Source organism: Adiantum capillus-veneris, chromosome 6 (assembly GCF_014529385.1).
Source record: "Adiantum capillus-veneris isolate H3 chromosome 6, ASM1452938v2, whole genome shotgun sequence".
Classification (NCBI taxonomy): domain Eukaryota; kingdom Viridiplantae; phylum Streptophyta; class Polypodiopsida; order Polypodiales; family Pteridaceae; genus Adiantum; species Adiantum capillus-veneris.
In genome coordinates, this window is record NC_140936.1 from 12111757 (window position 1) to 12183845 (window position 72089).

A 72089-nucleotide genomic window follows, 5' to 3' on the forward strand; every position below is an offset into this window, starting at 1 on the left:
TTACCGAGTGGTGCATCTTACTTGTTACGACATGTGCGCTATGTACCAGATTTGACAGTGAGTTTGATCTCGATTGGTCAGCTTAGAGATTGTGGATGTCAGATTTCGCTACGAGAGCGAGATTTTGTGATGCGTTTGGGTTTGCTAGTGATTGCGAGAGGTGCCAGGAGTGGTACAGGTTACCCATTGCATGTGGATCACGGGAGAGATGGTGTTGTCTCTGTGATCATGCAGCCAGGTAGAGAGCGAGAGAGCAGGCGAGTCTCTTTTGCTTGTGGGTTGCAGGATGCTTTGCATGGAGTGCAGAGCAGTGACCTTGTTGTGCAGGTTGCGTCTACGGATGCACAGGTAGAGCGGGATAGATCTAGTGAGTCACAGCAGAATGAGTCATCAGAGGTGATGACAGAGATGACTCACATGGATGCTGAGATGTTAGCTATTGTGGAGTCATTTCTTGATATGCTTATGCCAGAGCTTGATGCAGATTCAGGACAGATGGATACTCTTGGTACACATGTGATATGTGGTGGGCACGAGGAGTCACTCCAGAGCTCGGAGTCAGAGTGCCATGGTCTCTATGATAGGGGACAGGATTGCCATGAGTTGAGTTCTGAGTTGGAGGTGGCAGAGGTTGCCAGGGTTGCATCAACGTTCGGTGTCCTCATGTACGAGATGCTGATCTCGAGGCCCGACATAGCAGCTGCAGTGGGAGCATTTGCAGCAGGGTTGATTAGTTGTTCGATGACTGATCTCGGCATAGAGCATAAGGGAGGTTTGCAGGTATTGGACCGATACTTGCAGGAGTGCATGAGCTCTTGTAGACTCTTTGCAGAGCTTGGAGCTAGCTCTGTGTGGCTTCCGCAGCGGGATGTTTGTCTATCAGTGGAGCCGGATGCACTAGCTCATCGAGAGTCAGTGGGCATAGGTTGAGAGAATATCTCACCTTCTATTAGTTGTACACTAGTAGATCTTGCTTAAAGGCACATTAGCCTTTAAGTGGGAGGTTGTTGGGGTTAAGGCCTATGTGCCTTGACCGGTCGCCCAGGTCATGCGCGCCCGCCCAGTGTTACCCTATACTTATAGTGAGTATACTATATAGGGGGAGCTGCCACTTCACAGTCTCCCCACCCATATCTGTGTGTCGTGTGTCTCCTTCTCTCTCTCTCACTCTCCGTCTGTGGTGCTCCCCGATCCCCTTCAACAAGCACTTGCTTGACCAAGAAAGACCAAATAGAGTAGTTTACACCGTCCAACCTATCCTCATTTGGAAGCACATCAAGAATAGAAGAATCATTGTTGCTTGTTGTGTCCTTCTGCATATGACAATAAATCTACACCATGTGTACAAAGATCTACCAAACCTATGTACCAAACAACCGATGGTAACTTTCTCTACACAAGATTGCCAAAAGATAGATCTCTTTGCATTCACAATCCATCATACATGTGTACTTTTAACCTCCATACCGATACATGTTATTTTCTGTAAGATACACACAAGAAGATTTTTTGTATGGCTAAACACTATCTTCTGTTGTGACACTTAGAACAAAATTTTGAGGGCATAAATATCTTGAAAAGGGGGGTGAAATTTTAGAACACCTATTAGAAAAACTCTTGGAATGCTGAATATGTATATCCAGGCTTCGAACCCAAAATCAATCTGTAAACTTCGTGCATGTGTGTGAAAACACAAAAACAATTTGCACACATCCATGCAGAGTACACACATGAAGACATAGCAAACTCACATAGAGGACAAAGAGGTGGAGAACACAAAGGTGGAGATGAAGATGGAAAAGACATACCTCGATACAACCTTCGGAGAGAGCAAAACCTTCTTGTTGTTTTATGGAATACACCAGACTTCTGTTTTGGAATACAAGTATACAACAAAGTTGCATTCTAGAATACATCTGTGCTACAAACTTGTGTTCTAGAATATACTTGTGCTACAAACTTGTATTCCAAAATACACATGTGCTACAAACTTGTTTTCTAGAATACACCTTTGTTGTACTTTTGTATTCTAATATACAAGAGTTTTCCAATCTTGTGTTCCAGATTAGAGAAGTGTTGACTCTTGTATTCTAAAGTACAAGATTGTAGCATTCTTGTCTTCTAGAATTAAAAAATTTTGAATTCTTGATTACTTATATACAACAAACGAACAAAAATCTTCACACTTGTGTCTTCTAAAATATAAGTATATTGCAAATTTGTATTTTGGGAAAGAAGTTCAGTACAAGCTTTTATTCTGGAATACAAGAAGCTTGCACACATGTATTATAGAATACAAGGAGTCTGCACACATGTATTTTGAAATACACTTATGGTATAAATTTGTTTTCCAAAACAGAAACTGATACACAAATCATTGTGTTCTCTTTTGAAAATCAAGTGAGTTGTATGTTTTTAAAATGCTTCAAATATTCTTTTCTTGTTTTTTTTGGAAAACAACATTTCAAAAAACAAATTTGTATTCCAAAATATAAGTTAATAACACGTTAGTACAAAAAACTCAAGACTGATGCTTTATTTTAATAGATTTAACAATTTGGTTGAAAGTTTTTTATTTTAAATTATCTAAAACGTTACCAAAAAATAAAAGGCTCTAAAATTTACAAAATTTATACTTCAAAAATTTTTGAGACAAAATTGAACCATTTTACGGGTTTTAAAATGTCTTAAATGCAAAGTCAATAATTTTGTTGCAAAAAACAAGAATGGTTTTGTTTGAAAATGATCAAACTCAATATTTTCTTTTGTATTAACAAATTGTGCAGCAATAAAAATCAAATATATCAACATATGAAATTAAAAATCATACTTAAAAATAAACAATGGAGCAAAAAGTATTGTTTTGCAAAAACGTGCTCTAAAGATCAAATGCACAAAACTCCAAGGAAGAGTGACTCAAAATGAGACTTTGAGCTCCTTTTTAAGTCATAACTATTTGTATGTTTTTTATTTTTATATTTCCAAAAACTACATTTAAATAGGGTAAGAAGTCTTTAGGACTGCTTAAACTCATTCTAACACGAGCCAAAGCTAAATATTTCCTTTGTGGAAACTTTTTTTTGTCATTTTCAATTTGTTCCCTCAAACGTATCATTTTCAACACTTTTGTATCTTTTCACTTACCTTCTTCCTTAATTACACCACTGATGAAAAATAATAGCTCTAGCGGTGAAGAGGCAATTAGCGAAACGTTTCAAGAAATGTCGGACATGGAGTTAAATAGTGATTTTGGTTCTAAAGGTAGTGTTGAAAGTTTTGAGGATTCAAATGCTACTCTGAGCAGAACAAAAATATTACTCAAAGAAGCAAGTGTGAAAGAAACTTATTGAGAGTATTGTTGTGCAAAGAATTATTTAAGAAGTTTAGGCTTCAACAAAATCAAGCAAGAAAGAAACTTGTCGAGAGTATTGATGTGCAAAGAATTGTTTAAGAAAATTAGGCTTCAACAAAATCAAGCAAGAAAGAGAGATATTCTTTGGGATGAAGCAATCTAACCAAAATAGTTTTTTACGTGCATCAATTGGGATAGCATATGAACACACAAGATATATAGTTTTGGATGAAATTATATGTCAAAGATGTTTTGTAAAAGTTTTGTGCTTGAGAAATCAACATATAACAAAAAATTTAGCACGTTCAAGATTCAGAGAGGAGGTTATGCAATACTCATACATAGTGCATGATAAGAATTGACTAGATATATTTATGGGTTATGATGACAAAAAATCTTTCGAATTGTAAGTTTACATACTTCCCAAATAACTTTACAAAGACAGAGGTTTACAATTTTTATGCTGAAACACTCAACAAAGGAAACATGCCAATTCTTTCTCTTTGCTCATTTCTAAGAGTTTGGAGAAAACACTTCTCCCATGTGAAGATTCCAAAAAAAACAAGAATGGGTGTGTATCAATTTTTTATACAATTGATGGCAAAACGAGACACAGCCATAACATCATAACAAAAAGAGAAGCTTGATCTGGATTTTGAAGTTCAAATATAATTTTTTGGACCATTCTATTCGATAACTAATATCATTGTTTTGTTTTGAAGCTCCTATTCAACTTGCACTCAAAATCCACGAGGAACAACAAAGCGCAAAGTGACAAAAGCTAGCAAAGCATAGGAAAAAGTTTTCAGAACACAAAGATAAAAACTTGGGATTGGTCCTTGATGGGATGGATTAGAAGAAGACTTTGCTACCTCATTTGTTACATGCTCCAAAAAATCTTTAAAAAGAAAATTTTATGCAACTACATGTGGTTGGAGCACTTATCTTCAATGGTGTCATGACATCCAAAGTTTTATCAATTTTCTTAATCTACATAACGATCCAAACCTCATGGTCGCTATGATCCAACAGACTTTAAACAAGTGGGAAGGAGAACTACCAGGAACATTGTATGTGAAGCTTGACATCACAGCTTGAAAAAATAAGAATCAAGTGATGATAGCTTACTTAAGCATGCTAGTGGAAAAAAAGGTTTTTAAGAAGGTCAAACTTGGGTTTTTATTAGTGGGGCATATTCACAATCAAATTGACAAAATGTTCAATAGATTTTCAGTGAAGCTCGCAAAGAGAAGTGCATTTGATCTTCCTGAAATTTGTGAAGTGCTTAGAGAAACTTACAAACCTCAACAAGAAGTACATGTTCTTAAAGGAACATATGATTTTTGTGAGTTTTCCATTGGTAGAACTTTAGGTACATCATCCTTTGTGCAGCTAAATATTTAATCATAGTTTTCAACATCAATTTAAGATGAAGCAGAAAGATGGTGAAACTCGACTCTGGTGCAAGAAGTATTCTTACACAGAATCATGGCATCCTGTGGGTGGTTTAAAGTTTATATCATTTGTTCCAGAACAAAAAATTATGCCATCGAGATACATGTATTAGCGTCAACAAATTAGTAAAATCTCTAAAGGAGAATCGAAGCATCAATTATTTGCAGTGCTTAGTTGAAATAAAAAACAGTATAAGCATCACATGTGTATACTTTCCAACATGCTCGATGGAGTGGTGGTTTAGTTTCTTGGAGGAGCAAAAGAAATTAATTGAGGGCCTAAAAGTGACATAGCTGAATTTGTATACTTGGATCCATTCTTTTGGCATGCGCGTCAATCAAACATTATTCCTAATGATAATGTTGTAGAGGGTGGAAATCAAGGGACTCAATTAACAGGGGAGTTGGAGCAATTGGTGCACAGACAGACTCGAGAAGCTTATGTTGGTGCAAGAAAAACAACACAGAGACAACAACAAGAGAAAGAGATGTGGGAGGGGAATGTCAATGAACTGGTTGTGGGTGTCATGATTACTACATTAACAGTAGATGATAAGAGTGGCTTTTCGTTTTGAATAGCCAAAGTCATGAAGATCCATGAAGAAAATCAACGTATTCATTCGATTGATGTTCAGTGGTACAAAGCACTTGGAGAATATGCAATAGGTACTACCCTGAGGTGTTCAAGGTGACTAAGAAGAATAAAAACGGAAGTAGCAAACTATGTATCAATAATCTAAACTTGGAGGACCCTGAGGTGTTCAAGGTGACTAAGAAGAATAAAAATGGAAGTAGCAAACGATGTATCAATAATCTAAACTTGGAGGATGTGGAAATTCTTATTTATGGTTTCACCTTGAAGAAGTCCGGTCATCTTCATCAACAAACCATAAAAATTATGATGGAAAAAGTTCAAGGATTGTAATTGAAAGTCTTTAGTCTTGAATTACGGAGATACTGCACATGGTAAGGGTTCACATTTTTGCTAACATAGTTGGAAGAAAATATCGGTCTTAAGAGCATCTAGAGGTGGTCTAGGCCCATGACACAGTCCAATGAGGACTTTGTCAGCTTTTAAGGATGTAATGTTTTTTTAGTGGAATGTTGTGTAATTTTTCTGGAGTATTTGTCCTTTTTTTGTCTCAAAAAAATTTCAATGCCAATCTCTCATACTAGGATCACCTTTATCGCTTAGCCTTAGACTAAAGGGTTGTTGACCTGGGGCTTTGCTGGATCAGGGGTGTTGCCTATATCTTCTTCTTTTTGTTAGGCTCATCTACATGGTTAGTGGGTCGGGGGTTGAATGACCTACATGGCTAACACTTGAATGAGCAACTATCAAGGAGCATGCCTGGTCAACAACTCAAGGAGAGGAACTAACAAATGTCAAAGCTGTTGTCTTGCATGAAGATTTGAGGAGAATCAATTCGGAGTATGAAAATGGTGGCAAGAGATGAAAGCCACAATGAGTAGGGAAAGTTTGGCATTGACACTAACTAAAATAAAAATAGCAAGAGACAAACTTCAAAAGGTCGTTAGAAGAATACAAGGAGTATCCACTTGTTTTTGATATAGAAAGTTGACACCTGGGCAGTATTTTCCTAGGTCGTGTGTCCTTTGACTTTTCTCGATACCTGGAGAATTTGTTTTTCCATATACTATTGTACCAAGCTCCGATGATCGCGATCGGCACCCGCACGATTTCCTGTGTGATTCCCCGCGAACAAGGCTAGAAAAATACAATTTTCCTAACCGGTGAAAATAAGGGCAAACTTGAAATTATTGCAATTTTTTGGTCAAAATTTGAAGCTTTTGCCGGTAATTACACTAAAAATTATGTAAATATCCCTATTTTCTTAAAGCCAAGCTCAAAATCTAACCAGGATTTTACAATTTTAGCCGGTTAAAATATACTAGACCCCGATTTTTTTTCTGACACTGGTTAGGGCAAGTACGAGATAGGGTAGAGAAGAAGAAGAAAAAGAAGAGAATTCTAACATCATAGGAAACTATCCCAAGAGACCTTCAAGATCTATCCGACGAGGAGAGTTGAACTCAAGACCAATTATTCAAGAGGCTTTAAGAAAACAGGGAAATTTACATAAGTTTTACCAAATTTTGACCAAGAATTTGGAGTTTGCCCTTAGGCCTATTTTCACCGGTTAGGAAAATTGCATTTTTCTAGCCTTGGTAATCTTGCTGCAATGGCGCCGCTCCTAAGTCCTGCGCGCGCGTGTTGCTGCACATCTTTCTCCCTCGTCCTCAGCTCCTAATCCCTCCTCAGCTGCGCGCACAACTCTGCTGACGTACGGCTGCCCCGGCTCTACCGGCCAAGGCCAAGGTGTACCAGAGGGCTCGTTCGGCTGCAAGCTCATATTTTCAACAGTTTATTTAAGGTTGGTCGAGAGAGAGAGAGAGAGAGAGAGAGAGAGAGAGAGAGAGAGAGAGAGAAATGAAATGTTATGTTGAATGTCTTCTAAAGGCCAAAATGACCCGTGACACCAAATTGATACAATCCTAGTGAATTGAGAGATGATGAATGTAATGTAAGAGAGAGAGAGAGAGAGAGAGAGAGAGAGAGAGAGAGAGAGAGAGAGAGAGAGAGAGAGAGAGAGAGAGAGAGAGAGGAGGAGGAGGAGGAGAAGAAGAGAATTTTTACGCCGTAGGAAACTATCCTAGTGGATTGAGAGATGATGAAATGAATTGTAATGTAATGGAGAGAGAGAGAGATGAAATGAGATGATATGAAATGTTATGTTGAATGTCTTGTAAAGGCCAAAATGACCTGTGACACCAAATTGATACATTCCTAGTGGAGTTAATACAATGTTTGGGTTTAAAATAAAATAAAGTAAAATAAAAGCTAAAAGAACATGAGTGTTCGAGGATGTCCAACTTTGGGTGCTATCCGAGGATGTATTGCGCCAGTCTTTGAAGAGTATCGTTAATGTTCGTCTGTCACAAAGTGATGACGTGGCTACCGACAGCAAAAACCCTAATTTCTGCGAGAAGCCCTAAAATTCTTGCAAACCCTAATTTATGCCAAAAACCCTAATTTTTGGAAACCCTAACCCTAACTGCTAGCTGGAAACCCTAATTTGGCAGGAAATGCCATGTGGCAACAGTGTACGGATTTTCGGGATTTGCGGCGTAAATTACGGAAGTGGGAAAAAGCCAACGACGCAATTCCTTGCTTTTTCTTCTATGCCTTGGTAAGAGAGAGAGAGAGAAAGATCAATTGCTTTATTTTTGAAAGCCCTATAGAGGGTTTGAGAGAGAGAGAATCTTTACTTTTGTTCTGAAGCTTTTGGGACTCTGCTTTTGGGCATCCCTTGTAGCATTTAAATTAGTGGTTTAGGGCCTCACTTCTCAGAGCATGTGGACGCAGAGTCCTAGAGTGAAACCCTAACCGCTCTTTGTACTTTGACATTGATTTTAATACATAAAGAAATACCAAAAGGGGCGCCAGTCTTTGGGGCCAATATCTCTAGGCACGGAACTCTGCCTGGCCAGTGCAAATCTATTGTGATCTGTGGATTGTTTTGAAGTGGTTATTTGGTGCTGTCGCGATTGATTCTTGACTTGGAGTGTCCAAGTCTGTTACAGTGGTATCAAAGCACGACCGATTTCTCTTCTACGGAAATCTGATCCCCAATTTTTTTTTTCGCAGCACCTATGGCTTCACGCAAGGACCAGTCGACTCCCTCTGCATCTGGAGATGCGGGCAGGGATCACAACAAAGATTCCGGCAGAGTATGGCCCGCCTCGACCTACTCAGGCGGAGCAAAGAGAGATGAAGCGTCGTCAATTGATCGGCGATGCAACAAAGATGACGCTCAGTTTTGCAAAGGATCCGAAATTGGCAAAATATATGAGCGAGACTTCTTTTCAGGAAGTGCATGCGCAGTGGCAGAAAACCACTACACCACCCCTGAAACCCGCTCTCAAGAAACCTTCTGATCATAAACAGTATTCAGAGAAGGAATTACAAGAGGTGGTTGATGCACGGGTTGCTTAGCTTTTTGACGCGCAAAAGAAAGCCAAAAAGCACCGCAAAAAGCAGAAGAAAGCACTGACTTCCCGGGATATTTGGGTCGTTAGTCGATATTTGACAAGGCAAAGAACAGAAGAAGCGTGTTCGATTTGAAGGAGTACCCAGTTCTTCTTCTTCTGACAGTTCTTCTAGCTCTTCAGATTCGAGCGAAGAAGACAGAAAAGGTAAAAAGCGAAGCAAGAAACGAAGCTTCGGAAAGGGCAAGAAAAAGGCAAATAAGGCTAAATCTCGCCCAAAGACTGACAGCTCTACTGAGGACTTGTCTACAGACAGCTCAGATTCCGATGATGGAAACTTTTTTGCGAACATGAAGAATTTTTACAAAGCCAACCAGTATGACTTTCTCGAAGATAAAAGCAAGAAAGTCCGAGAGTTTAAGGAAGGTGGCCACTCGATCAAGTTTGATACTTTTTCAGGATACTTAGATGCTTCGAAGGCTTTGTCTTTTATATAGCAGTTTGATATCGCTTTCGTGGGAGGACGCTATTCAGAGCACTCCAAGATTCAGAGCTGTCTCTTACTCTATGGGGAATGCTCGTACTTGGTGGTCCACGCTTCTTTTAAACAAGACTACGCCAGTTAAATAGCTGAAATTTAAGAAGCTTTTTATTTCTTCTTGGTTGACGCAAGAATATGAACGAGATATACGAGCTGCTTGGAACCATCTTCGGATGACCAAGAAAGATACAATCAATGCTTATTGTGAAAGATTCTGGAGCTCTTTTCTATCCGCCTCTTCATTCATGAAGATCTCGTTCAGAGAACAGATTGAGCGGTTCACCTTGGGTCTACCTATAGAGATCCGAGATCTCTGCTTGGAGCAGAAGTCAGCTTCTATTCAGGAGTTGATGAGTCATGCGAAGCGGGGCTTTGCCATTCACTCTGGCAGTCTGACCTACCCCACAGATGAGGCCATGACACAACGAGCCGAACAGACTTCTGGGAATGGAAGTAGAAAGAAAAAGAGCAACCCAGAGAAAAGGATGCACGACCCAAGCTTACTCTTCAGGAGCGAGCTCGATTCATCAAGGAGGGGAAGTGCTTTGGATGCGGGGAACAGGGACACATCTCCGCGAAGTGTCCTAAAAAGACACAGAAAGAACAGAAAGATAAGGACGATGATAGGCCTGAGTTCGAGAGCAGCTGAGGAACGTGGACAAAAAGGCAAGATGAAAACAGGACTGGTTCCAGATTGTGTGGATACCGATCCCGACACCATGGACGAGAGTACAGAACTTTGCCGAGCTTGGGGCAAAGTGAAAGATCAAGAGGCCCTAATCTTCTTTAATGGAGGAGCCAAGGCCAACTTCATTTCACCGGAATTGGCGGCGTGGCTCGAGATTACTCCCTATCGGATGGGACCACTTGCGGAGGCAGTTCTAGCGGCACCCGGCAGGGATGTAGCCATTACACTTGTCATTGGCAAACTTCGGTTGCATTGTCAGGGGTATTTGGGGCATGAGGACTTCTTCATAATGCCTTTGGAGGGTTGTGATGTTCTCTTCGAGATTCGTTGGTACCACAAGAACAACGCTGTGGTCGATTATCGGGCGAGAAAAGCGACTTTGACTACAGAAAAGGGTAGAACAATTGTACTTGATATTAAGCTAAAGGGCGAGTCTGTCCCTATTTTATCGGCTTCGGCCATTTCAAAATTAATGAAATCCAGTCTGTTTGTTTACTTGATCTTTCTGAAAGAATTGAGCGATAAGGATAGGACAAATATGTTTAAACTTGATAAAGAACGCCAAGATTTTCTCCACTCTCACGCCGATTGCTTCTCAGAGGGCCTACCAGGAGAGTTACCACCTGCTTGTCCTGAAGATCATACCATTGATTTAATACTTGGAAGCACACCACCGAACCGGCCACCTTATCGTGTGAGCCGAGCACAGAATGAAGAGTTATGAACCAAGTGAAAGACCTCTTGGAAAAGGGTCTTGTCCAGCCTAGTACTTCACCATATTGCTCTCCAGTGTTGTTGGTTTTGAAGAAAGACGGATCTTGGAGAATGTGCATCGATTATAGAGCTCAACAAAATCACCATCAAGAACAGATTTCCAATTCCTAGGATCGATGATATACTCGACAGGTTACAGGGATCACGGCGGAAGACGTCTACAAGACAGCCTTTTGGACGACTTTTGGGTTATTTGAGTTTTTGGTGATGCCTTTTGGCTTAACCAATGCTCCTGCGACATTTAACCGGATGATGGACATGATTTTTCGAGAGTAGAGGCTATTTGTTGGCACTTTCTTTGACGACATCATTGTTTTCTCCAAGAATGAGGCAGAACACAGAGATCATCTGCTTCAGGTCTTTTAGGCATTACGAGATCACAAGTTAGTGATTAATGCAAAGAAAAGTGAATTTTTCCTACCAGAGATACACTTTTTGGGACACATTGTCTCAGTAGCAGGAGTGCAAATGGATCCGGCCAAGATAGAGACTATACGTGATTGGCCCGATTTGAAGAATGTCCATGAAGTTAGAAGCTTCGTGGGACTGTGTTCGTACTACAGGCGGTTCATACGAAAGTTTGCAGAGGTTGCTTCCCCTTTGCATGTCTTGACACAGAAAGGAGTCCCTTTCTCGTGGGGATCCACAAAGGCGACTGCCTTTCGGACATTGAAAGAGAAATTGACTATGGGACCAGTTTTGACTTTGCCGGATTTGCAGAAGTCATTTGAAGTATATTGTGATGCTTGTGGTCGTAGTCTGGGTGCGGTCTTGATGCAAGAAGGCCATGTCATTGCTTACGAGAGTCGATTGTTCTCTAGGCCGGAGATGACAGCACAGATTTATGAGAAAGAGCTTTTGGCGGTTATCCATGCTCTTACTCAGTGGCGGCATTACCTACTCGGTGCCGATTTTACTGTCTTTACAGACCATCAGAGTTTGTGCTACTTCTTGTCACAGAAGCAGCTTTCGGAAAAGCAGATGCGGTGGGCGAACATCTTGTCACAGTTTCTCTTCCAAATTGTCCATGTGCAGGGACAGAAGAATGTGGTGGTAGATGCTTTGTCTCGAAAACCGTTGGTTCTGGCTATTTCCGAGATACATCATAGGAGCTTCGAGGATATGGTCGACCAGTATGCCACAGATACAGATTTTGCAAATATTTCACACGGATACGGGATGGGGAGACAGTAGCAGGATACTCCATTCGGGAAGGCTACTTGATGAGAAAAACCATGTTGTGCGTTACACAGCCGTTGAGGGAAAAGGTTATGATTGAATGCCACTGTCCACCTTTTACGGGTCACGGCGGCATTGCTACCACCATGAAGGGGATAGACAGATACTTCTTTTGGTCGAGACTCAAAAAGGATGTGGAAGAGTTTGTGTGCAGTTGCTTAGTATGCCAGAAGGTCAAGTTTGACAGGCATAAGGCACAGGGATTGTTACAGCCTTTACCCATACCCACCCGTCCCAGGGAAAGTATTGCAATGGATTTCATTTTTGATCTCCCGGGAAAACAAAGTGGTCACGATGGTATCTGGATTGTTATTGACAGTTTAGCAAACAGGCTCATTTCATTCCAGTAAAGAAAACAGTCAAGCCGGATCACTTAGCTAGACTGTTTGTGGCCCAGATCTTGAGATTACATGGCATGCCTGAGACGATTGTCTCCGACAGAGACCCCAGATTTACGAGTTTGTTTTGGAAGGCAATTTGGGAGAACATTGGCACGCGGCTGCAATTCTCGTCATCGTTTCACCCGCAGATTGATGGGCAATCTGCGATTGCAAATTCAATGATTCTAGATTTATTGAAGTCTTATATCTCAGATCAGAAGACTCAATGGAAAAGTACTTACTTTTGGTGGAATTTGCCTACAATAACACGATACACTCTTCGACGGGGAATGCGCCATTTGAGATTGTTGAAGGTGCTGCGAAGGTTCCACCCTTCCTAAGCACGAAAGATAAGATCTTTTAAGCGGATGAATATACGCAGATTTGGATACGGCTTTTGCCAAGGTTCGCGAGACTTTGCAGAAGTCTCAAGAACGACAGAAAAAGGCAGCGGATCGCCATCGTCGCGACTTGAAATTGAAGGAGGATGATTGGGTGCTCTTACGTTTTGAGAAGGCACGCCTGAAAAGAAAAAAGGGAAAGGAGAGGCTTTTTCCAAAGCTTAGCATGCGATACTACGGACCTTTCCAGATCACTGAAAAGGATAAATGATGTCTCCTTCCGATTGAAACTGCCAGATACTTGGAGGATTCACAATGCATTCCATGCGAGTCTCTTGAAACCTTTTAAGGGTGATGTGCCTGATGATGGGGAGCCTGATGAGCAACCCGAAGTAGAAGAAAACGAGGAGATTCTTGTTCCTGAACAGATTTTGGCACATAAGGATACGAAGACTAAAGGTAAAGTCCGAAGGCGGTTCTTGGTTAAGTTCAAGAACTATTCTGCATTGGATGCGAAGTGGATGGAGGAGGACCTAGCAGATACTCCTCAGATTGTGAAACTTTACCTTGATGCTTTTGGTTTAGCATAGTCTACTCCAAACAGAACCCAGAATTCAGCTTGGCCGGAGATCTGGTGCAGTGGGATGCACAAGAGGGGAGTCACTCCGCTCCTTTGTCAACAGATGCCTTGATTTAGATACTAGGGTCACTGATGTCTCTTTGAGCTTCAGGGATACTAAAAGCTGACAGTTCTGCTGTATGACTTTAATGAAATGGAATTCCTGATTATGATACTGATTTGTTCTTGACTTTCTTTAAGTGCAAGAACTGATAGACGAAATGACTGCAGTATTTTGGTATGATTGATCTCGAATAGACATGGTTGCAATAGGGGTTAGTCAATCGGACATCGATGAGGTCTCGATTGGATCTAGATGCGATTGCTAGCTACATTGCCGATAAATCATGGTCTAAGATCCGAATGAATGTTGAATGTCATGTGATGTCCTGTGATGTCGTGTGATGTGACTGTCGATTTGGTACACGTGCTAGATGTGTGTTCCTAGTACGTAGGTACTAACAGTCAGTGTCTGCTAAGACGGTTTATGGCTTCTGTCGGTTTTGCAGGCGTAATTGCGGTCGATTACAATGCTTTCAAGAGGGGGGTATGTCACAAAGTGATGACGTGGCTATCGATAGCAAAAACCCTAATTTCTACCAGAAACCCTAAAATTCTTGTAAACCCTAATTTTTGCAAGAAACCTGAATTTTTGGAAATCCTAACCCTAATTGTTGGCTTGAAACCCTAATCTGGCGGGAAATGCCACGTGGCAGCAGTGTACGGATTTTCGAGATTTGCGACGTAAATTACGGAAGTGGGAAAAAAGCCAGCGACGCAATTCCTTGCTTTTTCCTCTACGCCTTGGCAAGAGAGAGAGACAGAGAAAGATCAATTGCTTTATTTTTGAAAGCCCTATAGAGGTTTGAGAGAGAGAGAATCTTTGCTTTGTTCTGAAGCTTTTGGGGCTCTGCTTTTGGGGCTCTGCTTTTGGGCATCCCTTGTAACATTTAAATTAGTGGTTTAGGGCCTCACTTGTCAGAGTATCTGGACGCAGAGTCTGAGAGTGAAACCCTAACCGCTCTTTGTACTGACATTGATTTTAATACATAAAGAAATACTGAAAGGGGTGCCAATCTTTGGGGCCAATATCTCTAGGCACGGAACTCCGCCGGGCTAGTGCAAATCTTTTGTAATCTGTGAATTGTTTTGAAGTGGTTATTTGGTGCTGTCGTGATTGATTCTTGACTTGGAGTGTCCAAGTCTGTTACACCGTCTCTGTAAATAGTTGTATTGAACGACTCTCATGTTGTGCTAGAATAATCGTGATCCTATGACGGAGCTCCATCAATGTCATGGTGGTCCTCGTAGCATAGTAACAGGGAATGGCCGTTTTCAGGTCTCCGTTCCCCGTTCCCATTCCAAGATCCCGTTCCGAATCCCCGTTCCGTGTTTCAAACGTGAGTACCTGTAACAGGGAATGGCATTTTGTTCGGCGTTCCCGTTCCGGTTTCCCATTCCTGGTAACTATGCCTCGTAGACGTAAGCGTCTAGCTCTCCCAAGCCCAATGGCTCTGTTAGTCAGTATATCTTTGGTTTAGGTGGATTTGAAGAGAGAGAGAGAGAGAGAGAGAGAGAGAGAGAGAGAGAGAGAGAGAGAGAGAGAGAGAGAGAGATGAAGAAGAAGAAGAAGAGAATTTTTACGCCGTAAGGAAACTATCCTAGTGGATTGAGAGATGATGAAATGAATTGTAATGTAATGTAGAGAGAGAGAGATGAAATGTTATGTAGAATGACTTGTAAAGGCCAAAATGACATGTGATACCAAATTGATACAATCCTAGTGGAGTTAATACAATGTTTGGTTTTAAAATAAAATAAAGTAAAATGAAAGCTAAAAGAACATGAGTGTTCGTGGATGTCCGACTTTGGGCACTATCTGAGGATGTATTGGGCCAGTCTTTGAAGAGCATCGTTAATGTCCGTCTCTGTAAATAGTTGTATTGAACGACTCTCATGTTGTGCTAGAATAGTCTTGATCCTATGACGGAGCTCCATCAATGTCATGGTGGTCCTCGTAGACGTAAGTGTCTAGCTCTCCCAAGCCCAATGGCTCTGCTAGTCAGTATATCTTTTGTTTAGGTGGATTTGAAGTTAGAGAGAGAGAGAGAGATGGGGGGGGGGAAGAGACAGAGAGAAATTTTTAGTTTCTTTGTTTGTTTTTATTTTTTCTTTCCTTTTCTTGTGTCCCTTGCTTTTATAGTTTTATGAGTGCTTTATTCCCTCTTATAATTCGTGAGTTTAGACTGTTCTGAACTTATGAAGGTATATAAAATTTTTAGTACACCCAAGGCCTATTGAGTCAAAAAGTTAAACTCCTAAAAACCAAGAAGGATTCTTCGACTCATGAAAACTTTGAGTCAAATGTAATTGGGTCTCCTCACTATGGGCAAAGCCTTTTCCCCCTACGGTCCTTGCGGTGGGCAAATCCATCATCTGTTAGGACGTGCATCCTCTGTCTTGCCTTTGTTGCTAGCAATGGTCCAAGGCTTTACATCTACAACCAACGTAGACCAACATGCTGTGAAGCTGAGAATCTGCTGATCGCCTCCGCATAGAACAAAAAGAGAAAGGGGACTAGAGGGCAGATCTGTCTGACAGAGCGTGTGAGCATGAAACGGTCTCCTCTACCTCTTGCCAAAAGCACCTGACTGTGTGCACGTCTGTAGAGAGCTGACACACCTCTGATCCAAGCATTTGAGAAGCCCATCCTGCGTAGAGTACCCTCCAAGAAGTCCCAGTCAATTCTATTCGTAGGCCTTCTCAAAATCAAGAAGAAGTATCACCAAATCCTCACCTCGAAGGCGCGCGAGGGTAGATGCCTCCCAAAAAGTGAAGATGTTGTCAAGGATATTGCGCTCCTTGACGAAACTTGTCTGGGTCCCATGTATAATGCTCTCTAGACGGGGCTGAATCCTCAAACTCAGAGCTTTGGCTAGAATTTTGTAGAATGAGTTGAGGATGGTGATGGGTATAGCAAGCTACAGTGTCACTTTCACAGGACAGTTAGTACAGTTGGGACTTTACATTTGGTCTTTGGTCTGGTCGGTTTACACTGGACGGCCATGCTGAGCAGTGACACGTGACAGGGATACGGTGGTCTAGTGGACATCGTGGCCAGGCCACCACCACCACTCAATGGAGATAGACTTAGATGTTGTCATTTATGAGCCGTTGGTGGCTCTTTATGGTTGTATATATGAGGAGTAGCGGTTTGGTCATGGAGATCTTTACGTAGTCGTCTTGAGTGAGTCTATACACAGAGCACATCTTCACCATCCTTGCACATCTGGCCTCGACACCCCATTGTACCTGAGAGTCCTGGGATGGAGCTGAGTGTGCTGCCACGCCAGAGTCTGTGTATCAGTTCTTTGAGATAGTCGAGTCATTTGTTGTGGTCTACTGTCGCTGTTGTGTCTCTGTGAGCTGAGTTGTTGTCTATGGTTTCCTGTTTTCAGTCTGTTTTGAGTGAGATTGTCACGCACATTGCATTGCGGAGCACCCACTGTAGAGAGCACGACACACTATCTGCGCTATAGGTGCTCTCATTTTGGCGATCACGGTGGGACCTCAACTGAAATCTCACTCTGTGACATACAAATCTTGAAGCTAGTTGGGTCTATCTAGCTTCGCCTACCTTGCCTTGCACTGGTCTCCTCTCGCTTGGTCCAACTAGTCTAGTCCTCCCTCGCCCTAGTCATCTCTCGCCCTGGTCCAACCAGTCCTCGTCCCTGGTCTAGTTCTCCTCGACCCTGGTCCAGCCTGGTCTCGTCCTGGTCCGGCCCGGTCTAGTCACTTGCCTGGTCTAGTAGAGTCTAGACCAGTCTTCAGCCATTTCAAGGTTTTCTTGCCCAAAGCTTGGTTGGATTGGTGGTCACTGCATGACACATACAAGGCGGTTAGTCGAGCGTCAAAGCGCACTACTGAGCCCTCTGAAGTACTATAACAGAAGACGACCTCTGGTACCTAGTAGAAGTCCATCAACCTCATCACCTATACCTCCACATACATCACCCATTCCTTCATCAAGTTCCACATCTTCCAGATCACCTTCTCCAGTAAAGCTCTCTCCTATTCTGCTACAGCAGGCTATTGAGCAACAGGCTCAGCAAGGGGCCATTGAGGCTTTGGCAAGTGTTTTGGCCAAGGTGAACATCAAGTCCCCACCTCCAAAGGACTCTCTTTAGAAGATGCTGACGACCATGCAAGGAGGTTTGTCTCTCTTTGTAGGGGTCGTGGTCTTAATAGAGAGGATGCTTATTTGGTACTCTTTCCATCTACCTTGGATGGCTTAGCAGACAAATGGTACAGCCAATTTGCAGAGAACCATTTTGCAACTTGGGCAGCTCTGAGACAACAGTTCTGTGCAGCATTCAAGCCAGGTGAGTATCAGGAGAAGGTTTTGGATGAGTTGGCCAACATGGTGCTCCAGCCAGAGGAGATGTTTGCAGAACTTATGACGAAAACCAAGTCTCTGGTTGCCAAGCTTCCCCAGTAACCCGGTGAATTTATGGTTAAGAAGTGGGTAGAGAAGGCGCTTCCCAAAATTTCTCAGCAAAAACTCCGAGAGAGTCTCCGACCCGACGCCACGCTGGAGGAGTTCATCGTAGCTGCTACTAGGATAGAAGGGGCTAGGAAGTTGTTCACCAACCCCCCTCACATAGAGACTCCCTCTGTGTTTTCGGAAAGTCCTGCTGATCCATTGACTTCTTCGCGCAGAGAACTTGAAGCCCTAAAACTACAACGCGCTCTCCAAGAAGAGAAATCAATCTCTCTTAGACAAGAGAAACCACCACATCTTGAGGCCTTGGATCAAATCAAGGCCTTGGATCAAATCAAGAGAGAGCTAGAAGAGCTTCGGTCTCAGCAGGAGACTAAAGCTATGGTATGGTGCAGCTCTTGTCGCTCTCCAGGGCATCCTCCATAGGACTGTCTCCTTCGGGCTTATTGCCACTTCTGCGAAAAATCTGGGCACGAAGCCAAGGATTGCTACTATATCAAGGGATTGTGGCAAATTCAACAAATTCTAGGTCCTCTCCAACAAGGGCTAGCACGTGCATCCAACATGGTCTCACCCTATGGCCATCAAAACCCGTTGCCACCTCTGTTGACAACATCTCCTATGCAGCAAGGTATGCACAACAACTTTGCATCTCCCAGCTTTTATCATGCTAGTACTTCTTTAGTCCCCCAAAGCTTCTACACGTCAGCATCCGGTCCCATGCAGCAAGGGCAGAGACCACCTCGCCCCTCCAATAGGCCAATTTTGTCCTATAGGTGCGGAGAGTATGGACATTATCAGAGCAAATGTCCGTTGCCAGAAGGGTCTCCTCATTGCTGACATTGTCCCGAAGCTAAGGATCACTATAGTAAGGACTGCCCAAAACAACGAGCATCCACATCTGCAAGCACAAACCAGAACCAGCAGGAGTTTACATTCCCAAAGCTTAACCTCATCACAATCAGCACCATTCCACAGGGCCCGCCTTCCACTCTTGTAGTTGCCTCTCGAGATGGGTTGAAGCAAGTGGAAGAGCCGGCTGGTGTGCTCACACGGGCACAGAGAGCTGCTCTTGGGCTCAGCCTCCCTGGTCCAATTTTTACATCTCCTGTCACACAAATGAGTCAAACTCCCTTAGTAGCTGACAAACCAGCAGGCAGTGTCAAGAGCCAACCTACCTCGCTTCTATCAGATATTGATGGTGCTTTCATGGAAGTAGTAGAGGACTTGCAGAAGCTTAAGATACCAGAGCAAGATCTAATCAAAGGAAACAAGCCCACAGCAGAGTCTATCTTGAAAAACTTCTTTCAGCAAGTGTCACTGTACGACATGCTTCGACTTGATGCAAATTTTAGAAGTGACACCCTTTCCATCATCCAATCTTTGTACCCTGGTGCAGGGCCTAGTGGCGGGCACCTACTTGTGCAGCCCTTGGAGTCCTACATGATTTCATATCCAGCTGCTCCCCTCACCGACTACAAAAGTCCTCGTCTCACTCTGTCTATTCTTGGGCATCAATTCTCAGGCGTCATAGTGGATGGTGGATCTGGGATCAATTTGATGCCAGAATTTACTATGTTGGCCTTAGGTCTGCAGCCTACCCGCCTTGCTCTATTCACTGTTACATTAGCAGACCAGAGGACAATCTACCCTGTGGGCATAGTAGAGAAGGTGCCTCTGATGGTACAAGACTTTACATTTAGCTTGGATTTTGTGGTGGTCAGTCTTCCTCAGGTGGAAGGAGGATTTCCTTTGCTGATTGGTAGACCATGGTTGCGGCATACTAAGGCACTTCATGATTGGGGAAACGATGCCATGTGGATTCATACTCCTAGCTCCCCCATGCAACCAATTCGGCTCGAAGGAGGTATGGATCTAGTGGTTCATCACAACTCATTGTCAGTATAGTCCAACCCGGACCCTGAGCAGTCCATCCCACATGACGGGTCTGACGAAGACCTGCTGCAGTGGTTGGAAGCTACCGCCTCGATGCCATGCTATGTGGTCTCTTTTCGAAACTCACCTGTGTCGATAACACTCTCTCTCTCCCAGCTCCTCAGGCGGACACCAATGTCCCAAGTCCTACCACAGACAGTGTACCAGTCGAAGAAGTAAGTGTGTTAGTCCGTGATTCTCATGATTCAAATGTTCCTCTGATAAAAGCCGTCGGCCTCGGGGAACCTATACCGCATCATCGAAGGGGGAAGAAATCTCCTCTGCATGAACTCGCCAATGATTCCCCCCTTCCTCTAACATCTCCCAGGTCGGACGCCCCGCCCCCTCAAAAGCACTCTGTTATGTCTGTGTCTGAAGATTTACCCTTCGAGGAGCTTCCACTAGGATGGTTACAAGAAGAGTATGCGGAGTTTCCAATCGATCAAACACCAGCACATGATGTCTCGAAGCTCCAAGAGGCAACTCAACTCTCAACTTTTGAAGTACCCTCCACATTTACACCTCCTGACCCTGTCAAAAAAGTCAACCTGGGCGACCTTGACAACCCTCAGCACGTCCTCTTAGCAGCTTGGTTATGGGAGCATCCCACATTACTTGATCAGGTAGTTTCTTTTATTCACTCTTTTAAGGATGTTTTTGCTTGGTCCTACAAGGATTTGGAAGGGATCCCACCAGAATTGGGTCTCCACACTATCCCTCTGGTTGAAGGGGCTAAGCCTGTCAGAGGCCGAGCTTATAAGCTCAACCCAAAGTATGCAGAGGTTGTCAAGTCAGAGCTCGAAAAAATGCAAGAGGCAGGGATCATTGTACCTGTGGAGCACTCTGAGTGGTTATCACCCATGGTGATAGCGCCTAAGAAGCAATCCAATAAAATTCGGGTGTGCGTAGATTACCGCGCTCTGAATAAGGTAACTATCCCAGATGGTTTCTCCACACCTTTCACTAAGCGTGTGCTCGAAGATGTAGCAGGGCATGTTTTGTACAGTTTCATGGATGGGTTTAGTGGATACAATCAGTTGGGCATCCATCCAGGTGATTAGCTGAAAACGGCCTTTGTGACTCCCTGGGGTATTTTTATCTACACTTGAATGTCTTTTGGGTTGAAAAACCCTCCACCTTCTTTCAATCGGGAGGTATATCTCATCTTTTGTCCTCTGCTTACGGGTCATCTTCGCATCTTCATGGACGATCTTTTGACCTTCTCAGGTGCTCAATGTTCAACCCCAGTGGAAAATCTAGAGGAACACCTCGCTCAGCTCTCTGCTGTCTTCCTCGGGTGCAGAGGCACGCCAAGAGCTAAATCCTAACAAATGTCAATTTTTGGTCACTGAGGACACACTTTTAGGCCATGTGGTGTCTGCTAAAGGTTTAGCACCTGACCCAGAGAAGATCGTGGCAATCTTAAAGTTACCACCTCCCATCAACCCAAAAGGGATGCAGAGCTTTGTAGGCCACACAGGCTATCATCGCAGGTTTATACGCATGTATGCACAGGTGGCTCAACCCCTAACACGCCTAACCAATGCTACTGTTCCCTTTCAATGGTCAAATGCAGAGGCTGAAGCTTTTGCATACCTCAAAAAACGCCTCACTGAAGCGCCTATCCTAGTAGCTCTCAATTGGGCTCTCCCTTTTCATGTACATACTGATGCCAGTCAACTGGCTGTGGAGGCTGTGCTGACTCAGCCTAGTAAGGAGTACAACCTGGATCGCCCTGTTCACTATGCAAGTCGCCTACTCACCAAGGCCGAACGCAACTATAGCACCACAGAAAGGGAAGGTTTAGCTATTGTGTATGCTCTGCAAAAATTTCGGCATTATTTATTAGGGGTTCACTTCACATGTATTATTGATCACCATGCCCTGCGCTATCTGCTCAACAAGCCGCAAGTTGTAGGTCGAGTATGGCGATGGCTACTGTTATATCAAGAATTTGATTTCGAAGTGGTACTCAGGCCCGACAAACATCATGTCCTTGCCGACCACCTCTCTCGCATCACACAGGTGAAGAAGCAACGGGGGTTGCAGACGACTTTCCAGATAGCGGTCTCTTTAAGGTGGATACCACTCCGGAATGGTACGGCGATGAGACGACTGTTGTTGAAGTCTAGGCCATTCACTCTGATTGGGGGCCAGCTATACAAGTCAGGTCAGGATGGGGTTCTCAGGCGGTGTGTCTCCCCTCATGAAGTGGAGTATATTTTGGAGGATGCCCACAGTGGTCCCACTAGTGGCCATTACCCTAGTCATAGCACTACCCAGAAGATTCTCAAGTGTGGCTTATGGTGGCCCTATATTTTTCGGGATGCAATTGCCTATGTAAAAGTATGTGATGTGTGTCAGCGCTGTGGCCCTAAACCAAGCAAGCAGTCAAACCGTCTTCTGTAGGTCTCTATGGTGTGGTTGCCCTTTGAGCAATGGGGCTTAGACTTTGTTGGTCCAATTACTCCATCTGCTCAACCAGGCAATCGTAAGTATCTCCTGGTAGCAACGGATTATGTAACAAAATGGGCCGAAGTGGTGGCTACCATCGACTGTACAACCGTCACTGTCGCAAAATTTTTGTATGAAAATATTTTTTGCAGGTTTGGGTGCCCTCTGGAAGTCACCAGTGATCGAGGTAGTGATTTTGTCAACGACCTGATCTCCACTCTCATCACGAATTACAAGATTTTTCATCGCAAGTCTTGTTCTCACTATCCTAGAGCAAATGGGTAGGTTGAAAGCACTAACAAAGTGCTAATCGCGCTTCTCAATAAAGCTTGTCATCTGCATCCAGCATCTTGGGCTTAGGCTATCCTCGAGACAGTTTGAGCTTATCGCACCTCCTTCAAGGCAACCACTAACTACACCCCATTTCAGCTAGCTTTTGGCGTAGAAGCAATTGCACCATATGAGTTCAACTCAGGTTCAACAAGAGTGGGCAGTGTTCGTGTCACAGCAGGGATTGTTCAGCAAACCTCTCGTCTCTCAATGTTAGAAGAAAGCAGGAGGTTAGCTTCACATGCTCTCCAAGCCGAGCAACTTCGTCGCAAAGCGTGGCATGATCGAAATCTCCGAAAGCGGAAAATAACGTAGGGTTCCCTGGTGCTACTCTATCAAGCTAAGTATTTGAAGAAAGCTAAGAAGCTGGTCCTAGCTTGGCAAGGACCATTCATGGTACAAGAGATTTTGCCACAGGGGGCTGTCCAGTTAGTCACTTTGGCAGGCGTTCCTTTGCCACTGGTAAACAGATCAAGGATTAAGTGCTATCACTCGCCCTAATTATATACAAATCTAATGATGATAGCCATCCCACCACCATATGATTATCCCCTCCTCAGCTCTGTATTTCTCTCTGGCTTACCATTTTCCCCTCTTCTCCAATCTTCCTCATGACAGTTCTTATCTTGAAAAACTCCCCTTGTTTCACTGCGTGCATCATTTATTGGTGTTCTGTCTCTGTTGCCTCTCTGTTCTTGTAATTTTCGAGGTTCAAGTCTCGTCGGATAGATCTTTTGATTATTGGATATTGTTCGGCAATTAAACCAGCTCAACTGCATCTCCCTTTTCCGGCTCTAACTTATAATGCACTCTCTCACGATCACATCTCTCTCTTTCCCTTTCTGGTGCTATCTCTTTTGTAATACTCCTCAAATTGCTTCAATCCTAATGTCTTCCTCCTTCCAAATTGATTCTCTGTTCCCTCTCTCTCACACACGTGCAAGGTAAGTTTCTCGAGGGCGTGAATTTCCTCTAATCTTTTCGGATAGCCAACCAGAGACTCCATAACCTAATAAAGATAAGTGCTAAAATTATTATTCTCTATCTCTGACAGCATATCTTGCTCTCTATCTCGGCCTTGTTCTTTCTTTTTCTCCCTCACTGTCCCCTTGCTTAATGTGTCCCATATCATCTCTTACCCTCGCCCCACCTCCCCTCCCCTCCCCCTGCTGTAAGGCTGTAAGGGTCGCCCCCCCCAATTCCTAATTCCCCTCGTCCTTTCCCCCTCTCTACACCTCACCCTAGCCACTAATTTCCCTCGCCCCGTATCGACTCCACTCTGTCTACACCTCCCCCTCGCCCTCTTCCCCCCTATCAACCCCTCGCCCCCTCCCCACCTATCGAGCCCTCGTCCCCCTCTCCAGCCCTCGCCCTCGCCCCCCTATCGAGCCCCCCCCCCCCCCCCCCCCCCCCTTCGCGCCCCTCCTCACCTATCGACCCCTCGCCTCCTCTCCAGACCTCGCCCTCGCCCCCCCTATCGAGCCGTTGCCCTCACCCCCTATTGACCCCTCGCCTCTGCAATATCTTATCTAGCCCTCGCCCCCCTTTTTTTAAATCCAGCCCTCGCCTCCCCTTTTTTTTTATCCAGCCCTCGCCCACCTATCGCCTTGCTCTCGCCGGCCTGTCGCGTAGAGCCTTGATCAAGGCTTGCCTTCGTCTCTATCTCTCGCCCTCGCACGGAACAACCTATTTTCTCCCTCCACCTATTAAAGCAACAACAGCCGGTCTGCACCAAACTGTCAAAGGCGTTAATCAACCGTTTTCACCTAGTGGTTTCTCAGAAGCACAGAAAGGAAAAGGAAGTTAGCAGAGTTGTAATTTTAGTTGGGATTGAGTTGCAGTTGTGTGAGAGACACAATGATGTATGTGCTGAGAAATGTATTCGCTGGGGATATTGTCTATGTATGATCTTGGGGACTCTACAAATCTACTCTGCAGTGAGTTTGCTATAAGCTGTTGAGTTCTATAAAGGACACTACTACAGTGCGTACAGTCAGCAACCAGTTGCTATGGCAGGAGGTAAAAAATTGTTGCCAAGGAAAAAGGCTCAACCTCACAGGGAGGAAATTTATGCAACTGAAGAAGTATCAGAACATAGCAGCCATGGGGTCACGAACATGACGTCTAGTGCTCCATCTAATGAAAGTTACAGGGCATCAAAGGCAGAGTCCAGCTCAGACGTGGACAGTGATAGCACCTCCGACAACGGCAGCTCAAGTGATCAAGAGAGATCCAAAAGGAAAACGAAAAATCATGAGTTATATGATTAGTTGAGGTTGCTAGGCCTGAAAAAACAAAACACAAAACAAAGTTTTCACTAAATTTCACATGCAGCAGCCCAAACCATCTCTGATAGATATTCTCTCACAGGACCAATTGGATAACTTGGGTATCAAATCTTTAGCTGAAGCTATCCTTCCTGATGACATACCCGTCGGCATGGTTCATCAGATGTTGAAATTTTTTCCAAAAGTTAGAGGTCACACTTTGACAGCTGCACGTCTAGGACATGCAATGGGGATGACCAACTTTCCCTCACTGCAGCCTAGTACCAGGTCTTACTCAAAGCTCTCCAAAGCTGATACCATAAAGGCATGTAAGGCATTATTCGAACCCGATCATCCTGAACTGCAGCATCACAAAGCTCTCTTAGCAGTTTTCAGATATTACTTTTTGGTGAGAGATGCGCAAGGACCAAAGGGGAAAGTAGAAGTATCCACCACGTTCCCACTATGTGATGGTCTTTACTGCTTAATCAAGAACATCCCTTGTGGGTTTCATCAGATCCTCTTTACATCATTGGAGACAAGGGCGAAAAGGTTTAGAGCACAAGTACAGTCAGCTCGATCCAGCTTCCAATGTTTTGTCGCGCCACTGTTGGCCTGGGCGATCAACATCCGTATCAACCCTTTGGAAGTGAATGAGGATATAGTAGTGCCACTGCCAGTAAAAAGGAAGTCTCTCGACACAGATGATCAGAAGAAGAAACAAAAGAAAAGAGTCAAAGTGGTCAAAGATACGACAGAGACACTACGACCTTTGCCATTTTCAGAGAGTCAGACTAGGGTGACAGTTCTTCCAAGACCTTCTTCTTCTAACTCCGTTCCCGTCTCTACAGTGCTGGAGGCCGTTGTGAGCTCCGATGTTCTTAGTACGCCCACTCCTGCTACTGAGGCGGTCTCTCTTCCACAGGTATCTCTTCCCATTGCTACCATCTATACTACTGCCACTGTTACCACACCATTCTCGGCAGCACCTGTGGTACCCTCGTCATTCTCTCCCATCTCCAACTCACCCACTGAACCTGCTATCATTGTCACCCCGATCACACCTATCACCCCAACCACTGCAGTGCCTCCGGGTAACCTTGCTACTACTACACCTCCAGGTGCTACTTCGTTGTTCAAAATCTCTGAAGAAAACCTACAAGAGTCAAGAAATATCATAGCAATGATTGAACTTGGTGCTGGGAAATTAGCAGCCATCCACCAGAAGTTTGCGAGTTGCAGAGAGTGCCATAGCTGATAGAGATGCTACAATTTTTGCCTTGCGTCAGGCTCTGCACGTGAAGTCACAGACTATTGATGACCTCAAGGCTCAAAGCTCAAATGCAAGGATTTCAGGACATGCTAATTAAAGGGGACATGCAGTTTTAGCAGCAGCCTCAGCCTACCATGGGGTACGGGTGGGTCCATCCAGCTAGATCAGTACTGCCGTCTATGGGATATGCTGCGTACAGTCATCGACAGTTTGGGGGAGTGCAGCTTCACAGCAGCAGTTTGATTACTATCCTCAGGGATTTCAGCAGCCTGGCACCTTTGGCTCCTTACCGCACATGTCATCCTCTTGACGGTTCCCTGTGATGGCTTTGCAGGCGCACATCGACATGGGTGTGCGAGTCGGCGGCCTCAGTACACTTCAGGCTAGGTACTCCCATCCGCCGAGCAGTAGGTGGCTGCTCCTTTCGTAGAGAGTCGGTTTGTGGATAGCTCTCATAGAGTACAGAGTTTTCCCATCAACCTGATGGCTCCACCTCCAGAGGTTGATACTTCGAGTGCAGCAGTGGCCACCACTCTATCTCTTGGATGACAGATTCAGGAGCTCACCATTGTACATATGCAGTAGCTAGTGGTTTTCTTTCACAGTTTTTCAGTCTTCCTCTCACCGAGACGGTGAGCGGTCTTGTGGCGGGCAACCTGTAGCATTCTATAGTGTCACTTTCACAAGACAGTTAGTACAGTTGGGACTTTACAGTTGGTCTTTGGTCTGGTTGGTTCACGCTGGACGGCCACGTTGGGCAGTGACACGTGGCAGGGATACGGTGGTCTAGTGGACATCGTGGCCAGGTCACCACCACCACTCAGTGGAGATAGACTTAGATGTTGTCATTTATGAGCCGTTGGTGGCTCTTTATGGTTGTATATATGAGGAGTAGCGGTTTGGTCATGGAGATCTTTACGGAGTCGTCTTGAGTGAGTCTATACACAGAGCACATCTTCACCATCCTTGCACATCTGGACTCGACACCCCATTGTACCTGAGAGTCCTGGGCTGGAGCTGAGTGTGCTGCCACGCCAGAGTTTGTATCAGTTCTTTGAGATAGTCGAGTCATTTGTTGTGGTCTACTGTCGCTGTTGTGTCTCTGTGAGCTGAGTTGTTGTCTATGGTTTCCTGTTTTCAGTCTATTTTGAGTGAGATTGTCACGCACATTAAATTGAGGAGCACCCACTGTAGAGAGCACGACACACTATCTGCGCTACAATGGGCCGCCATTACCGAATCTCATCCAAGGAGCCATCCTCCTCGGGAATGAGGTAGATCAAGCCCTCTCTCATGCTGTCAGGCATCTCTCTTGTGTGCAAGATGTATTGAAAAGCGCTGCAAAGGTCTGGGCCAAGCAAGTCCCAGTACTTCAGGAAAAAACTGGGAGTGAAACCATCCTCACCGGGACAACTACCTCGGGGAAGTGCTTTGAGGGCCGCATGGAGCTTCTCTAGCTGGAGAGCTAGCTCAAGCCTCTAGCACATCTCCTCAGTCACAAAACAAGGCCTCTGTTCTCAAACTTGCTCTCTGCATGTATCCCGACGCTCTGACTGAGGCTATGCTGACAGCAGGTCACGGTAAAAGTCAGTAGTAATTGATTATTGCACGCATATCCTCTGGCTCTGAGGCAACTGACTCGTCAGATCTCCTCAATTGGTTGACACTGGTGTGCGCATGAGGAGGTCCCACTACCTCAAAGAAAGACCTAGTCACCCTGTCACCCACCTGAGTCCACTGAGATGCCTGTCGATGGAAAGCAAATTCATGACGCCTCTCCTCTATGGTGGCAAGCTCCTGTCGAGCCTGCTGCAACTGCTCCTCCCGAAGGACTGTCTAAATGCTGCTCCTGCATCCTCTGCAAGGAAGCAACGCCCCGTCGGAGACGTTGCTCCTCCCTCGCTGCAGCCAAGCGGCGGGCCGTAGACTCATGGAGAAAGAAACAGCTAAGCTGAGCAAGTCCAGAGGCCACTCTGTCAGCAGGAGAGTCTTGCGTGTCCAAGCCCTCTGTCCAAAGAGCTACCACTCGCTCTCTGAGCTCGGAGTCCAACAAGATCCTCTCAGGGATGCGTAGCATTGTGCTGCCCCTCCTCTGTCTATCTGTCACCGTGAGAATCATTGGTTCATGGTCCGGAAAAGATGTCCCAGCCAAGATGCAAACTGACCCACCCAAGTCACAGATATGGTCACTAGCATAGAAGCGATCTATCCGAGATAGATTCACTCCTCCCACTTTGCGGTCCGAGCGAGAGAAGGCCAAGTTGTCTGGGGGCCTCACAAAGTCAAAATGCTGCCAAACATTTGAAACCCTCAAAGTTATACGTAGCCTTTCCCAGGCTGCTAACTCAGCTCCGTGCGCAGTAGCATGGCTACCTCCAATCCTATCAGAAGGATCCTCTAGCATGTTGAAGTCACCCCCAATGCACCATTGCTCTGCATGCGGCAGAGACTCTACAATGTGAGACCAACACTTTGCACGTGCACTTACCACATTGGACGCATAGATGTTCAGCAAGCCCAAGAGGCAGCTCTGAACCTCCATAGTAATCCACTGAGCCCTGCCAGGCACAATAATACCTCTGCCCACAATGGCCTATGCCAAGAGTCCGCAATTGTCACGTGACACATCCAACCCTATGTCTCCGTGGACAAGCTACAGCATGATCAGGGTTCAGTTCAGTCAAGTCAGTCTAGAATAAGAAGTGATCTAGCACTTTTGTGAGTCTGCTCGCAGACCGTGCATGTCCAGGCACTTAGATTAGATGGATATCCTCTGGTTGCACACAGCATGACCATCAGATTCCAGTCAAATCCCATAGTAGCATTTTTACAGTGCATAGGCCTATTTTCCCTATTTTTGACATTTTTCACTTATTATTTTTAAGTGACTTTTGTTGGAAAGTAGGTAGGGCAATTTTGCTAAGTTTGTATATAAGCAAACCAAAGCTAGCACTTTCTGGCAGAAGAGGCAGCAGGAGCACCATTGCTCAACAGGCAACTTCTCAGCAAAACCCCAAGCCCTAGTGTTTTTGCTCCACAGCAACCACCTAGCGTTTTTGGACCAGATCAGCCAGCGTTTTTGCTCTTGCAGATCCCTGGCGATAGAAGACTCAACAAGAGACCTAGCGTTTTGCAGTTGCAGGCCATCCGGCGACAGCAGAGCCATTTTCAGCCCTAGTGTTTTTGATTTGCAGATCAGCCCCAGCGTTTTGCAGATTTACTACGACGGAACATCAAGAACCACCAGTGTTATCAATTTTTAGCCCTTAAACACCGCAAATCAAGTCCTGAACCTCGCAGACCTCACCTTCCCGCAAAGTTCTCGCCGCACGGTCAATTTCCGCAAGGTTTACAGTTTCAGCCCGGAAAACGTAGATTTCAGCATCTGCGTTTTTCAGCGCGTCGTCGTTGCATCGTCGTCATCGACATCGTCACCGACATAGATTCAGAATTCAGGAGATACAAGATTTGCAGATTTCAGCCATTAGCGTTTTCAGATTTCAGCCATCTCATCGTCGTCCTCTTCATCGTCGGCAAGTCCAAGCATTGTAGAGATTTGTGCAATCATAAGTAGACCGCTCTCGCTATAGAGAGTGGGGCCTTCGGAGGAGGGTTTTACGTCGTCTCTGGTGTCGTATTCTCTTCTCTATCTCTCAGTCTCATACACTTGCACGCACAGTGTCCATTCACTTTGTTTGTGATCATAGCACTCTCTCATTAAGAACGGAAGGCTCTCCTTTTCATAAGAATAAAAGGAACCTTGAGCACAGTTCGGAGCGCTCATCTTGAGCAAAGCGCAAACATTCATTCAGCTGCACCTAACATTGGTATCAGAGCTTTGGCAGTGTTCTGTATCACTCAAGGAAAGAACCACAAGAATCACAAGGATTTTTTTGCTTGTTGCGGTCGCACGAACCCAAGTTCGCTTGGGCGTGTCGATTCCTAATCGTTTTTTTGAAGAGTGACAGGAATCCCAAGAAAGAAGGGCTTGTCCAACCTCCCCTTGTACCTCTTTTCACTCATTGAGAGTGGACCGTGCACTTAGCGGCCGGCCAATCGACGTGAGGTGGGAAAAAGCAACCTTGGTGTGAGCGCAAGGCCGCCAAGGGTTGCGCCCGCGGAAAAGAGTAGAACTCGGGTGAAGAGAAGATCCTTCTCGAACACAGATTGCAAGAGAAAGAAGAACCCAAGAACCTCAAGAAACCCATGAATCAAGACCCACAAGAACCCAAGTTCCTCGTGAACTTAAGAATCCAAGACCACAAGAACCCATAAGAACCCACGACTTCAGTGGATGGTCATCACTCGAAGCGGAATGGATACTTCGCTTGGAGGTGATGAGCATGAGAGAGGCGAAGAAGAATTTTTCCCACCAGGAGGTTTTTTTGACCCTCCCCCTTCCCCATCTACGCCAAGGATTGCACTAACTCCTATGGAGGAGTTGGAGCAGATGTTTATGGAGAAGAAGTTAGAACGCGAAGCAAGAAGAGTAGAAAGGATGGCAGAAATGGATCGCAGACACGTTGAAAGAAAAGCAGCCATAGAGCGTGAGCATGAGCAAGCGCGACACATGCAAGAGTTGTTCCGACTCTTTTCTCAAGTGCAGGCACAAATGCAAGAGATTCGGGAAAAAGAGATTCTCTCAGTCTCTTCTTCTCCAAAGCATGATACACAAGATTTGCATGATAATTTGAATGACAAGCATGATGATTTGCATGCTGATCAAGATGTGATTTCTCACAAGCATGATGATTTGCATGCTGATCAAGGTGTGATTTCTCACGAGCATGATGATTTGCATGAAGATGATGTGATTGTTCACAAATGAAGTGTTAGTTGATACTTTCTCTAGTGAAGCTAACCTCATTGCAGATTCGATCAATCACAAAGAATCGATTTTGGCTTTCGAGTCGAGGTCCACAGATCCCCACAAGAAGATTCGATAGATCCTGAAGAACCGATCTTGGCTCTCGAGCCTAGGTCCAAAGAACCCTCACATGAAGTACTATGTGTTCGCATGATTAGTCAGCACGCATTGTACGAGTGTTTCATTCGTGATCGTTTCCTGCATTTTCCTTAGCGCCTTTATGTGATCCCTTTTCCTAGGCATGGCATTGTACGTTGAGCACGTTTCACTCATGAATGAGCACGAATGTATGCGGATTGTTCATGAAAAGCTGAAAAGTATGCATTCAAGGAAGTCACATTCCATGTCTCTTCCTTGGCATGACACAGTTTCCGAACGAGCACATGAAAGTATGAGCACCAAGTGTGGGCATTTCCATTGTGTTTTGCCACAGTTGATTGCTCTAGGTCATAAGAGAAAGATTCGATCTCATAGTTTGCATGTGTGTGGTGAACAGTTTGGCACTCCCTCTCTTTGTTCATCTACATTGCATGCAGAGTCTTTTAGGAAGTCAAGATTTTTTCCACTCACTTTACATGGAATAGGTATGTTCATGGTTTTGTGTTGGAAATGGTTTTAGGAATTTTTAGCCATGGAGATTCTTGAAGAAGAAAGAAGCATGACTCTCGACAAAGTTGAAGCATCGAAGGAGCCACAAAAGACTGTATAGGAGGATACATCATGGCTGAAGAACAAGTGATTTATGCTAAGGAAGGTAGATATTATCAATGTCACGTCACGGATCACATTAAGAAGGCTTGTCCTAAGACAGCCTCACCTAAAGAACCAAAGGCAGCCACAGCAACCACACGCACTATAATGAACCAAGTTGAATCTTCTCATGACTCTGACACACACATTGATGAGTCTCTCATGAAGTATTATGGTCATGTAAAGGGTCAGCGTTTTATCATATTGTTTGATCCAGGCAGTATGCATGATGTGATTAGTGCCTCTCTTGTTGAGAGAGCTCGCCTAGAGGTTAGTCAGAAATCTCCTCTCAAGGTTTCTGGCTTCGCTCCTAGTATGGACTCTCTCATCACGAAAGAGTGCCTTGATGTGATGTTTACCGTTCAACAAGGTTCTTTCCGTCGGAAATTTCTTGTGTCTCCTCTCTTAGGATGCGATATGATTTTGGGCATAAGATGGTTTTGTGAGCTTAACCCTCTCATTGATTGGGAGGCCAACACTCACACTTTAAATGCCAAAAGTGACTCCCCCCTCATCATTCGTGCTGAGGAGGGCTTGCATTCTTTGCCTCTCATCTCTTATGTGCAAGTAAAGCATGAATTACGACGAGGAGCACAAGCGGCATTCATCTATGCTGCTCCAGTTTCCCAGAGTATTCAGGCTCCAGCTAACTATTCAGGTTTGTTTACCAAGTTTAAATGTCACAAGACAGGCACCACGGGCCGATAGAAAAGAACAGACTGAACAGACTTTTAGCACTTCAATAACAATTGAACTGAGAGAGAGAGAGACAATACGCGACACGGAGTGGCGGAATTTCACCCCAGAGAGTATTGGCCCCAAACCTTGGCGCCCCTTTCGGTATTTCTTTATATTCCATCAACACAGTACAAGCTGGTACTCCAGACTCTGCACCTTCTCCAGGAAGCATACCAGAGAATGAGCCCTAGCCTCATATTTAAAGGCCCTTGGCGTGAAAAGCAGTTACAGTAAAAAGCCTTTAAAACTTAAAAGCTTCTGGTCCAAAAGCAAAGCCAAAAACTGCCAGCGTAAATCACGGAAATCCGTACAGTCTACCACGTCATCAGCCAGTGCAAAACACGTTAGGGTTAGGGTTTTTGCAGTTTTAGGGTTTCTGGTAGCAGAATTAGGGTTTGCAGGTTTTAGGGTTAGGGTTTTCAGAATTAGGGTTTCTGACAAAAATTAGGGTTAGGGTTTTTGCTCTCAAGCAACCACGTCATCACTTTGTGACACTTCTTCTGTTACTTGTTCTTCTTAGGGTTTAGGCCCCTCGGCCGGTAGCTCCGTTCTTCAGTAGGTCGACACGTCAGCAGTTTGTTATATTAAAAATCTCTTTTTGCAAGATGATCTTCCACCTCGTCTCCCACCCGAGCGGCCGGAGGACCATCGCATTGAGCTTATGGAGGGGGCATAGCCTGTGAGTAAGACTCCCTATCGTTTGAACAAGACACTGGAGGAAGAGTTAGAGCGACAACTCATGAAGTTGGTGGCTAGAGGATTGATACGTCCTAGTGTAAGTCCTTTTGCTGCTCCTATTTTGTTTGTTCGCAAGAAGGATGGTTCGTCTCGTTTGTGTATTGATTACAGGGTATTAAACAAGATGACCGTCAAGAACAAGTTTCCGATGCCTCGCATTGAGTATATCCTAGATAGGCTCTATGGGGCTAAGGTTTTCAGCAAGGTCGATTTCAAGAGTGGATACCATCAGGTACGGGTATTCAAAGGCGACATCTTCAAGACCGCTTTTCGCACCGAGCGAGGGCAATGAGAGTATATTGTTATGCCTTTTGGATTGACAGGTGCCGTGGGTACATTTAATCGTCTCATGGTAGGTCGTTTCAGCGATATGGTCGGTGTATGTGTGTTCATCTTTTTGGATGATATTCTCATTTTTTCTGCATCGCGGAAACAATATGAAGAGATGTCGAAAGGGTACTAACCCGTTTGGATGAGTGTCAGTTGTACATTGCAGCTAAGAAGTTTGAATTTTTTCTTACTGAAGTTACTTATTTGGGTTATATCATTTCTGCAGAAGGCGTCAAGCTAGCTGCCGCGAAGGTGGAACAGGTTCGTAATTGGGATTTGCCCAAAACTGCATATAATGTGCGTTCTTTTCTTGGGTTATGTTAAGCATATAGTTCGCACATAGAGAATTTTGCAGGCATTGCTGCACCTATGACTGATGTTTTGAAAAGGGTAAAGACTTGCCGTCAACGCGTAGACTTGCCCAAGGCAGCCAATGAGGCTTTCGCAGCTGTCAAGGTTGCGGTGACAAAAGCACCGTGTCTTATCCTTGCCTCTTGGGATGATCCCTTTGAGGTATGGACGGATGTGAGCAATGTCGCCATAGGCGCTGTGCTTCAGCAGCATGGTCGCACTGTAGCTTTCCTTAGCCGGAAGCTCAATAGTGCGGAAAAGAATTATTCAGTTTATGATAAAGAACTTTTGTCTGTCATTCACTCTCTTAAGCATTGAAAGCATTTTCTGTATGGTAGAGAGTTTATAGTTCGCATAGATTATAAAGCCCTCAAGTGGCTCCAGTCTATGCCTAGTGCACATTGGAGTGATCGCCAAGCACGGTGGTCACAATTTTTTGAGCAATTTGGAGGTTTGATTGAGTATGTGCTTGGAAAAGCTAACCCTGTTGCAAATGCGTTGAGTCTCAAAGGACAGATTTTGGCTCTTGAGTCAAGATCCACATTTTCTATTCAGGGTGAGTCTTTCGATAGCATGAAGAATCAGTATGCGGATTCCGAGTTTGGTAAGCATTGGTTGCAAGCTCTTGCTTCCCAAGGGCTAAGCAACTATCTCATTCGTGATGGTTTGTTGTATTTTCGTCAACGTTTATGTGTGTTGCCCTCTCTTAGGCCAACCATATTGCATGATGCACATGATTCTGTCACGGGTGGGCACAGGGGAATGAACACCACTTTGGGAAAAATTGAAAGATTCTTTGTTGGCCTAAAATGCGAAAGGATGTGTTTCGTTATGTCACACAGTGCACTATATGTCAAAAAGTAAAAGCTTCTCGGGGTAAGCAGCAATGCCTCTTGCTTCCACTGCCTATTCTCGATTGACCTTTTCAAGATATTTTCATGGATTTTGTGACTAACCTAACACCAAGTTTGTATTCAAGGAACACTAAATGTTTGACAATTGTTGATCGTTTCAGCAAGTTTTGCATGTTGATTCCTTGTAAAGCCACAGTTACTGCACAAGATGTAGCACGGTTGTTCATTAAGCATTGGTACCCCCTCTGTGGTTTGCCAAAATCAATTGTTTTAGATAGGGATGTTAAGTTCACGTCCAATTTTTGGCGCGCACTCTTTGACACTAAGTTGAATTTTTCATCAGCTTTTTATCCACAGTCAGATGGTGAAACAGAATTTTACAATCAATTGGCTTTTGATGTTTTAAAGTCATATGTGCATGATCAGCAGTCTGAGTGGGAGCTCTATCTCCCATTGGTTCAGGCTATTTTGAATGACTCTTTTTCTTCTGCCATTGGTCGAACTCCGTATGAGGCAGCTTTTGGCTGTCCGTTCCGGTCACTTTTGACTCGCTTGGTCAGTCAAAAATGCCTGATGCCAATGCTGAAAGTCAATCATTGGATGGGATTTCTGAGAGTGTGAAGCTTCGGCTAAGCAAGGCTCATGAATCTTATTCACGGTAGGCTAACAAGGATTGTCAGGACGTTTCGATCAAGGAAGGAGATTAAGTGTATTTAAGAATCAGAAGCAATATCTTAAGCAAATTGGAAAGAAGTGTCCCAAGATGTCTTTTCGTATGTATGGTCTATTTCCAGTCATTAAAAAGATAAATGAGATTTCAATGAAATTACGGTTGCTTAACTCATGGTCAATGCACAACGTTTTCTATGTTTCTTGGTTGAAAGTGCTTCAGGGAACACCTCCAAAGGACATTTCGGAAGAAGAAGAACCGGAGATCATCGATGAAGCTGAAGTCATGGAGCCGGAGCAAGTGTTGTTGCATCGGTTTCGACATGGTTCGAAGAAGCAAGTGAGACAATACTTTTTGAAGTTCAAGGATCGAGGGACCCACGAAGGGGTGTGGGTCGACGAAGAGTTTTTCAAAGACTATCTAGAGTTGTTGGCAGACTACAAGGAAGCCATGCAGTTCGGTACTGGTACCTCACTTTAAAAAGGAGGGGATGTCACGTGACACATCCAACCCTATGTATCCATGGACAAGCTACTTCATAACAAGGGTTCCGTCAGTCTAGTCAGTCTAGATTAGAAGTGTTATGGCACTTTCGTGAGTCTGTTCACAGACCGTGCATGCCCAGGCACTTAGTGTAGATGCATATCCTCTTGTTGCACACAGCATGATCATAAGCATTCCCATCAGAATCCATCAGAATCCTTTAGGGGAATTTTCTAGTGTATTTCATCTATTTTTCCTATTTTCACTTATTATTTTAAATGACTTTTGTTGGAAACTAAGTAGGGCAAATTAGGTAAGATAATATATGAGTAAACCAAGGCTAGCACTATTTGGCAGATGAGCAAGGAGAACACAAGCCTCGGCAACAGGTTCTCCCTCTCTCTCAGCAAGACTCCCAACCCTTGGGCGGTTTCCTCCAAGCAAGCTCTCCCTAGCGTTTTTCATCAGCGTCGCCATAGCCTTCCAGTGATTGGCGTTTTCAGCAGATACCTCCATCGCCAAGTATCATCAAGGCTAGCGTTTTTCATCCAAGCATTGGTCGCCACCGATCTCAGCCCTTGGGCGATTTCAGCAGGCCTTTTTCAGCCCATTTCCATAGCCATTTCAGCCCCACAACAGTAGCAGATTTTCAGCCATAAAGCCCAACAAATCAGCGTTTTTCTTTTGCGTTTTCAGCAGTAGCAGAATTCAGCCAGCAGCGTTTTTGGACAGCAGTACAGGAACAACAGAATTCAGCCCTTAGATCGGTCTCGCCATCCCCGTTGTCGTCATCGATCTAGCCTAGACTTGCATCAGTCACATGCATCCACTTTGTACCGGTTTGTGCAATCAATAGTAGACCACTCTCGCCAACGAGAGTGGGGCCTTCGGAGGAGGGTTTTACATCGTCCTCAGTGTCGTATTTCTCTTCTCTCTATCTCTCAGTCTCATACACTTGCACACAGTGTCCATTCACTTTGTTTATGATCATTGCACTCTCTCATTAAGAACGGAAGGCTCTCCCTTCCATAAGAACAAAAAGGAACCTTGAGCATATTATGGAGCACTCATCTTGAGGAAGAACAACATTCATTCCGCTGCACCTAACAGCCCAAGTTGGCTACAAGACGGCGCTCTCAACCACAACAGGCCCAGTAGAGTGCTGTTCTACAACAGGATCATGCACAACAACTGAATCCACTACTGCATTTGCAAAATTCTGCCCACACTTGTCATTCCAAGTGAAGCCCATGACACAAAATACCAGATGGAACAATTTCATCACCAAAACTGAGATCATGAATTGTACATCTGTCACATACAAATTTGACAACAAGACCAAGTCTAGCAAGTGCAGATACAGACAAAAGGTTTTTCTTGATCCTAAGTATATAAAGTGCATCAAAAGTATATAAAGTGCATCAACAAGTATGAAAGAATTGCCATTTGCAGCAGTCAGCACAATCTTTAAACTCTCTTTATCGGATAAGAGGCATTGTTGGCACAAGTGATTGAACTTCCATGAGGGACATCCTCGAGAGAGGTAAACAAGTCACGATGAGAGGTAATGTGCTTTGTAGCACCACTTTCAAAGTACCACACATGAGCATCTGCAACAACTGACATACATGCATCATGGACAGAAGGATCATAAGTGCACACTAGCAGATGTTCCGTCTTTGTTTGTGGTCCATGGAGATTTTCAAAGACATCATTGCGGCGTGGGCCACTGTGTGTCGATATGTTCTTCCCGCAGATGTATGCAGGACTACAGAGAGTGCACTAGATTCAGATTGCAGATGCTACATGATATTCCTTGGACGAGGGGGACTTTCTATGATACCTTACAGGAGCAGATGATAGTGGAGGCTAGTTATTTCGTGGATCTTAGACAATTTGCAGATTGTATGAGAGTCAGATTAGTGTGCCTTGGGAAAGTTGGTTTGGTCAGATGCTCATCTTGGTACCCTCCCATGGCTTTTGTAGCGGAGGATAAGTGGGTTCCTCCTCCCTCTCTTACAATTTGGCTGTGCAGGAGATATTGCATCTTATTTTGGAGTACCACATCCAAAGATGATGGAATGGATGGTGATGATTTTGGAGGCACAGCACAAGTGTTTTTCAGTCCCATGGCTTTTATGGGCCCAGGGCTGCTACAAGAGGGTTCTTATAATAGATTTTCATAGCATTTTGGTAACCAACACTGGTGTATGTGGCTTAGCTACACCACCGGAGGTGGAGTGAGCCTTTGGCAGATTTGCGTAGGCTTCCCGCAGTCAGTTAGAGATTCTTTACCACTTTCATGATTGAGTCTATCTTATCATTCGATGTATCATGTGGTTGTATGGTCTCACTGTATGTCTTCAGGATTTTTCCCATATTGCTTCTATATGGACCTTTGGTTGACTTTTATGTAGTGCAAAGGGTCACAAGCCCACCTTTTGCAAGAGCCAGAGACAACCCCCCCCCCCCTTCCAGCGGCCACCACACACCAAAAAAACACACTTTTTTTTTTGTAAATCGAACACACACACACACACACACACACACACACACACACACACACACTCATGCTCATGCTCATGAACACACAGGCACCCTTATGTCTGTCATTTGCACACTAGTATTTACAGTAAGAATTGCACTCATACCCTCATGCACACTCTTTCTTTCTGTTTATTAAGCGATTGATCGTGTCATGCCTTGTGACAGATATCGAAAAGGCTTTTGTGCTTGCCGCAATGATGAGCTGGGGATGTGCAGCTGGCCAGCATCAACCATGAGGCTTTAGTGCCATGTATCAAGTGAGCTGCATCGAATGGAAATTCTAATTAGTACATTGGTGAAACATCAACCTGGTGGGTAGAACTTGAAGCTATGTACAGGAACCTTGGGACTTCCTAGTGAGACAAAAGACAAGTGCTTACCTCAACTGGGAGAAGTATGGCCATCCGAAGGCTCTTGCTAAGGGCTTATTTTAGCTCTTTGCTCTCTCCTTTTCCATCACCCGTCTTGACTGGAAGGAGTCCTAGCTTGCATGTAAATCCCCTCCTTCAGAAGCAATTTGTGCGTGAGTTCAACTTCACAACACCTCGTCTCAAGGTCAAGATCAAGAAGGATCGGCCTCTTGATGGAGTAGCATCGAAGGTGAAGGAGCTTCATCCTGTTATTGTCATCAAAGACCTCATCGTAAAGTTTCCTAAAAAGGCCATCCCCTTCCGACTTATTACCATGAAACGCAGAGAGCTAGGCCTCAGAATGAGTGACGCCAAGGTGGAACATCTCATGAAGCGCTATCCGAATGCCTTTGAGTTCTTCATCCATCCAGAGGACAAGCAGCCGTGGTGCAAGCTGACCCCTCATTTTATCGACCTCTTGAAGGAAGAAAAACTTATTTACATGCAGCAAGAGCCCATGGTTGTAGAGAAACTGAGGAAGCTGCTTATGCTAGCCAAAAATCACCAGATTTGCATGGACAAGCTCTTATCAGCTGCGAGGTTCTTTGGCTTCCCCGATGATTTTCCAGAAAGTGTTGTACCAAAATATCCCCAGTATTTCCGTGTGCTCAATCCTAAAAAAAAATATCGAGCTTTAGAGCTTGTGGAATGGGATGAAAGACTGGCAATCACAGAGTTTGAGAAGAAAGCCAAGTTAACGGCTCAAGAAAAGGGCTTGGGGGAAATTGAGACAAGAGGAAAGCCCCTTCCTTTCAAGATGAAATATTCAGCAGGGATGCAAATAAGGAAGAAGGTTCTTCAGAAGATAGACAGGTGGCAAAAGCTTCCTTACATATGTCCCTACCAACGGGCAGATTGGGTCGATGAAGGGTCGGTGCTGGCAGAGCGGAAGGTAGCGGCCCTTCTTCATGAAGTTTTAAGCCTCACTCTTGAGAAGAAGATTTTGATAGAAGTTATTGGAGACTTCATAGAGGAGTTCAATCTGCCAGATAGAGTTGCCAGGGCGTTCAATAGGTTTCCAGGGATATTTTATATCAGTTTAAAAGGGGATGTTCATACAATCTTCTTGAGAGAGGCCTACAACAAAAGGCATCTTGTCGAAGAACATCCTCTCACTCGGTTAAAGTGGAAGTACCACAAGATGATCCAAGATGGGCCTCGGCTACGTTCTATGGGTTTTAAAGCTAGTAAAATAGTGGAAAATGTAGGCACCATTCCACTGCGGCCGGTAAAAATTGATTGTTTGGTTACTGAGGATGAGGCCTCTTCAGATGAGGTTGAGTCAGGTGATGAATTTGTGTTTACTGACAGTGAAAGGGAAGCTGAAGGAAAAAGCATTACTTGAAGTTGTCAGTGCTAATGAATAGAGTATCTTTGTGATGTTCAAGAGTGGGTACTGTTTATATTCTTGGTGTTATCTGCATGGTTATTCCTTGATAATGTTGGGGGTTATTCATTAAGATATCAGCTCATTGAACAGCATAGAAGTAAAGCAGCCCATAGGGCAGCTTTGTTCTTAGCTCAATTCCTGGTTCTTGTGAGGTTTTTTTTCAAGAAAGCCAACACTGCTCACTCCCATGTAACTCCAGCGTTAGCTTTTTATGAGTTTGAGAGAGACAGAGAGAGAGCTTCTTTACCACTTAATGATTAGAGTTTCCTATCCTTTGATGTATCCTATGTTGTAGGGGTATATTACCCCATGATGTCATTGTATATCTTCCAGGGGTTTTCCCATATTTCTTGTATATGGACCTTTGGTACATATGTCAAGTCACCTACTCCACCTACGCGGAACGTTGTATTTTCCCCTTCTAAATCTTCAGCTAGTCATTCCACTATTAACCGGTTTGCTGCACATGCTACAAGGCAATCACCCTCCATCCCTTTCTTCAATCAGAATCCTACACCCACCTCTAGAACCTCCTCTACACTTACACCTAGTTGTACCCCTAGTGCCAAAAATTTGTTGTACTTTTGAATGGTTGTAGGATATTCTCAAGGATGAAGTCGGCCGAAGATTACTCTCCCAAACTCAACCACCGAAGAACTGTATTATTTTTCATCTAACCTATTGGAATGCTTTCATGGACTACTTGAGGTTTGTTCTAGCCTTTTTTGAGCTATTTTTGTATGGACTTCAAATCATAACTAATGAAATGTGGGACATCTTATGTTTTGCATGGTCTTTTTTGGACCTCATCAAGCTTATAGTATGCAATGCTAAGGATGTTTTTACTTGCCCCACTGAACCTATATGTCATTGTACTAAATCAATACCCGATTATCACCTATATTTTATACATGTTTTGTTTTTGCTTCTTGAGAATAATCTTATAAGAGCTACACTAATGAAGGGACTCAATCATATTCCCACTCAAGCCTTATGTAGACATATTGCCACCAATGAACTATGGCTTTCTCTTTTAAAAATAATAAGTGAAGGCATTTTGATCCTACCACCTCATTTGCATGAGGATCAAGTAAAAAGTCTCTTTTGGGAGTATTGTGATACTTCTCTCCCAACAAAGACTCCACCAAAATGATAACCCCCATTGATCCTCACATTGATAAACTAAAAACAAGTATTTTATTACTTGCTTAGACAAAGTAGCTAACAACCTTGAATTCATATACCCTTCCTTTATGATTCAAGAGGCTTGGAAGAGGTTAGAAGGAAATGATTTCCTCTCTAGTAATAAATCCATTCTCGCCTTTGTACAGGAGATTCAATCCTTCTTGATTAAATTTCAAGCTAAAAACCTTCCTCTCCATTATCTCATGGCTATTCACAAGGCTCCATTAGATGGTCACTTGTGGGTCTAATTGTTGCTTTATTGAAGCTTCACTCCTATTGTGTGCTAAAAATTTGTATCTCATGTCTAAAACATAGAGCTCGTCTAATAAATCAAAAAGCTCTCCTATGTTTCAATATAAAGCTACAATCCTGGTGGGTAGTAGATTCCCATATGAGGTTATCCTAAACCTATCGAATCAAGTCACCTCATTCTTCTCAGCTAATATCAAGAAATGCTATGAAAATATCCCACATCGTTGAGGCATAGACATAAGCACGATTATTAACAATTTACTTAGCTATGCCTTTGACCAACAAGGACCTTTCATATCTTTTAAAAACTTCAACCCGACATATGTATGTGTGGAACCTAGGCACATCAATCATACAAGAACCACCTCTCTTTTAGCAAATCTCAAGCTATGGAGCTCAATTCTTGGTTGATAGATCATATGTACATTCAATGCAATGGAAGACTATTGACAAGTCAATGGCATCCCTATGGGGCTTGCTTGTTCCCAAATTGGTGGAATCTTTACCTTCATGCATTAGAGTACAACTACATCTACTCTTGCCTAAAAGATCCCTAGCTTCGACTTCACCTACAACTCAGGTTCCCCTTTCGGTACTTTGATGAAATCCTTTGGGTGAACAATGGAACCCCCAAGCATTATACACCACTCACCCAATTTACCCCTTCTGCTTGTCTATAGATGACAATGCTACCACTTTTGAAGGCACACTATAAGGACATCATTCTTGACCTAGTGTGGCTTTGGAAGGAGGGTTATACGTACCAACTTGTGCTTCATTTGATGTCATCAAATATCTAATATCTAACCAACCCAAATGATTTTCTCATATTAAACTGATCATTTAATATGGGATAATAAATGGGAACAAGGGTTAGAATATAGACATGTGCTTACGGATCTATCTCAACACGGGGCCAATGGTAAAGGGGCCCAAATGAGAGATGGTCTGCCAAAGAGCAAGGTTAACTAATGAAGCTTAAAAGACCTTAGAGTTAGATTCATTAAAGACCTCCAATGGTTAGTGTTAAAAGTCTTTTTGACCTTAAGCAAGCTAGGGTTGTGCTTGAGGTGAGAACCTTAGGCAAGCTAGAGTTGTGCTTGAGGTGGAAACCCGATCTAAATTTAGGCAAGCTAGGGCTGTGCTTGAGGTGGGAACCCGACCTAAACTTAGGCAAGTCAGGACTGTGCTTGAGGTGGGAACTCCACCTAAGGTGCTTGTCATGCTTGATGACTAAGGTACTTGAGGTACTTGTCACATTTAATGAGGAAGTTGCTTCAGAAGCTTCCTATGCATGGGGGGTAAGATGCTTGAGTCAAAAAGAGAACCTACTCACTTAATCAGGAAGTTGCTTGAGAAACTTTCTATGCATAAAAATCTCAAAGTTAGGGGAATTCTAAAAGAGCACATGGGACACATGTCAGACTCTTACTAAGCTTAACCACATGGGTGCTTGAATGCTATTGGTTGGCCTAAAGAGGGGTCCAATGAGCGTTTACTTTCACCTAACAAATATCTAGATATTTTCAAGTTCTCTCTCTCTCTCTCTCTCTCTAAGGGGTAAGGAGGACACTTGTCGAAAGATTACCCTTCTGCTTGACTGCATGCTGGATGTGATTGGCTAAGGGGAGAGGGGTCCAATGAGCTTGTAGCTAGTAGAATTTTTGCCCAAAGCAAGCAAAGGGGGATGCTAGGGGGATATACACCATCACAAACACTCATTGGAGACACCATTCTCACTTGGTGAAAGTTGAGGAACACCACCTCCTTCTCCAAGCTTGTGAGAGTAAAAGCCTACACCAACACTCTTGGCTATGGAATGCAAATCCAACCAAGAGTCATGCTTCAATGCTTAAGCTTGCCATCTTCTCCATCTCCATTACTATGCTATTATGTATGCTAGCAAGAAGAGTAATGATAAGTGAGGAACTACTTCTTTATCCTATGGAATGTTTCTTCTTCCTCTTCCCTATCCTCATTCCCAGCTAGCTCTCTCCATCTTCGAAGGTGTTTGAGGCCTTGGGACTGAGGCTTGGGATAGTTAATGCTTTCTTCAAGTTTATGTTATGTTTGTGATGCATGAAGCTTTCCATCTTCATTGCATCACCAAGGTCACAAGGAACACAAAGATTGTATTGTACGAAGTCTCTCTTGATGGGAGAAACTATAATACAAATGCCTATTGGAGGGGGGACCGGCTCCATATGAATCCGGTCCTCAACTATTGTTATGTTCTCTAAACTCTATCTCTTGCAAAAGTATTGTTCTTGCCAAGTTAACTAAGTACCATGTTTATGTTGCTACCATCAATTAAGTTCACCCGCTATGCTCACAAAGTAATCTCTTAAAAGTGCTTCACCTACTTTCCTAATTCCGCTACTCTCAAAGTTCATAGGCCATTTCCATTACATTGGTATCAGAGCATTTGGTTTCTCTTTTCTTGCTTAAGAAGAAAGGTCCTTAAGTAGCCTATTAATGGTTGATTTTGTTAATTATATTAGGGTAAGTGGGACTAGGATCTATTATCGATTTTGTTGCACCCACTATGTGGGATATGGTGCACACCTCGAGAGCTTTGGACTTAATAATGGACTCTATTTAGACTTGCCTATGGCTTTACCATTATTGAGCCATAAGAAGTCCAAAAGGAGCTATCCCTCGACAACTTTGCTATGTTAGACTCACTCCACTACTCTCTATAATTAACCAATTCGAGCCGTGGGTGCAGATACTGAAGTGCCTATTTTCAAAGGCTAAGAGGAGTAGCAACTAAGGTTTTGAATTGCCAAATCATACACTAAGTAAACACGTAAGTTTAATTAGCATGGCTGACAATAATCAAGAGAGGAGAATGAACATTGATAACTTTGATTTTGCACATGAAGGTGCCAATGATGATGCTCCCATGTTTGTTAATTATCTTGTCACTAGGTTGCAACAAGCTATGGGCAACCCCACTTTGCAAGCCGAAGTTACTCAAAAACTTCGTGCTTATGGGATTTCCTTTCCTCTCCAAGAGGAGAGAGAGCTTACGAGGCCTCTTGAAGAGACCCCCAAAAGAAGACTCTCTCCCATACGAGAGGAGGAATCCAAAGATTAAGAAAGAAATGAGCCCCTAAATTCCTCCGAAGATGTGGCTCCATGAAGAAGAAGTACTAAACGATCGCCAACTCCTCCCAAGAGGAAACGGTTAACCCTTAGTCCTTCTCCTCGTCACTCCAAAAGGGAAGAGAGGAAACCAAGGAAGAAAAGGGCAAGAAAGAGGTCACCCTCTTCTCCTTCTTCTTCACCTTCCTCCTCTACTGATGAAAGCTATGGCTATTCTCCTAGAGAATATAAGAGGGGAGGACATCGCAAATCTTACCCTGCATGGCGAAGGTCACAAAAGCTCAAGAAGTTCAAAGAGGGAGGAAAGAGTATCTTTTTTCTCACCTATGATGGAACCTTTGGTGCTACCGATAAAGTATTGGCCTTCATCCAATAATTTGATGTGGCCTTTGGAGACGAGGGCTTCACGGAGTCCTCCAAGCTATGCCATGTAGCTATGCACTTCCAAAAATCGGCTCGTCAATGGTGGGCTAGTCTTCGAGGCAATGGCGAAGCACCAAAGACATGGAAAACTCTACGAGTTTCCATCATGAAGCAATTCCTTGCAAGTGATGCAAAGGACAAAGTGCTCATCGAATGGCGGAGTTTAAGGCTTCTCGCTCATGAGTCTATCCACAAATATGTGGACAAGTTTTGGGATTTACATCTCAAGGCTACTGTCTTTCAAAAGATAGACTTTGCTGAGCAAAAACGACAAATCTGTGCAGGATTACCTGAGGAGATGGCCGAGTATGTCAACTCTTAACGGCCTGACTCTATCGCGAAGTAATCCACCATACCATGGTTTCTTCACGCATCAATTTCCAACAAGGGGTTAGACGGAATGTCAAACCCATGGAAAATAAAGACAAAAGTGATGCAAAGGGAAAAATTAATGCCCAAAATTTTTCCCACGGCCATTCCCATAACAACAACAACAATCGGTTCAAGGAGAAAGGAGTTTACAAAGGTAAAAATAAACTCTCTCCTGAAAATCTTGAAACTTTTGGCAAGGATCACAAATGTTTTAAGTGTGGGGAGCAAGGACATGGCTATCGTTCTTGCCCCAAAAGAAATCCTTGCAATGAGACTCCTAGAGCTTCCACTATCAAAGCTTCAAAAGAGGATACTCATTGCAAAGGATCACCTCTCTCCTATGCTTGGGGAAAGGTAAGGGAGCTTGATGCTTTCATCCTGTTTGACCCTGGTTCTTGTCTCAACTTCATATCAATGAGTTGGCCACCAAGTGGGGCATTCAAGCTTTTGAGATGGGAGATGCTGTAACGGCTGATGCCGCTTTCAAGGGACAACAATCCTCCGTTACTCCCTTGATTGTGGGAAGTTGAGGCTTCATGTCCAAAGCTATGTCGACAAAGAAGACTTCTTCATCTCTCCTCTCGGACATGAGGATGTTATCCTAGGGATACCATGGTTCAAAACCGCATGGCTGTCAACATGAAGTTCCCTGAAAGGAGAATCTACTTCACCTACAGAGGAAAGACTATGTATATAGATGCTAATGAGTCTGGTCGTACTATACCACTTGTAAATCCTCTCGCCCTTGATAAATCAATGAAAAGCTCACTTCTGTGTACATGATTTTTGTCAAAGAATCCCAAAAAGATCCTAATGTTTCATCAAAGGTGAATGATAGGAATCAAGAAGAGTTAGACTTGTCTAACTTTCTAAAAGGATTCCAAGATGTGTTATTGATGATATCTCTATGGACTTACCTCCAAAACGAGGGGATGATGACCATCGAATTGAGATCCTATCAGGAAGCTCACCACCTAACAAACCTCCCTATCGAGTTTCACAAGCTCAACAAGAGGAGATCATGAGGCAAGCACAAGAATTGGTAGACAAAGGAATGGTGAGGCCTAGCTCCTCTCCCTTTTGCTCTCCAGTCCTTTTAGTGCAAAAGAAAGATGGTACATACCGCATGTGTGTGGACTATCGCGCACTAAATCATATCACTATCAAAAACAGATTTCTCGTACCTCGGGTAGAAGATCTATTTGATAAGCTACAAGGCTCTACCTACTTCAGTAGGATTGACCTTAAAAGTGGCTACCATCAAATAAGGATAGTGAATGAAGATATCCTAAAGACCGCGTTTTGTACAACGTTTGGCCTTTATAAATATATAGTCATGCCTTTTGGCTTGACTAATGCACTAGCTACATTCAATCGATTAATGAAGAAAATTTTTAGACCCTACCGCCCTACCGCAAATTCATTGGAGTGTTCTTTGATGATATCATCATCTACTCCAATTCCTTGGAGGAACACAAGCAACATCTCCAAGTGATTTTTCAAGCATTAAGGGAGAATAAGCTTTTTCTCAATCAAAAGAAAAGTGAATTTTTCCTTCAAGAGATTCAATACTTAGGTCATATTATCTCTCGAGATGGTATCCGTATGGATCCATCAAAGTTGGAGGTAATAAAAGCATGGCCTAATCCAAGGAATCTACATGAGCTAAGAAGCTTTATTGGTATGTGTGCATACTATAGATGCTTCATAGCAAAATTCTCTCAAATAGCAGGACCATTACATGACTTAACAAAGAAAAATGTTAAGTATTCATGGACTGCTAAGGAGAAAAGTGCTTTTGACAAGCTCAAAGAGAAGCTTATCTCCCAACCAGTCCTTATGCTTCCGTATCTCTCAAAGCCATTTGAGGTCTAGTGTGATGCTTGTGGTGATTCCCTTGGAGCAGTCTTGCTTCAAGAAGGGCATGCCATAGTCTATGAGAGCCGAAGGCTCAACATGGATGAATGGGTCTTAGGCATTTATGAGAAAGAGCTGTTAGTTGTTCTACATGCCCTAGACACATGGAAGCACTATCTATTGGGGACTTCATTCATCTTACGAATAGACCATCAAAGTCTCAAGTACTTCATGACGCAAACAAAGCTTTCCGACAAACAAATGAGGTGGGAAAATTTTCTTTCACAATTTAACTTTCACATTGCTCACATTGTTGGTAAGCACAATCAAGTGGCTGATGCACTTTCACGACAACCAAAAGTTAATGCTATGTCAATAGCAACTCATAATGATCTATCTTCTATGATAGATGAGTATGCTACTGACCCTGATTTTAAAGACATAATGTCAGCCCTTGCTTTGGGACAGAAAGAGGAACCATTCACCTTGCAGGATGGTTATCTTCTCCATGGCAATAGGCTATGTGTTACCCACTCCCTTCGTGAGAAAGTCATGTATGAATCCCACGCTCCTCCCTATGCGGGTCATAGAGGCATTCAACCTACTCTTCGAGGAGTAGAGACGTACTTTTATTGGCCTACCATGAAAGTGGACATACAAGAGTATGTTTCAAAATGTGTAGTATGCCAAAAGACCAAGTATGATAGAGGGAAGCAACCCGGATTACTCCAGCCATTGCCAATTCCTAATTCACCATGGGAGACTATATCCATGGATTTTATCTTTGGATTACCAAAATCTATCCATGGGAATAGGGAAATATAGACAATAGTCGACAGGTTTAGCAAGCAAGCACACTTTATCCCTGTCAAGAAGACTATTAAGGCACACCAAATGGAAACTCTCTTCATATCACAGATTTTCAAACACCATGAATTGCCAACGTCCATCGTGTCAGATAGAGATCCTAGAATGACCAATAATTTTTGGAAAGGTTTCTTTGAAAATCTAGGTACAAGATTGAATTTCTCTTCGGCCTATTACCCACAAATGGATGGCCAAAGTGAGATAGCCAATCTTACGATTCTTGATCTACTAAAGATCTATGTCACAGAAGTAGATCAACGCTCACAATGGGAAAAGTACTTACCTCTTGTAGAGTATGCGTATAATAATACTATCCATGGTTCTACGGGAAAAGCACCTTTTGAAATCATAGAAGGAAGACCTAAAAGTCCCTTGCTACTCAAAGTACATGGGAAGATCTTCGCTGCCGATGAGTATAGCCGTGACCTGCAAACATCTTTTCAAAAGATTAAGGAGGCTATATCCATCTCCCAACTAAGGCAAAAAGCTGCTGCTGACAAGCACAGAAGGGCCTTAACGTTCAAAGAAAATGATTGGGTCTTACTTAAGTTTCCTAAGTCTCGATTGAGGCAAACGACGGGCAAAAACCCTACGGGTCATCAAAAGTATTATGCTATACTAGCAAAAAGATACTATGGTCCTTTTCAAATTTTGAAGACAATCAATGAGGTAGCTTATCAACTCAAGTTACCTAACCATTGGCTCATACACAATGCTTTTCATGTGAGCCTACTCAAGCCCTACAAAGGAGAACCTCCAAATGAACCAATTATTGAAGACCCTCCCGAAATCGAAGATCAAGAAGAGGTACTACAACCTGAAGCTATTCTTCGGCATGAAGACAAGGTACTACGACATGGTAAGATTATCCGACGGTATCTTATTAAGTTCAAAAATTATCCTTTTGAAGATGCTAGATGGATGCAAGGAATCCAGCTTAAGGATAGTATGAACCTTGTCAACGCTTACAATGCTACATTAGAGTAACCAAATGTACATGTTTCTTTCAAATGATTAATGTTTTTGTCTTATAGGACTAATTCTCTCTTTATTGTGAACAAATTTAAGTAGTATGCATACTAAGAATCATGTTTGGGATGACGACGTCTCTCAAACACCATGTAGAATTTGTCACTCTACTTGGGAGGATGAAATGGACTAACGACCAGACATGCTTGCGGCAACTATGTCTCCCAAGCACCAAATGGATTAGTCATCCATCTTGGAATGATGTCGTAGGGTAAAAAGGGATCCTCTACCCACTAAGACAAATTGACTAATGGCTATGACTTAATCCCTTTTACCTCATAGTCGAGGACGACTATGATTTCAAGAGAGAGGTAATGTCATCAAATATCTAATATCTAACCAACCCAAATGATTTTCTCATATTAAACTGATCATTTAATATGGGATAATAAACGGGAACAAGGGTTAGAATATAGACATGTGCTTACGGATCTATCTCAACACGGGGCCAATGGTAAAGGGACCCAAATGAGAGATGGTATGCCAAAGAGCAAGGTTAACTAATGAAGCTTAAAAGACCTTAGGGTTAGCTTCATTAAAGACCTCCAATGGTTAGTGTTAAAAGTCCTTTTGACCTTAAGCAAGCTAGGGTTGTGCTTGAGATGAGAACCTTAGGCAAGCTAGGGTTGTGCTTGAGGTGGGAACCCGATCTTAACTTAGGCAAGCTAGGTTTGTGCTTGAGGTGGGAACCCAACCTAAAATTAGGCAAGCTAGGGCTGTGCTTGAGGTGGGAACTCCACCTAAGGTGCTTGTCATGCTTGATGACTAAGGTACTTGAGGTACTTGTCACATTTAATGAGGAAGTTGCTTCAGAAGCTTCCTATGCATGGGGGGTAAGATGCGTGAGTCAAAAAGAGAACCTACTCACTTAATGAGGAAGTTGCTTGAGAAACTTCCTATGCATAAAAATCTCAAAGTTAGGGGAATTCTAAAAGAGAACATGAAACACATGTTAGACTCTCACTAAGCTTAACCACATGGGTGCTTGAATGCTATTGGTTGGGCTAAAGAGGGGTCCAATGAGATTTTACTTCCACTTGACAAATATCTAGATATTTTCAAGCTCTCTCTCTATAAGGGGTAAGGAGGACACTTGTCAAAAGACTACCCATATGCTTGACTGCATGCTGGATGTGATTGGCTAAGGGGAGAGGGGTCCAATGAGATTGTAGCAAGTAGAATTTTTGCCCAAAGCAAGAAAAGGGGGGTGCTAGGGGGATATACACCATCACACACACTCATTGGAGACACCATTCTCACTTGGTGAAAGTTGAGAAACACCACCTCCTTCTCCAAGCTTGTGAGAGTGAAAGCCTACACTAGCACTCTTGGCTACGGAATGCAAATCCAACCAAGAGTCATGCTTCAATGCTTAAGCTTGCCATCTTCTGCATCTCAATTACTATGCTATTATGTATGCTAGAAAGAAGAGTAATGATAAGTGAGGAACTACTTCTTTCTCCTATGGAATGTTTCTTCTTCCTCTTCCCTATCCTCATTCCCCGCTAGCTCTCTCCACCTTCGAAGGTGTTTGAGGCCTTGGGACTAAGGCTTGGGATAGTTAATGCTTTCTTCAAGTTTATGTTATGTTTGTGATGCATGAAGCTTTCCATCTTCATTGCATCACCAAGGTCACAAGGAACACAATGATTGTATTGTACCAAGTCTCTCTTGATGGGAGAAACTATAATACAAATGCCTATTGGAGGGGGGACCGGCTCCATATGAATCCGGTCCTCAACTATTGTCATGTTCTCTAAACTCTCTCTCTTGCAAAAGTATTGTTCATGCCAAGTTAACTAAGTACCATGTTTATGTTGCTACCATCAATTAAGTTCACCCGCTATGCTCACAAAGTAATCTCTTAAAAGGCTTCACCTACTTTCCTAATTTTGCTACTCCCAAAGTTCATAGGCCATTTCCATTACATTTGAGAATATTGTAGGAACCTCCCCTTATTTTTATTTTTCAAAGTTACCTATCATTAAGGACTTTTGGCAAATCTAAAAGGGTACACTATGAGGTGGGCTACTATGGACCATGCTACTGTAAGATACACTTTCTCTCTCCAACCCTCCCTCTCTTACACTCACATGGCACCACACAATATCCCTCTGTAAATTTCCAAGGCATAAATATGCATAGAGATAGGCTGAGATGCGGCTAGGCTTAGAGACAGGTAGCACACAACCATCCTTGGGTGTTTCGCATAATAGAGACTTCCCAAGATAAGAAGGACATATCATCTTCATAAGACCTTTAGCGGACAACCAACTTGCACAGAATTTTGAGGGCAAGTCCCTTATTTGGTGTGGAGAGATGCCATGTAGATATGGACATTCCAGTGGGAATGTCCTACTCTCCACCACTACATTTTTCTTCTCCTTTAAAACCCCATACAAGTTCATTTATGGGATTAGTGACATGGTGCCCTTTTCTCTTCGTCACCAAAGTATGGAATTGGCTAAGAAACCTTGGACCTCAATTATCCTATAACCTTGTAGAAAGATTGGTTTATGGAGGCTTAGTCTTTTTGGTTCCTCCTCTTAGTGTGTGATGGAGCATGAGTTGGAACCTCCTTTTTGGTCCCTTCCATGAGTGGGAGCCTCCTTCCATGTTATGTGAAGGATTGCACCCTATTTTGCAAGAAATAATCGGCTCCAAGTTCGCTTGTTTGAAAATTTCTATGTTCTATCGTGAAAGCAGATATTCCAAATTGAAGACAATTTTTAATCAAAACTTTTTTTTTTAGTTGGATCAAAGCACGCCAAAATCACTAAACAACCAGTAAATCTTTATTGTAAAAGACATTATACATGCCTAGAGATTTGTAGAAAGATGACAATTTTAAGATTAAAAAATTAGGAAAAATGTGGATCTAGCTCCATTTTAGCAGTCAAAGAACAATCTTATCACTAGTTGGAACTCAAGCTTGATCTTGATAAAATTGGTCACATGTTGGTAGTCATGGATGATCTTTGCAAACAACACTATAATTGGACGTTGTGGACATGGTCTATCTAATGGAGAGCGATGTCACACATATCTAGTCACCTCACCCCCACTAGCCAGAACATTAAATTCCTCAAGATGGAAGCTATCGGATCAATGACGGGTGATAAAAGCAAGAATACGTAGGTGGCCAAACTGATGGTGAAAAAGTCATCCGGGTTGACTTCCACCCCACATGCCTTGCGACTCAAACCCGCAACAATTCGGCAAGAGCCTTATGGCTTAACCACACACTTGCGTGTGGTTGCTTGTCCCCATGGGCTATGCAATTTCTTACCATTTGAACCTTGCCTATGAGAAAGTAAACTTGACATTAAAAGTAAACTCAGACACCCTCCCTCGAACCGCCCCTAGATTTTTGCGCTCCAATTTGCTAATGTGGATCTCATCGCTTGGAAATCATTGAAGACTTAGTGAGATTTAGTCTTCAGGAATCACCAGGTGGTTTAGAATAGAACCATTCTACATGGTTCTAACATGTTGTACTTTCACTTATGTTATTTCCCTTGAGTAGTGAAGAAGAACAAAACAATGTGAGCCTCCACATGTGACTTTGCACTTGCAGGAGCTCAAGCTCTCTCCTTCTCTATCCATCAAGGTGGTATCAGAGTCTTTTCCAGAAGGGTAGTTTAAGAAACACTTGGATGAAAAACGGTTTACCATTATCTACCAAGGTGTGTTGGTACCACACTCCCTTGAGATTTTCATGGAGGTGCAAATGCTTGTGGAAGATCGTGCAACTCCAAATTTTGTGGCCTTTTTACTACACTAGTGCACCAAGTTGGCCATTAATGACATGTTTTTGAGTTAGAGTGTGTTTTCGTGTAGAATTCCTAACCTTTGAGCTTTTGCAAGTTCAAATTTTGGTGTTGTAGGTAGCTCAGGTGGTAGTGTGGTAATCATAGTCATTGCACAATGGTGTGCCAAAATCCATTATGGGGTTTATTTTAGAGTGATGGAGGTATTGTGGATTGTGAATGGCTTATGGCATGGATGTATGGATGCCCATAGTCCATGAGTCATGCATGAAAAGTCAATTGATTGTGTGTTTGTCTATTGCAAGAGCAAAGAGGAATCTCTACAAATGGGTCTTTAAATGCCTATGCTAGCATGATGGCAGAGATAGTGACACCCCGGGGTGTCCACTAGGAAATATGTAAGATAGCACGCGCGAACAAAATAAGGGATTTATAATTAGGTACATTTATAAAAAAATGTACTTACATAAAGGATTTTTAAATTGAGAAAGTGAAAATTTTCATACATAAGGGCTAGTTTTTTCACAAAAATGCATACATAAGCGGTACATATAATACTTGAAAATATATAGGTAAGGGATTATTTAAATACCTTTTGTTCACACGTGCTATATGCAATTTTTACATAGTGGACTCCGCGGGAGTGACACCACATAAAGATTCAACCCTAGAGTCAAGAATCCTAGGCGCTTGATGTAACATACAATTCGAGTTTATAGAATGAGATTATCGTTTTCTTCCCACTATGCATTATACTCTTGTTAGTCCCCCATCAATCCTTTGTGAAGTTGAAAATGACCAAAATTTTCATGGGTAAAGGCAGAGGAATAAGGACAAGGAGAGAGTAGAAGGGCTCCAACAGTTCGGCTTGAGACAGTTTGGTTGCATTTTTTGAAACTACTATAGAGGAAAGAAAATTGTGATTGAAGAAGGTTCATTAAATAAATGTTTATCAATAAATAGTTATTGAAGCTAAAAGGCATATGTGGACTCACTTTCATCCATTCGTGTTATAGTTAATAATGGTACCAAGGTGGGTATATGCTTAATACCTGCATATAAGCAGGTTAAGGTATCTATTTAGAAGGGAAAAAATATTTCTATTCTAATGGTTTTCTATCCAGGTGATCAAGTCAAACTTCTTGCAGCTCGAAGGAGTTTTGTAGCAGCATGTCACTACTTGCACCTAAAAGGGGCATTACGAGCAGTAGGTCTCTTTCTCTCTCGTCTCCCCCTCCCTCTCTATGCATGTGTCTTTGTTTGTGTGTCTGTAAGAGAGAGAACTTTGTGCATGTTTTTGTGTGTGTGTGTGTGTTGGGGGGGGGGGCAGAGAGAGAGAGAGAGAGAGAGAGAGAGAGAGAGAGAGAGAGAGAGAGAGAGAGAGAGAGAGAGAGAGAGAGAGAGAGAGAGAGAGAGAGAGAGAGTTGCACACACACACACACACACACACACACACACACACACACACACACACACACACACACACACACACACACACACACACACACACACATACTCACAATGTGTATGGTTGGTTTGATAAGAAATTTTGGATGGCTAGAGAGAAGAAATTTTTGATTATCATGCATATGAGTTACTTGGATTATGAATTTATGGCTCTTCTCTACTGAATATGTAGGATGGGGAGGACACCATAATTTGAATCAAGTGCTACAAAATGAGAGTTTGCAACAAGTATAATTAGGGCAATACTTCCCCCGACTCAGAAGAAATTTTGTCGTAGTTTTGATAAGTTTCATGAAGAGCACAACATGTCACTGTGACTGGAGTTAATCCTCGGAATCTACATGGAATGAACGGCATTAGTGTGACAAATATTGGGATGATGTGTTTTCTTGTGCAAAGCCAACTATGGGGAGAAACAAGAAGGTGAAGGCCTATCATGTTAAAAAGTGAATTTGCTGAGCTGCTTGTTCAAAAGCATTGGGACGTGTACCAAGAAGGCATAGTCTTCTATGAGGTCAGTCAATCTTTTGCAAAAGGCTTTGTACTAGAACATTGCAATGCCGCCCAAGATCTTGCAGTAACAAGGTTCTCTACACACTATAGCATGGGCCCCTTTTGCAGAGTGCACTATGAAAAGTAGTGACGAACACCATAATTTGGAGAACAAGCGCAAGAGGTGGGAGGAGACAACGAGAAGCACACGTTCACCTAGGGGGTGTAAAGATGAATAACCAAGGACTCTTCATTGTGTTTTGCATGCCAAAAGCCTATCAGATCCATTCCATTTATTGGAATTGGATTCCATAGTAAAAAGAAGCAAATTAAGGGTAATCTTGGCCAAAAAGGTAGTTGAGGACACACAATTGGGTGTTGAAGATGCTACTTGCTCTCTCCATAGGGCTAAAGGGCGCCATGAGAACCTTGTCATGTCTTAATTGAAGGAGGGGATTGAGGCATTAGATGAGCATTCTGATTGCCAACGCATGTTAGATTGGCTCAAAGAGTTGCAACAAGCAAACCCCGCAGAGGACCTTGACAAGCTAGCAAAAGATGTTACGATAGCTAAGGTATACACTATCAGTATCTCTTTGTGCCTTATCTTGTGTTTAGAGGTACATTTTGGCTTCCATCCTTGATTTATGTGCTAGGTTTTCCATACCCTAGGCAATTTTAGGATGTATAGCTAGAACATAGGTGACACCCTTATCCTCTTCTAGTTTCCCATGGCTATCACCTAAAATATTGTTGTCTTCAAGTACAAGGTCAGCTACTACTAGATAATTCAAAGGTTAGTCCTATGTTGAACTAGGCTAGGTATCTAGGTGATGAGAGAAAAAAATAAAATTGATATTTGTTGTGCTTGAAACAAGACATAAATAGCTTGTTAGATCATTACGAGTTAGCCATATAGTTCCACTACTACTACATAATTTAAATTACAGGTATATATTGAAATAGGGTAGCTATCGAGGTGACAAGATACAAACATTAGGTGGATCATTGGTGTGCATGCAAAAAAACATGAATAACTGGTTGGAACATTGCAGTTTAGCTATATAGTCTCTAGGGTTTTGAGGTTCAACTATTGTAGCAAGCCATGCAAATATATAGTCGTCATGGGAATCCATGCAAGTACATAGTCTGGTTGTTGTACCACTATATACCATGGGAAGACTAATGTTGGAGAAGCTATATAGTTGTTTCTTCAACTATATAGTTTATGCAGTAAATATGTATATGTTTTGCAATTGCTATATAGCTTCTACAATAGCTATATAACTTTTGTTGCAGGAACATAGCCAGAATAGTTTGCTATGGCATTTAATGTTTTATTATGCAAGGTTCTCATAACATGAACTATGGTGTTTTCAAGGTTACTTAGGTTCAATTCAAATTGACCTGGAGAAGGAATGTAAGCACTTCCAATTTTGTGATGAGCTGAAAACCAAAGCTGAGTCGAGGGGAATGAATGCCTTTATGACACTCCCTCTTTGCGTGCCTAAGGGAGAATTTGATGGAGTCTCTATTGGAGGCTTTTCGAGCTGCACAAGATGCAGTGCTACTTTTGATATGTTGTTGCACTAGATGTGTTTTCCTTCCCTTGTCTCCATGTTTATCACATGGTGTGTTTTGTACACATGTGCTCAAAATATGGCAAGTATGTGGTGACTGACTGCAACCAATCTTTGCATGAGAGGGTGATCAATGTAGTAGGCCTTTGTTTATCGACAACAACATTTGAGAAAGACATCATATGTGGTAAGTGCTTTGCTCTATGTGTATGTAATCAATAAAGGGAAACATTCCATTGCAAAAAACTTACTTGATATGTTTTATGTTAGACAAAGAAACTTTGGGGTTTATGGATTCTGTGCTATTTGAGACACCCAAAAGTGAACTGTTTTCAAGGAAGGTACATTTTTACACCCTTTTACTTGCATCTGATTATAGATGTGTGTCGTTCTTATTCCTCCATCCGAAAATTGCAACAAACAAGAGACGACTGTTTTAGAGAACGAAGAGTTCACTCCTACTAAAACAGATTCTTATCCAAAGAGACAACTCCTACTCCCAATATTGCTCGAGGAATGTCACCAAGGATGACCAAACAACAAAGCACAAGTGATGAGAATAATCCTTCTAGACCTAAGCTGCCCATATTGTGCATGGGATGTCAAGAATTGGGCACGAAGTTGCAGCTCTTAGAGATCTTGGAGGAGATCAAGAAGGACATTTCTAGAATGTCTGCCTCTCCATCTCCAAAGAAGGCTCCACCATAGAAGCCTACGCCCAAAAAGGCTCCATCATATAAGGTTGGGCCAAAGAAGGCTACACCAAAGAAGGGTACGGGTTCAAAGCATGCTCGACTATCAACGTGATGAATTTGACCTTCCTCTAGAAACATGTTCAAAAAAGAGGTTAGCCTAGTAGCCATGTGTAGGATGCAACTTCTTTCTACTTGGACAAGAGGGCATGCCGGAGCCACCCATCTTGTTACTTTGTAGATCTTGGAATTTTGATTACAAAAGTTGTTCATTTTCTTTTCTTCAATTTTGTTACACATGTGATGCTAGTCATCTTGCATTTTGTGGGTGTTCACACTACTTGTTGAGTAGATTTTCTTCTTACATCACTTTTGTGTATAGTGTGGCCTTAACTAACCAAACCTGGATGCACAACCCGCTCCAGCACAAGAGCAGCCATCACACTAATTGATGTGGGGCATGGTGTTTCTATTAGTGTAGAGGTATCAAAACAAGAGAAAAAGACCAGCACATTCACTAATGTAGAGCAAGGTAGGATGTTGCTATTACTGCAAAGGTCTCAAAGCAAGAGGAAGAGATTTCAAATGCAGGGAATAACCAGGGAAAGGGTGAGGATGAATGTTTTGATGCTCATATTTTAGGAAAGAGATGTGAGGATTAGAGTTCCACGCAAGTCAAAAGTCTCCCAGATGCTGGGAATAACCAGGGATTGGGTGAGGTCGATAATGCCGCAGATGTTCCAAATCAAGATGAAATTGTACTAGATGCAGAGAATAACCAAAGGTTGGATGAGGATGAATGTCCTAAAGTTCAAATTACAGGAAAGGGATGCAGTGTTCACAAATCAATGCAAGAGGAAAGTCTCCCAGATGCTTGGAATAACCCAGAAGCGAGTGAAAAGGATATGAGTGGTTCCTTTCTCCCTTGTGAGGTTTTAGTTTCTCCACCGCCTTTTACTGTTGTGCTGCTACTCCCATAGAAGTGAAGTCTACTTGTGTGATCTTGGATGTGAATGGGCTATTTTTTAAAAGGTACAGATCATTCAAGGCTGGTAGAGGCAAGCGGTTTGTACCACAAGTAGGTTATGAAGATAGGTTTACTTTGATTGAGGGTCAGTCAAATTGTAAAAGGCCACCAGTTCAATATGTAGTTAGAAATGATGCTCTAACCTTTCTTGAAGTTTGTCTCTATCACTTTCATGTGGTCATTTGGAGTAGCATGATTGCTGCTAACCTGGATGCAGCGATGTAGGCTTGTTTTCCAGCTTTGAACAAAGATTCTTTCTTGAAATGATGCATCAAGAGAATTGCCAAAAAGAACCTCTTTTACTAAATGATGTTCCTTGAGGAGGGAACCCTCCAATCTTTCTTCTAACGTGTTTTGCTAATATATAGTTCTCCTTCCCCTTCTTGGATAAGGATAATGCACTTCTAGTGGATGATCCCTATCCACCAGATTAACTTGGATAAGGATAGTATGCTTCTCTGGATGATCCTTAAGCGAGTGAATTGTGGTCAAAATTTACTGTATTTGACAGAGGTACTACTGCTATGGTTGACGAGATGGAGGATTGCAAATGCACAAAGAGAGTACACCAGGCCAAACATGCTTACAAACTTGAAGGATAGATTGTCAAGGCTAGTGATGCATCATCATTCCAAGCTGTGTACTAGTAAGGGACAATCTAGTTTTGGGTGGTTGAAACGAGTCAATGCACTATGAATCTTCTTGTAATAGCTAACACTATCTTGTCAAGGGGCTTGAATGTTAGTCATCTAGCAAGGATACTAGGACGAATATATGGTAACTTATTTTGTTGTGGATACTTAGTCCTTAAATATATGGAGAATGTATAAATTATTTTTGTAATGAATACTTGGTGGCAACTTATATGTGATCACAATTTTGGATAAATGCAAAATGTGTCCGATCTCTTTTCTTGCTTACATGCTTCAAAAGTAAGGATATGATGCATAATTCAAATGTTCTCCATTGTGTTTGAACCGGGACCTTTAATCCTTTATCAACACTTCTTTTCATCTTTTATGTACTGTCATTTTGTACTATCTTGTTTATTTCACTTGCATACATGAAGGTCTTTGAAATTGTAGGTACAATGGTATATCGGCTCACTAGAGAGGTATAGGGGGTATGCTTGAAGGTATATAAAGTTTTGTACAATGCGTGTGCATGTACAAAAGAAGACTAGAGAGTTGTGAACAAAACTCTACTATGGCTGGTAAAAATTAAAATAATTAGACATTTTACAAAAAGTGATGTCAAAGCGAGCACTTCAAAGCTGTTCCAATTAAACAAAGCAGATGCAGCTGTTTGGAATCTTGAGATTCAGGAGAGATTTCAAGCAGTCTCATATAGCATGGCCTTGTAAATCAGCTCGCTCCACATAGGGGACATGTAGTATGTTTTTGTTGCGACGTCTACAAGGCACATTTTAAATTTGATTGCCCTTACAAGATGAGAGTACGTATGGCTCACGCCCTTATCATCGACTAGTTTGTAATGTTGTAACTTGAGCTATGAAACCATGGCGGTGCAGAGAAGGAGATGCAACAGAAGGCGAGAGAGAGAGAGAGAGAGAGAGAGAGAGAGAGAGAGAGAGAGAGAGAGAGAGAGAGAGAGAGAGAGAGAGAGAGAGAGAGAGAGAGAGAGAGAGAGAGAGAGAACGCTATATTATTGCTTGATTGACAACCTTACATATAGGGCTTTAGGTCATGAAAACTAAGGTGCTTTGCATGCCATAGGATATTGTTCCCACGGGTTCACACTAAACTAATCTAGGGCTTGGAAACCCAACAATCCCCCCCTCAAGCCTGAACTGGACAAGCAACTCATGATACCTTGAGTTTTTGGTATACTCATCATCCGTGAGTTTTAGGTTTTCTCACAACCAAGGATTTTGGTTTATCCATAACCTGGTGCTAGATCAGTAACCCCCCCTTAAACAGATAGGGTGTAGGCCAAATATGTAGCTACCAAAAGTGGAGTTTTTGGTTCACTGCCAAACCTTGGGTTTAAGGTCTACCCAGTAACCTCATGAGAAGCGGACAAAATGGTACTTGAGAACAAAAATGATAAATTGGGAGGTCTTACCACTCATGGGTGGCAGTGTCTATAGTCTGTACAATTTATTTTGACTAAACAACATGAAAAGAGTTGATCTAATAGATTTCCTCATCAATAGAATATATTGGAGATTCAGTGTCTCCCTCAACCACATGAATTTGAGTTTTACCCTTTTGAAAGCACTTATTTGACGGATGATTTGTTTTACCACAGTGAACACGAGGATTCTTCTTGAAACAGTCTTTCGTCTGATGATTATTGCGCCCACAAATGGCACAAGTTCTGGTTCCATTGAATGGTCGAGATGAAGCTGCTGTAGCAGCACATTTAGTGACTGCATATGCACTGGAAGTATTAGAAGAACTAGTGGGTGAAACGACATTTGAGACTGTATATGCCCTGGGAATAATAGTAGAATTGGTACTAGGTACCCTGCGTTCTTCTTCCTGCAATGAATTGATGATACCATCCAAGGAGGGCAGCGGATCTTTCTCTTTTAAAACAATAACAATCTGATGACATTTTTCAGTCAAACTTTTTAACAAAATGGCTATGAGATCTTCTTCTGGTACTGAAGCTTCGACATAAACAAGTTGAGTTCTAATACTCTTCAGTCTATTGGCTAAAGCTGCAATATTTTCATCATCACGCATGCGGATGGAATATAATTCCATTTTTAAACTCATTTTGGAATACTTATCTTTGGCACCGAAAAGCTTCTCTAACTCTATCCAGGCAGCACTTGAAGAATCGACATCGTCCAAATAATGAATAAAATCATCTTCTAAGGAGGTTAGGATAATACCAAAAGCTTGTTCGTCTTTCCTCTGTAGCTCAGCAGATAGTGCCCTTGTAATTGCAGCGGATGTGCCGGATTCGTTGGCTACGAGAGGCTTGACCACATTCCAAAGATTTTTCCGCATCAGATAACCTTTGACTTTAATTTTCCAGGTATGGAAACCAGATCCATCAAATTTGTCGACTTTTGATGCCATGTTTGACAGACAATTGAATTTGATTTGTTATCAAAAATGCCGAAACTGAAATTGGCAGCTATCGAACTATTGCAAAACTGAAATTGACAGCTTTCGAACTTGAAGCCGATCACCAAAATGCGCACAAAAGACTTGATGATTTTCCAAGGGTGTGGATGGCCACTTGCTTGAAGGCCAAAGGTCAAAAATAGGGCTGGCCACTTAAAATAGTATGAAAAAGAACTCAAAAAACTTCCATGACCTCTGCAGACAGCGTGATGATGACGAACGAGCTCATATATTGCTCATAGCCGATTGCAAAACGTGATTTGGGCATGAAGGCAATGTCGAAAACTCCTACCCAAGCCAGGGCGACCACGTTGATGGAGATTTTGCTCGGATCTACACAGGTCGACGACCTTCTGCTCTCTTGTGCAAGCGATTGTTCCCACGCGGTTCACCGAGCACAAGGCTTTTGAGGCTATGGCATGAGCTCTGATACCAGTTGTTGTAACTTGAGCTATGAAACCATGGCGGTGCAGAGAAGGAGATGCAATAGAGAGAGAGAGAGAGAGAGAGAGAGAGAGAGAGAGAGAGAGAGAGAGAGAGAGAGAGAGAGAGAGAGAGAGAGAGAGAGAGAGAGAGAGATCTCGACAGACAAAAAACGCTATATTATTGCTTGATTGACAACCTTACATATAGGGCTTTAGGTCATGCAAACTAAAGTGCTTTGCACGCCATTGGATATTGTTCCCACGGGTTCACACTAAACTAATCTAGGGCTTGGAAACCCAACATGTAATGTATTTTTCCTAGATGTTAAAATAGCTAGTGACTACATGTGTGCCTCTTGCACATGTATTTTGCCAAGAATCTTTAACAACTGTGACTGTCTTTCGCTTTTTCTTCACATATTTAAGTAAATAGAACTCCACACCTTCTTCATTGTTAGCTTCGGCATTCACAACATAATTGTCTCCCTCATTAAGTAAGTCACCTAACATACATGGAGACACTTCAAACATAGGGGTTCCATGTGTCTCTTCATCCATATCAGCTTCATCCTCTGCTTCTAATGGAGATTCAAGTTTCAGGTGTATATGTGCCCACTTCTACACATAGGCTTTGTTGGAGTAGGACATGTAATAACCAGCAACACAAGCATTGCAAAAGCATGACAAGGTCTGGCCAGTCTTTACTTTGGTTGGGTCATGTTTGCAATAGCCACAAATGCTATGAAGCGCTCGAGATCCAATTACCCTGGCACATGCCCATGCATTTGACTTGTCCATGTCATCTATCTTTATCATCCAAAATTTTCAGCTCACCTCCTAGCTTCTCTTATCGACCTGTCCTAAAACTGAAGGTGGTTGATAATGCATTATTTTACTCAAAAATAATGTGACATCTCAAGTGCACCTCATTATAACACCATTAGGCTAAGTTGTTACCAGGCTAGTGCACTCTTAATAGTGACTCTAGAACCATCATGTTCCCCTTTTTTGTGACTAGAGAGAAAAACTTCCATGTCATCTCCTCACCCAACAAAGTAGAAAGGCTTCACTTACCTGAAATTGTAAAGCTGCACCATCGGACCAAACATAGTGCCTCTTAACTTTTAAACCCTGATCCTTTAACCACTGGTAATGAAGACAAAAGCAATGTTGGAAAAATAAGGTATCATGTTGCCGATCATCTAAAATGTAAATGTGCCTTGAGTATGTTGTTGTCTTTAGGGCTCCAAATATAAGTGATGTGGAAAAAGATGGTGCATTGATTAGTATGCCAATGCATAGAGTGTATTTATTTTCTCTTTGAATGAATACTTCTTAGCAAAATCCACAACAAAGATAATAGTATTGATAGCCGTTTTTTCGGCTCTTTGTAATTGCCATAGTGAGTTATCTCACCCTATCAAATCACTCAAACACTGTGGTTACCCTCACCCTTTCACTGTATATAGGTGCGTGTGAGTTAGGGGACTTTTCCCATATCTCCTTACTGAAATAAAAAACCCTCAATTAGCTAGTCATTGGGCTAGTTGAGCCAAAAAAATAAAAAAATAATAAAAAATATAAGTATATTATGGCCCATGCGTATGTAAATATTTCTTTGTATATAGGGCCTAAATAAAAGATTTTTTCATAATTATTTTGGTATTTATTTAAATATTCCTACCTAGGTGCGTGTTATTTATGCTCTGTACATTGCCTCACCATTACCACAATTTTTCTTACCATTTTTCATACTCTTTATTCCATATATAAATAATTTCATGTAAGCTTCTCTTATATTTGGTGTAACTCCATCCCAACAAAAATCCAAAAAAACTACTTCTATTTATGTGTATATTTTTTTCACTATTGTGATTTTTTCCTTCCTACATATATTCTCTATTACTCTCATAAATTAGACCACCAAAAATATTCATCTTTTTATGGTAGACTTATAATGAGAGAGATTTATTTTGACCCCTTTATATTTTTCCACCTATATTATTTATATTTGACATGTAATATTTTTTAGACCCCTCAATATTTGATTTTCTTAGTTGTATTATTCACATATATCATGATCTCAAAAATATCTTCAATTATAGACCTACCAAATAAGGTCAAGGGTTAGTGGCATGCATACATGCACTATGGAGGGCTCACTCTTGGAGGTATTCAAAAGAATCATCCAAAGAAGGACCCCACAAGGACCTTGTGCAGTGGAAAAAAACGGTCGGTTTTGCTGAATTTTTAAAGTTCACTTGCTCTCCGAATTTGAAAAGGTGATACAAACAAAAGTTGTAGCTCGTGGGCTGAACTTTTGCCTCAAATTTTTTCATATTTTTTTGAGCTACGAGCTGTGAGCTATGATTTTATTAGTGGACCCCAGTTTTCCCATGCTATGCAGCCACACTCTCTCTTCCACTTTATCATTTTTCTCTTTCACACACACTTCTCCACTCATCATCCCCACCTCTCTCACCACTCCTCTCTGCACCCTACTCACCTTCTCCTCAACCTTGAAGAATAAGAGAAACCATGGTGAACTCATACCTCCCACACACAATTCCATTCCAAAATTGACCACCTAGTCTCATTTTTCCTCCTCCAAGTTACCCATATCTTTCAAAAAAACCACAAAATTCAGCCTCTTCTCTTAAAAAACAGCATCATGGTGGTTGATTACTCAGCTTCAATTACCTTGTCTCTCAAGGAAGGTCAAGAGTGGAGAAAAAATGTACCGTCAAAGCTAGTGGACCGTCAACAAGCGTCAAAATCGACCCTACTCAAGACACTTGGAGCATCAACCTTGTAAGAAATCCACCTTTTCTTACCTCTTAAGAGTTTTTCTTCCTTATTTGTATCCTACATGGATACTCCCATTGTAAATATCCAATTCCATTTGTAAATTAATACTAACTCTACTAACACTAACCCACTATGAAAAGTCCTATCACCTCCATTTCTCTCCTCTCTCTTTCCCCACCAACTTCTTGATAATTCCAAGCAAAAAAAATTAGATAAATTGCTGAAAATCTAACCCAACCATGGTTAGAGGAGTAACCCTAGCCTTCAAAATTGCTATAAAAGGAGGGTGTAGATAGCACAAAAGGGGGGAGCCATAAGCAAGAGCACTATGCTATAGCTTGAGAAGCCAAGCTCAAGCTCTCTAGAAGGAGCTCTTGAGTGGAAGCTCATTGTCTTATGTATGTGCATGTGTTGTAATAGGGTATTAGCAAGGGAACTCTATGCCATTGTAAGAGAGAGAGTGATCATTCAATTGAGAGTAGGAAATCTATCATTTCTCCTACTAGTGTAAGCCCAACATTTGCTGAATCAAGGAGGGTGGATTTGGACTAAGCTTGGATACTTTGTCTCCTTTCCAACATGAAGTAATGGACAACAATGATGCGTAAGTGTCTTGGTGTTTTTTGTTAAGTTCTTAATAGCTTGTCTCTGGTGTTGTCATCAATCTAGCCATAAATCCCACATACTGTAAGAAGGCGACAGGGTGGAGAGGACTCCCCTGGCTTTAAGACAGTGATTGGGGTGGCTTTTCTTGTGATGTGTTGTGGTGAAATTTACGCAAGCTATGTTGAACAAATACTAATCTCACTTTGATTTGTCATGACAGATTTGTAAGAAGGTATTAATGCAACAAGCACCCCCTCCCCCTTTCTCTCTCTTTCTTAAATATATAGTTGTGTTTGCTTGATCATTGCCGATATGTTTCAAAGCAGCCCGAGCACTATCTCTCTCTCTCTCTCTCTCTCTCTCTCTCTCTCTCTCTCTCTCGTGTTTTAGTGTGTGAGAGTGTTCCATTGGTGTTAGGGTTAGTGTAAATTCCTTGCTTGTTTGTGGGTTGCTCTAACGATTCTCCTCTTTTGCGTCCTAGTTTGCTCTTAAACTAGGTGGTGCCCCTTGTGTAGTTGGGATTTGGATGTGGGTTTGTTGTTTTGGTTTGTGTTGTGTTGTGCCCTAGCCCCATTGAGCAGCACGGGAGCCTTGAAGGGTGTCTAGAGGTTGCTCTTCTTGTTGCCCGCCCCAGACCGCCTCAAATTGGTGCCCCCACTAAGGACAGGCTTGTGTATGTTTTGTGAAGGCTCAACCTTTAGCATAATCAAGTAGCTTGCATGAATCACAAGAATTTGTATGATCCCTTCATTCCCATTGCAAGGCAAAAGGTACACATAATTGTTAGTACTAAGTTGCAATTTCAACGTGTCATTCGTAGAATTTTAGGTCCTCTTAGGTTGGCCGAGATAAACGCTTCAGTAAATTCTTTTATTTTGCCTCTTATTAGGTACGACCTTAGTTTGGACGTCTATATTTTTGTTTTGTTTTAAGCATTAGGTCATGCATAGACCATGGATAATGGCCCAGGAATAGAGGTTTTCCCCTTTCATTTCACTCCACACATTAGAGTAAACATTGCAATTAGTAGAAAAATCCATTTTCAACAACGTATGGTATTCATGTTTGGTGCCCAAAGAGCAGGAGAAATTCTCGCGTCACCAAACCCTGTCATTCTACCTCTTATTGATTATCATAGGTCATTTGATGTGAATATTTTTATTTTGTTGTAGAATAGATTGCAATTTAGAAAATATTATTGTGTAGATCTTTTAAAGAAAGAAAAAACAAAAACGCGTCACTTTGAAATCAATTCAATGGAGAGCCAACGCCAAATGTCTGGATATCCTCTTTTCTTTGGAGAGCCTGGAGAGGATGCAGAATTATTTTTAGCAAATTTCAAGATATCTTGCCGTATCAAGAGGATAGTAACCGATCAAGAACGTGTAGAAATGTTTGAGGTGGTCCTTAGGAAAGATGCTAGTACTTGGTTTGACTCTTTGCCTGAGGAAGTTAAGGGGAATTACACAGAAGTTTTGAATCGTTTTAAGAGATACTTCTTTGATCCCCAAAACACTCAGAAATTATGGCAAGACATTGTTTCTCATAAGCAAAAAGACTTAGACGACTACTACTTGTACAAGCAAGAGTTCCTACGTCTTTGGGCTCTATGGATACGAAATGTTGCTAACCCTGGTGATGGTGCAAAATTTTTAAAGAAGGAGAGGTTCATAGCCGGACTCTTTCCTGACCTTAAGGTAAAAGTTGAGGCGGGTGCACCTGCTACTTTTGATGCAGCGGAAACTAGGGCTGCTGAGAAGTATAGGAAACTCAAGTGCTTAAGGGGAGAGGTTCCAATAGAAGGTCTTAGACCCAAAGGTAAGTCACAAGCATCAACATCTAGGGAGCTTCCTGAGGTAACGGCGGAAGTGATTGAGAAGTTAAATGAATCTTTAAGCAGCTTGTCAATTCACCTTGCACAAGCTGTAGGTCCAAAGGGACAAGCAAAGAAGTCAGAAGAGAGAGAGCCACGAACTAGGAGAGTCTTGCAATGTTGGAATTGCGGAGAGTCTCGACAAGGGATGTATAATTGTCCTTGGCCCCGTGGAGAGCCAGGGAGACCTAACTTGAATTACCCAGTGATGAATGCAGGAGAAGGAGCTGGTCAACAACCAAGGCTTCTACAAAGGCCAAATGGACCAAGACCACCTCCACAAGGGGTAGAAGGAGTTCCACCTTTGCCAGATCCAAATGTGCATGTGGTAGAGGTGACAAATTCAAATGAGGTTGACATGGAAGCCAATGGCATTAAGCGTGGCCGAGGAAAAGGTAAAGAGAAAGAGGGTGTCCCATCACAGAGTGACCATGGACAAGGCAAGAAGGCAAAGGAGACCAAGGAAGCTAAGAGGACTCGACGTCGTATCAATCTCCAAGACTTCCCTCTTGGACATGGTATGGCTCCATACAACCTGTTGGAAGACATGCGAGGTAAGGGTCCTGATATCTCATGGCCTCAGTTTCTTGCATTATGCCCACAAGTTAGGAGGGATTTAACAAAGGCAGTTAGCACTAAGAGAAAGGTAAAAGAGAGTTTTCTTGTTGTAAAAATTGCACATGCTGAAATGAACGAGGATATTACACCTGTGCTAGATTGTTACATAAAAGGAAGATTGGTTAGGAAAGGTCTAGTGGATGGGGGTGCACAAATTTGCATCATGACAGAAGGGCTCATGCAAAGACTAGGCATGCACATCCATGAGACACCTAAAATCAAAGTGAAAATGGCAAACAATAGCAAGGCTAGGTGCGTAGGCATTTGTAAAAATGTTTTTGTGGAGGCCTTTGGCATTAAGAAGGCAGTGGATTTTTATGTTATGTCGACCAAGGGAAGTGGTTATCCATTTATCCTAGGAAGACCATGGCTAATGAAAATGCGAGCTTTGCAGGATTGGGAGAGTGGGAAATTAATTTGGAGGAATGACAATCATAAGAAGGTTGTCTTTGACATGAAGGAGCAACGCCAAGAGGAGCTCCATGAAGAATCATCTCAAAGTGAGACGGAAGAAGGTTGGACCGATAGCACTTCAGAAGAAGAAAGTAGCAGTAGCATTACTGAAGAGGAGTCTTCCATCGAAGTCATGGGGGTAAGGTTTAAGCCAAGCAACCAAGAGACCTCTTGTCAAGGTTTGGAAGAGGTAGGTTCCCAAGAGAACCAAAAGGTGGAAGATGAAGGAATGTTAGAAGGTATGTTGTCTACAACACTTACAAAGGATGAAAGAGAGGAGTTCAAATGTGTGCTAAGGAAATTTCCGAGGCTTTTTGCTAAAGACTACACCGATGTGCGTGGAGTAGATGTTGTTCAACACAAGATTGAGTTGAAGCCAGAGGCCACACCTAAGGGTCAAAAGCTACGAAGGCTAGGAGTCATTAAGGAGCAGGCTCTACTCAAGGAGGTAAGAAAGCTTCTAGCAGCAGGTTTCATTTATCCAGTGGAGAATTCAGAGTGGGTCTCTCCTGTTGTTGTCACTCCTAAGAAAAATGGCAAGTGGAGGGTGTGTGTGGATTACCGTCCCCTCAATGAGGCAACAAAAAGAGATCACTTTCCCCTCCCATTCCAGGATGAGATACTAAATGAGGTAGCTGGTCATGAGAAGTACACTGTGTGCGATGGTTACTCAGGTTACTTTCAAATAGGGATTGCATTGGAGGATCAATTGAAAACAACCTTTATCACTCCTTGGGGTTGTTATGCTTTTAGAGTCATGCCATTTGGTCTGACAAATGCTCCTGCAACATTCCAACGTTTCATGAATATGGTGTTTCAAGCATTCTTTGGAAAGTCAATTAGGGTGTTCATTGATGATTTCTGCATTTATAGCTCAAAATCATTGCATCTACAAAGGGTAGAAGAAGGTTTAAAGAAGCTCTACGACATGGGAGGTCAACTCAACCCCGACAAGTGCCATATAGGTGAGGATGAAGTAATCTTGCTTGGTCATAAAGTTTCTTACAAAGGCATTGAAGTGGATCCTTCGAAGGCAAAGGATCTTATTGAGCTACCATCACCCAAGAGTCTTAAGGAGGTCATCTCATTCATTCAAAAGGTGAAGTATATGTCACGCTTCATTCACTTAGCCTCGGAGTTACTTCACCCTTTGCAAAAGTTGACACAACAAGTAGAATTTGCATGGTCTGATGAGATTGAAGAGTATTTTTGTAACATTAAAGTCATTTTGTCAGAGCTACCAACACTCATGCCTCCTTGTTGGGAGTACACATTCTTTGTTAGCTCTAGTGTTGGAAGGGAAACAATTGGTGCCGTGTTGCTACAACAAGATCCCCACAGTACAAGGATGCGACCCATCTACTTTGCTAGTAGGGTCATGAATGCTTTGGAGAGAGACTACACAGAAGCAGAACTCATGATGCTTTCTCTCATGTTTGCGGTGAGAAAGTTTAGATCCTACCTGCTACCAAAACCTTTTGTAATTCTCACTGCAGAAAATTTGTTCCCTTGGGTGTCATCTCAAATGAATCTTAGTACTAGGATCTCAAAGTGGATTATGGAGTTGCAAGAGTTCCAATACTCTTTCAAGGTAGAAGATAGTGTGTGTGCACAATTGGCAGGGATTCTCACTTATAGGGTACATGAGAAGGAAATTAAGGTGCCTCAAGTAAAGACCCTACCATTGCCACCACCAAAAAGTATTCCCAATGCTTTTACCTTGTTCTTTGATGGAGCTTTTTGACGAGCCACAGGGAAAGCAGGGGGAGGGCTAGTGTTGCTCAACCCAAGTGGAGAGGTGGTCATGAAAGAGAAGGTCAATCTACCAGGTTCAACTAGCAACAATGAAGCAGAATACGACACACTACTTCATGGTTTGAAGATGTGCATTGGCCAAGGGATACAACGTCTCATGGTAAAAGGAGATGCACTTCTCATTGTTAAACAGATTTTAGGCATTTGGGCATGCAAGAATGAAAGCTTAAGGACAAAAGTTCATGCCATTCGTAGGATGTTTAATCAGTTTGAAGAAGTGCAACTATATCATATTTCGAGGAAACAAAATGAAGATGCCGATTTACTTGCACAACAAGCAGTTACATGTGTTGAGAGAGAAGTGCAGGTCATCATGGTGGCAGCAGCTGTCAAGCAACCGAGATACCAGGGATTGGAGTCATTGGCTCCCATTATTGGCTACATTTTGGAGGGTGAGTTTCCACAAGACTTCACGAAGGCTCAGAAGAGGAGACTCATGAAGAAGGCAAGCGCATATCTCTTCCTAGAAGGCTCCCTCTATCAAAGAGGGAGGGATCAAGTGTGCAGAAGAGTACCAACTATTGAGGAAATTCCAGCCATTCTAAAAGGTTTGCATGAAGAGGCATGTGGTGGTCATTTTGCCCAAGAATTAACTGTGAAGAAGATTTTGCTTGCGGGGTATGTTTGGCCAAGCTTGCATGTGGATGTCCAACATTGGTGTAAAAGTTGTCACAAACTCTACATTCTAGTGGCTGTAGACTATATGACTAGGTGGGTGGAAGCTCAAAGTGTGGCAAGAGTGAATGAGAGGACAGTTAGCAAGTTTGTGTACAATCACATTTGTTGCAGATTTGGCACACCTTTGGAGATTGTTTCTGATAATGGTCCAGGGTTTAGGAAGGGCTTGCTCACAGAAGTTTGTGAAGAACTTCACATTCTACATCGTCATAGCACACCATACTACCCACAGTCAAATGGTTTGGTGGAGAAGGCTAATGGTATCATTGAAGGAATCATTAGAAAGATGGTGCAAAACAAGACAAAATTATGGGATGACTTCTTGGATGGTGCCTTGTGGGCATATCGAACCACATATAGGGAAGCCGGAGTTCACACCATTTCACTTGGTCTATGGTCAAGAGGCTTTGCAGCCTATCGAACTAAACATTCCAACAATGCGACTTCATGGCAAATCAGCACAAGATGATCAAGAAGCATGGATGGATCGACTTCTTACCTTAGCTGAGCTTGAGTGGAAAAGAGAAGCCGCATACGAGTGCTATAAGAGGAAAGCCACACAGACAAAGGAGAAGCTTGACAAGAAACTGAAGGACAAAGGCATCAATGAAGGAGATCTTGTGCTAAGGTATGACAATCGACTCGATAATCGTTTTGATGCCAAATTTGAAACAAGATGGCAGGGGCCATACATACTCAAGAAGGCTTTCAATTCAAGTTACTATCAACTGATGGACTTGAATGGGAAAGAGCACTCCAGGAAGGTAAACAGCTATCGCTTGAAGCCTTACTTGAGTCACCTTCTACCAAAAGATCTACCAGAGCAAAAGGCAACTATCCCATGTAAGTATTGTTCCATGAAACATGAGTGTAGCACAAACCAAAATTCCAAGGGGCCAAACAATGAAGATCTTGTCAAGGACTCTGAAGCACTCTCTTTGGAAAAGATTCTTTATGATGGTACATGAATATACCATCATCCTGGGGGAGGGCTAATGATAGCCGTTTTTTTGGCTCTTTGTAATTGCCATAGTGAGTTATCTCACCCTATCAAATCACTCAAACACTGTGGTTACCCTCACCCTTTCACTGTATATAGGTGCGTGTGAGCTAGGGGACTTTTCCCATATCTCCTTACCGAAATAAAAAACCCTCAATTAGCTAGTCATTGGGCTAGTTGAGCCAAAAAAATAAAAAATAAATAAAAAATATAAGTATATTATGGCCCATGCGTATGTAAATATTTCTTTGTATATAGGGCCTAAATAAAAGATTTTTTCATAATTATTTTGGTATTTATTTAA

At 42.7% G+C, this 72089-nt stretch overlaps 1 protein-coding gene across 1 annotated transcript; it reads left to right on the plus strand.

Annotated features, from left to right (window-relative positions):
- Nucleotides 1–6951: 6951 nt before the first annotated feature.
- LOC147455157 (protein ROOT PRIMORDIUM DEFECTIVE 1-like) lies at nt 6952–40986 on the plus strand. Its single transcript, XM_086513997.1, has 2 exons — nt 6952–7202; nt 38653–40986. The coding sequence occupies exon 2, from the start codon at nt 38884–38886 to the stop codon at nt 40240–40242; it is 1359 nt and encodes a 452-aa protein (XP_086370123.1). The 5' UTR covers nt 6952–7202; nt 38653–38883; the 3' UTR covers nt 40243–40986.
- The last annotated feature ends 31103 nt before the right edge of the window (nt 40987–72089 follow it).

Bases quoted from the DNA above. Each gene is read 5' to 3' on its own strand.
- LOC147455157 (XM_086513997.1), top strand. From the start codon at position 38,884: ATGGCCATCCGAAGGCTCTTGCTAAGGGCTTATTTTAGCTCTTTGCTC.